This window comes from Gossypium arboreum, chromosome 6, assembly GCF_025698485.1.
Source record: "Gossypium arboreum isolate Shixiya-1 chromosome 6, ASM2569848v2, whole genome shotgun sequence".
NCBI lineage: Eukaryota > Viridiplantae > Streptophyta > Magnoliopsida > Malvales > Malvaceae > Gossypium > Gossypium arboreum.
The window spans coordinates 123,848,606-123,920,694 of NC_069075.1; the positions used below are offsets into that span (position 1 = coordinate 123,848,606).

Consider the following 72,089-nt stretch of genomic DNA (forward strand, 5'->3'; position numbering starts at 1 on the left):
CGTTTTTCATGTGTCTATGTTAAGACGATATCGATCGGATCCCTCACATGTTGTGCCAGTGGAGGAGATTAAAGTAAGGACTGATTTGACCTTTGAGGAAGAACCCATACAAATTTTAGATCGAGAGGTTAAAGTTCTAAGAAGGAAGTCGGTTCCATTGGTAAAAGTACTATGGCGTAATCATGGGAGGAAGAAGCTACTTGGGAATCGAAGAGACTATCGTCAACAATACCCTCAACTATTTGGATCGTAAATTTCGAGGCGAAATTTCTTTAAGGGGGTAGAGTTGTAACGCCTCAATTTTCGGAATTCGTGAATGTTGGCATAGGTTTAATTATGTTAGTGGGCCTCTAGAAGGCCCAAGATTAAGATAGAACCCGTAATTTTAGTTAATTTTGTTCCATAAGAAAAAGGAGTGAAATTATGAAATAGGACCTATGTGAAAATGTTTGAAAATGCTATAGGCTAATTTGTAGTGGCCAAATAAATAGTAGTGCAAAATAGGAGGATTTGCATGTCAAATTCCCCACTTTTAATGTAGTGGCCAGCCAAGGTGATGGATAGTTGATAATGTATGCATTTTAGCATTTTAATAGTTAATGGATGATGGGTATGATAAGCATTATGGGCATATTTTTATTGGAATTATGGCATGAGTATGGCACAAATATTAGTATATCATTTATGTGTCATAAAATGTTGAGTGATAAGAATAACAAAAGGAAGTAAAGGAAGGTTGTTGTTCATTCTTTGTTCTCCATAGCTGAATTTGAGAGAGAGCAAATAGGGGAGGAAACCCTTGAATATTCGGTCACTAGGAGGAGGAAAAATTGAAGGTAAGTTCTTGGTACTTTGCTTCTATCTTGATGTTCATGAGTTCTTCTTGATTCTACCCTAACTCATGAAGTATATTTTAGTTTTTGGTTGTTGTTTCATGTTCTTTTGATGAAAAATGGAAGATAGGTGAAGTTGAGCCAAACAAATGAGCATGCATGTGCCTTAGATGCTAAAGGGAAAAATCGGCTAAAATGTTGTGCTTTAAAATGATGAAATGGAGATTATCCTTAAGTAAAATCATAGATATGTGATGATTGATTGGTGATATACATGTTTAAATAACAAGCATGCAAGTTAGGTGTGAAAGAGTGATTTGGTAATAAATCTGCTTGGGACAGCAACAGTAACGTGACTTTGGAAAATCACCATAAATTGTGGGAGATGAATTAGAAGCTGAATAAATTATGTAATTAAAGCTTAATGAGTCTAGTTTCAAATGAAATAAACTAGAACATATTTTGAATTCTCTACAATGAGAAATTTGATTCGTAATGAAGAGTGGTCAGATTAGTCAAACAGTGAAACATGGAAAACTTTGAGAAAAATCTGGTATTTATTGGCTAAACCAAAAATTCTAAAAATTTTATGGATAGAAGATATATGAGTCTATTTTCAGGGAAAATTAATGGCACTTGATTTGGAGTTTCGTAGCTCCAGTTATAAATGATTTAGTGACTGTTGCTCAGGAAGACAGCTTGCAGTGAAATTATGATTATGTGGTAAACATTGACAAAAATTTGTTAATGAGTTGCTTATTAATTTCTTATAAGCTCACTATGATCTGTAGGTGTGGTTGGCCGAATATTGTAAGGGGGTTAATATGTAATTTGTATTTGAATAGTTAGATTAACGTGTTAGTAATCCAATTGTAGGCGGTTCGTGTGTGGATCTCGTCAACATATCGTCACAAACCGGTGTGTAACTAACACCCTCTTTCTTAGTCTAGATCGGAAAAGCGAAAAGCGAAATGCCGAAAATCGGTATTTTGTAGATTTTGAGTGTGCAAATGCCTGTGAGGTAAATCGATTAATGTTTTTGGTAAGCTGCAATGTTTGGACCGCAAAGTGCATGATTTACGTGCCTCGATATTTTTGGGCTTAATGGGCCAAAATTGAATGATGGGCCAGCGGCCCTATTTGTAAGAACCCTCAGTAGTGATTACATTAGTACGTGAAAGGTAGGAATATGCATGAAAAACCCTAAATTAGATAAATTATTGAAATACCTTTAAAAGTGGAAAATTTACGCTTTACCCCGAGAGATAAATTACCGAAATACCCCTAGGTTAAATTGACCTAAATGCATGTTTGATGTTGTTATTTACTACATGCCATGTTGTTATTATCGATGCATGGACTGGGATATTGACGGAGGAAGTACTGAAAGTGGCTTGTCCACGATCTTGGAGGCTTTGCCTCAATTTATGATAACTTCAATGACAAGGCCGCAATCTGTGGAGTGTTGGGGTGGGTGGGTTGAGCTATTCCCACATGGAGTGTATGGCTGGTACGGGTGGAGTGTAGTGGTTGGTGGGTTGAGTAGTCTCCCAAATGGGCATGCATATGTTTCTTGATGTTGCATGTATTTTGAAATGGGCCTATGGGCCATCTTGTTATCTAAATAAGGGCTAAGGCCCGGTTTATTGTAATCAAAAGGCTCGCCCAATACCACTGTTACTTGAATGGGCTTAGGCCCAATGGGCTTGAGTGACTTGGGCTTTGAATGGGTTTTCCTTACACACTGAGTTTCCCTAAACTCACCCTTCTTTAACCTTGCAGGTGAGTCTTGATGTGGGTGACTTGGAGCCGGAGGGGATTCAGAATGGCCATTGTGAACACTTTTGGGTTTGAAAAAGAGACTGGTTTTCTTAAGTTATTTTTAATTACTATTTAAGTTTTGGGTTGTAATAAGGCCATTTTAACTTTATTTTCTTCTTTGATTTTATGGGATTATATTATTTTAAACAACTTTAAATTGATGGATAATAATCCAAATGGGCTAGACTTAAGGCATGATTTCAAAACGATATTTTTTTAAATAACACGATGACACGAATATTCAATTTACCAAATATAACCACTCAAAGAAATTTCAACTTGTTATAACCAAGTGTGGCAATGAATGTGGACATGTCTAGGATTGGATCCAATCGAGAGCTTGGTACTTAGCGACCTTCATGGCTCACCTCCTCTGTTATGGATACCTACCTGGTGCCCAGCTTCCATTCACTTGGTTAGTTTGACAAAATTTGGCTTTTTAAACACTAAAAAGGGAACACGGGTTTTTGACTTCAAAGTGGCACGTCGGATTCGGCCTTAACGTCTGGGCCGGGTTTGGGGTGCTACAATGTGGGGCTCTCCATTTCATTTACATATGGTGCTTTTCTTTCAAAGTTCACTGGATACTTAGTTCCTGTTACTTGTCCTATACGTGTTCTCTTACACTTACCATACCTTTATAGTCCTATCTTTACTTTTCCTTTAGAGGAACATTCATGCCATTCTTTCCTAATTCCTTACAGGACATTCATTCAAAAATTTTCGTGAAGGCATTCCTTTATTTAAATAGTCGTAAAAGCTTTATTTGTATCCGCCACAAGGGCTTCCTATTACAAAGTTTCCATCAAGGCATCTTGTCCTTAGGTTGCGCCACATAGGCGTTCTTTTTAATATATAGCCACGACGGCTTACTTTACGGAGATTACCACAAAGGCTGTCTTGTCCAAAGTTTGCCACAGAGGCTTTCCTTTGACAGAGATTTATAGAAAGGCTTTTCCTTTTAGAGATTTGCCACAAGGAAATTCTTTGAGAGGTTTGCCACAAAGACTTACCTTTCTAAAGTTTTGCCACAAAGGTTGTCCTTTCACTGGTGTTTTAAACAATAGGGATTTGCCTAAACTCACACTTAGTAAGGTTTGCCCCTCATCGTCTTAGGACACACAAAAATCCATATTAGGTAATAACCTTCTTTAAAATTTTCCATTTTATGTCGTAACCCACCAGTTACGGTTTTACATGATATGGTCTTCTTCCCATATGATGCCATAACCCACCGATTCATGATCTTCCATGATATGGTCTTCTTACCATATGATGCCATAACCCACCAATTACGGTCTTACACGATATAGTCTTCTTCAGTGTCATGGCCATGGACTTTTTCTTTCAAAGATTCGTGTTTTTAGTCCCGACGGGCCCCTTTGACGACTCTGTAGACAAATATAAACTCTTCATACTTAGACCCATGAACTCATCATATCTTGACTTACTCTTAATAAACATATCCAGACCTTTTAGACACATTAACACATTTTCATTATCCAAACATAAGCATCTTTTAACCTCAACATTCATGTTTCATACTTTGACCATGAAACTTCATGTTATTCATTATAACGTTCGAGTTTGTGCAAATGTACACAGTCGTTATCAAGTAATAAGTAAGCAAAAGAGTTATCATCTTCACAGAGACTAGATATGTTAATCAATATTATGCAAAATTAATGTTTTACAAATTGGTGAAAAAACACAATAATTTTGAGTGTTTGATGTGAAAATAAATAACTAGATGCAAAATTATCCTAAATGCAAATTAACCTAAGTGTGACGAATAATTAAAATGGATGAGATGGATTTAGTAGCAAATTCGCAAGCTTTGACAACAATAACATGAGTAGGCTAGAATAATTACAATAACTGACTTGGTTCATTATGATCATGCTCACAATGTTCCAGAAAATATTCCATGGCAACTCGATCTTTCATGAACTTTGAAACCAGTAATAAGTCCTTTCGGAATCTTTTACTTAGAAAAACATGCATACTATATTATCATATTTAACTAAGGGTTTTTTAGTGTTTATGTGAAGTAATAGGGACATATTATATTTGAAACAATTTAATCACACAAATCAAAAAGTTATGCAAGGTAATATAGCTCTCTCGAGTTATTACGAACCTTTAATTTAATCAAGCTAGGATCTAAATTAAGCATGCACCTTTCAATTATTGTGTCTATTAATCATCATCTGGCTAGGATTGATCAACTAATTCTAATGCATTCAATCACATTTTCATGAATGAAATAAATTGAAAGCATAATCGATTGAGGCACAGAACATCATGAAAATTGAAAGCATAATCGATTGAGGCACAGAACATCATGAACATAAATAAAATAAACTTTATCAAATTAATGTAATCATTCTAGCTAAATACAATTAAGCTATCATCATTAATGAAAAAACATCAAAGCAAATTGCAGACATGTTGAACAATAATAAAGATCAAGGAAGAAGAAACTTTAAAATAATTCCTCTAGAAATTTATCACAGTGGCTTTTTTCGATCCTCACAATTGCTCCTTCCCAAGATGATTCTCAATGTGGCCAGCCAAGAGAGAATTTTCTCAATGAATTGCTAGCCAAATGGAAGGGAAAAAAGATGGTTTATGCGTGAGAGGGAAATGAAAAATGTGAGTCAGGGATTAAGAGATTATTCAATGATGAGGGATGAAGGATGAATGAATGAGAAGTAAAGGGTGGTATTTATAGTAGAGGGATGGCTAAGGAGTTTATTAAAAATAGATTAAATATCCCTTAGGTTTCTCTTTGCTTGGTAGGCCATGAATTGTGGAGTTGGGAGGTTGTTGGTGGCTAGATTCATGCTTGGTTTCATGCATGAATCAAGCAATTAGGTGGATGGTTTCTTGGGTAAAATTTAGTTGGCATAAGACCACATTGGTTACTGGATGTACTGTACAAATGGTGTGACCTCACATCCTAAAGGTAAGTTTGCATAACCATCAGTCTCATTTCACCACTCATAGTAATAGGACATGAAATCCTTACTTACTTTATTTTTATATTGGAGTTCGCCCATTCTAAACACCAAGAAGTGCATTTGGGCGAATACTGTTTCGCTGATAGTACCCTTCTATGACTATGTGTCATATCCATATATTCATACATTCATACCATTATTTCTTTTTCAGTCATACCTTATCCCTTTCATGATTTCCCTTAACTATTCCTATTACAAAGGGCCTCATAGACATAATACTTTTGGTTTGCCATAACACTTCTTACAGAGCTTTTCTTTCAGAATTTGTCGAGCTATGACATACAGGTTTTTTCGAGGAATTTCTTATGCTTAGCCAAATCCTTATATCTTACTCGCTCAAATCTTACTCTCTGTGCCTTGCTTCCAATAACACCGTTCTATCATTGGGACTTCATCGGCCAAGATGTTACAGGGATAGTGTGAGGCCTTTGACGATCTGATATACACGTTCTGCAAGTTGGCAATCTACAAGGAAAAAAAGGAATACCAAAGTAAGCATATTGAACGCTTAGTAACTCTATATGAAATTTACTTAACTTACCTTAGCATTACACTAATTTAAACATTCAAATACATTGATATTCTATTTGGCATCCTTTGGCTTCCTTATGTTATCATATACAAATCAACAATACAATAAATAGATTAGTCCTCTAGCATATCAATAACTTAAATACCAACAACATATACATGTACAACAAGCCAAAATAATATCATATATAATCTAATTCATATCCAAATTGAAAATATATCTAATTCGATTCATATTCCAAACAATTCAACAAATTTCATTTCCATTATATTGCCATTTTCTCGCCAAAAGAACCTTAGTAAACTAAAGTCGAATACATAGGACTATAATTCTCACAGAAGCTGACAGTGATCAAGGTTGCTCACACAAGCTAACATTTATGAATTTTGAATCCACAAAAAATTTTGGATCTTGTATAACCATGTAAATCTTTGATCGATTTCATATCAGACCCTAATGTCATGCCATACGTATCCTAATCCTTTACTAAGTTCACATAGGCTTTAATACTGTAATCGTATCAATTAAATCCTTTTAACAACATGTAAATATGATGCCGATCTTATAAACATTTCATATCCATTTTGGTACCTTGTACATATTCACAATTGCCATATATTTCATATGCAATTTAGTCCAATTGATGCCAAAATTATTAATATAACATTTATATAACCTAATAAGAAAAACAAATAATTCAAACATAACATGAAACAACATAGTAAGTTCCATATGAACTTACCTGGCAAAACATCAAATGAACAATTCTTTAAGGACTAATTAACAATTTTACCTTTTCTCCGATTATCTTCGATTTGGTTCAATTCCCTATCTAAACAATAATTTGGTTATATTTATCAATTCCAAACATCTTATAATGTTATATTTTATGCATGAATCAGTCCAATTTTATTTTTCAGATGCCTTTAAGGTTTTTCATTTTATTCAATTTAGTCTCTAAAAACGAAATTATAATATCTTAAAAATTTCAGCTTCGATTTCGAAACCGATCTCAATTCCATATTTTTAAGACCTTCTAATATCAATAATTATAGAAATTTTACACCAAATTCGAAATATATACATTTTAGTCCCTATGTTTAAAAACTAGAATTTAAACTTTATAATCTAGTTCTTTTTCACTTCTAAGCTTAAAATCTAACAATTTAATATAAATTTCCTCAAGAAGCCCTCAATGAAAACTTTTATAAACTTTAATAGTTTTGCAAATTGCCACATGAGCTAGCTAAATCAAATTTCCATGTCCTCAAAAACATAAAATTTACAACAAAATGGACTAAATTGAACATACCTAAAAAGGAAAAAAATTTGAAAGCTTCCAAACCCTATTTATTCTTTCTTCTATGGTGAGAAGAAGAAGATGAACAAATGCTTTATTTTTCTTTTAATTTTGTCTTATATAATTTGGTTAATAATTAATTAATCTTAATTAATCTAATTAAACATAATTAAGTTAAACATAATTACAAATGTTGGTGCATTCCAATTGTCATAAACTATCGTTTTCATATTAAAAGGGCTAATTGCTCATTTTTTTCCTTTGGTTAATTAAGAATCTATAGTGATTAAATTTTATAAAATTTACAATTTAGTCCTTTTACCTTAACAAACTATCAATTTGGCAAAATTAAGTAACCAAACTTTAGTAAAATTTAATACTAACCTTTTAAATATTAATATTTAATATTTATGAACTTGAACATCATAAATGGGGTTTCAAAACTACTATTTTTACACCATTGAAAAACAGATTGTTACATTATATATGTGACTCGTATAGTTTGATGTAAGTAAAAGCCTGAGTTTAAACAAATATGGAACCGAAAGTTGGTCCCTTGGTATATGACTTATACAATATGTAACATCATTCCATAACAGTGGAATTCATAACCCAAGCAAAAGGTAAAAGATACCCTCTCATTGACATTACATAATAGATGAAAAGTAAACGTGACCACTATTAATTTTTATTTGTGATAAATAACTTTGATTACTATTTGATAGTAATTGAATTTTCATGATCAAAGAAGTAATGGTTTGTAACACCTCGAAAATTTATACAGTAAGATATTACTCTTAATATAGTAAAATAAGGAAATAAAGTGACAAGAAAAGGAAAATTCAGTTGTCACTAGGAAGTATATTATGACATATTGATTCAAGAAAGGACTAAATTGGAGAAGTAAGAAAAGTTTTGTGGCCTAAGAGTAAATACTTAAAATTTGAGGGATTAAAATGTAAATATGAAAAATTTGAAGGGCTAATAGTGAAAATATTTTAAGGGGGAAGGATCTAGAAACCAAGGAAAAATTGATGAATTAGGACCAAATTGAATAGGTGAAGAATTATGAGGGACTAAATTGTAATTTTACCAAAATTAAGTGATGACTCAATAATGGAATTTTACAAGATCACAAAGGGAAAAATGGTCAATTGGAAGAGAGAGAAATCTAGAAAGTAATGATGATATTGGAGATATTTTAGATTAATTAATTAATTAATTATTAGTTATTAATATTTTAATTTGATTCTTTTATATGATATTTTATTCTTTTATTATTATTTTATTAGTAAATATAAAGAAAGAAAGATGAGGAAATTCTCATCCATTTTCCATGCATTCACGTTAGGAAGAAGAGAAGAGAAGAAAGAAACTTTTCATTGAAAGAAACTTTTCATTCTTTACAATTTAGTCTTTCTACCAAAAATTCACCATTTTCACCTGAAAATCAAGAGAATTTCCATAGCTACCAACGGAGAAAAATGTTAAGGAGACTATAGGGAGTTAGAATATCAAATTGGTTTCAAGGAATAGAAGCTGGAGGAGAGAGAAAATCAAATTAAAGATTGGAATCAATAGAACAAGGTAAGTACATCAATATTTCAATATATTTTTAAGTTTGTTATTATTGAGAAAACATGGAAATAATGTTATAGTAGAATCTTCTTATATAAGGTTCTATGATCTTGATGAGTTAGTGAAGGGAAATAGGAGAAGTGATGGAAAATATTGTAGAGGAAGGGAATAAGTGTGTTATAAACATGGTAAATAATATCTTGCACTAAAACAGTTTTGGACAGTAGCAGTAATCTAACTTTGAAAAATCACCAAAAAATTGTGGAAGTTGAATTATAGGTTGAATAAAACATGAAATTAAAGCCTATTGAGTCTAGTTTCTTATAGAAGAAACGGTGTAAGCAATGGAATTGTAAATCATGAAATATGATAAATTTTGTGAGACAAGGTCAGAATGATTTCGGGTTCCCCTGTTCTGATTTTGGAAAATCATCAAAAATTGGAGAAAAAATAATTAGGGGCTTAAATTTATATGTTTAGAATTATAAATGAGTCTATTTTCAAGAGAAACAAACGAGAACATCATTTGAATCTTGTAGGAGGAGATAATTAATTTTTAGTAAAGAAGGGTTAGAACTGTCAAACAGCAGAATAGAAGTGACTTTAAAGAATAAACTGTACTTATTGGCTAGGCCAAAAATTATGAAAATTTCATGGTAAGAAGATATGTAAGTCTAGTTTTAGGGAAAGTTAGCCGATCTTAATTTTGAGGTCTGCAGCTCAAGATATAAATAATCTAGTGACTATGACGCAAATGGACAATTTTGAATATACATATAAGTGAATAGTGAAAGTATTGATAATGTTACTTGTAGCATGTTATATAAATTAAGGATGAGGAATGGAGAGGAGGAGGAGGACAATATGTATTAATATTTAGCTAGCATGGCTAATTTATATGTTTTAGGCTCAGAGACTAAATTTAATAAAAGTAAAATTTTAGGGGCAATTTTGTAAGGATATCAAAAATGACCAATTTGCAGGAAATGAATTGACTTATTGTTTAAATTAATAAATTGAATGGAATTATCAATTTAGATCAAGATCGGATGAAAATAGGGGAAAATGAAAAATACCAAAATGCCCCTAAATCTGGGTATTTTTGCAATTTTGTCAGGTAAATTTGTGTATCATAATTGAGCATGAAAATATGTTAAATTGTATGTCATATTGGGTTGAATGTGAAATATTAGTACATTCGTATAATATGAAACAATATGAATACGAAATGAATTATTACCATATATGCTTGAAGTATATATATAATGATTTGTACATGTTATATGGACACATGGTGTGGAAAGTATGTGCATATAGATTTGATTTATGTTAAGTTTGATATGAATTATTATCGAATAAATATACGTGAAATATATGGAAATTATGGTACATGAAATTTTAATATAATGAAATAAATTATTTTAAATGGTAAGAGAATGATATATTTCATGACATGCACATATATGATTATCTTTGATTTATTGATACAAGGAAATTATGTAGGTGGAGACAATTATTAAACCCAAGTGTGACGTGTTGAGCAAATAAGTATATCAATGTTGAATTTATATAAAATATGCGTAAGTATACTAACAATGTTGATTGATGCTAAGACAAAAGCCAAGCTATTGATTGAATGATACTATATTTATCTATATGATGCATTGAATCGGTAAGTATTTAACGGAATTTTTTGCTAAATGATATGTAAATCCGAGTAATGCTCCGAAACTTTGTTCCAGCGACGGATACGGGTTAGGGGTGTTACATGGTTACCATGAGATCATATTGGGAGAACAAATTTATCCCAAAGAGATTAAAGATATCCTATGAGAGTAACTAACTTATGACAAGTTCATTGGACGAGCACTAATTAAGTAGCTTTCATAATGGTATATAATTAGGGAGAGCTCAGTCACGATACCTTAGTGGAATGAATTTGTGACTAAATATATTTATAATTAATAGGTGAAAGTTGGAACTTAATTATAAATAGTTCCAAGAAGTATGTTTTGACATGTAGGACTTATATCATTAAATTAAAAATATGAATAATTGTCTTTTGGGCCATGAATAAGACTTATTAGTTAATTCATGCTTTTAGTCGATAAGTTTGATACGATGTTAAACCATGAGATTTGTTATGTAAATGATAAAGAGCAATTGAAAATATGAGTTTCTTGGAACTATTCTATGAAAAATGTAAGTTTATAAGGCCTAAATTAATATGGAATTGATCATGAATATGTGGAATCACTTCATTTCTTGACTACTTCTTTCATGATCGGATTCAATCTTCGTTGTTGTTCAATAAAATTGCTAGGGCAATCCTCCAACAAAATTTTATGCATGCAGAATACAGGGCTAATTCCCTTTATACCAAGTAGGGTCCATCCCAGTGCCTTCTTAAACCACTGAATAACTTCTAACAACCTTGCCTCTTGCTCGGGTGTTAGCTCCACAGAAATTACTACCGGTGAGGTACTGTTGTTTCCCAAATATGCATATTTCAAATGCTGTGGCAAAGGTTTTAACTTCAGCGTATGAGGTTCCTCTATAGAAGGTTTAGGAGGATTGAAAGATTTATTTGACAAATCCAAGGATCCAAACTTCTTCCCTGGTCTATCCACTATCTGCTTGGCTTCCAATAATTCACCGAATTCCTCAAAACTTATTGTATCACTCTACTAAAGTGATTCTTCGTCACTATTGGAATTGTTGTGACAAAAATTGGTGAACTCCTCCACTGTTGTTTCTATCAACCCATGGCGTGGGATTCATCATTAACATCAAAACATTTCAAAGCATTAAATACATAAAAGGTGACCTACTGATCATTTACTTTCATGGTTAACTCGCCTTTCTGCACATCAATTAACATCCTGCTTGTAGTAAGAAAAGGTCTTCTAAGAATAATTGGCACATCTTGGTCAGCTTCATATTCTAAAATAAGGAAATCCGTAGGGAAGATAAATTTATCTACTCTTACTAGTACATCTTCAATTTTACCTTCTGGATGTGCGTAGAATTGATCAGTCAGTTGCAACATAACCATAGTAGGTCTTGCTTTTCCAATTCCCAGTTTCCTGAAAATAGACATAGGCATTAGATATATACTAGCTCCTAGATCACATAACACATTACCAACATAATAATTTCCAATTGAACATAGGATAGTGAAACTCCCTGGGTCTTTCAGCTTCAAAGGTAATTTATTCTTCAACATTGCTGTGCACCCTTTAGTGAGAATGAAAGTCTCAAATTCTCCCAATCTATGATTTTTTGCAATATATCTTTCGTAAAATTCACATAATTGGCCATTTGCTCCAAAGCTTCAACCAGTGGTATGTTGATGTAGAGTTGCTTCAATACATCCAAAAATATTTTGAACTGAATATTATGCTTAGAATTGTGAAATGGCAGAGGAAAAGGTAAAGGTGGTCGTCCTTCAAGTTGCTGATATTGTTTTTCCATGGCATTCTTGTTGACAACATGATCTTATTCTACCACAACATTTTGTTGCTTACCCTTTTTAGGTTCAGTGTGTTTTTCAGATGACTCTGGGATCTTTACATGGTTGTTATTCGAGATATCCTCTTCTGTCGTGGCATCTTGAGCAATGTCATTTAGCTAAGTTCTACTTTAAGAGTGATGGCCTTGCAGTGTTCCTTCCATTGTGATCTCAAATTCTCAGTATCACTTGGCAATACTCCACTTGACTCTCAAGAGCTCAGAGAGATGCAACCTAACTCTGAATTATGACATAATTCTTGGCTATATATTCATTCAACAGGGCTTCAATAGATGATGATGACGAAGCTGATGTCTAACCCTATTGGACATTTTTCCTTGGCATAGGATTATTATAACCAGGTGTTTCACTATTGGCATTCTGTCTTGTAACATTGTTAAAATTCCCTACACCTTGATTATTCCAACTAAAGTCCAGATGTTGCTTCCACCCTAGACTATACGTGTTGGAATAGGGGTTATTGTTCTGGTTTAAATTACCCATGTAACACACGGATGCTAAGTTTGATGGGCATTCATCAAACATTCGAAAGCTGGCTTATTTCAACTCCTGAACTGTAGTGGGCTTCTTCATTGTTTTGATCATATTTGTAATACCTTAATTTTGCCTGGCCCATTGGAAGCCAAGGCATAGTCCAAAATATCAAAAAATAATAATAATAAAAGTTTTTAACAGCCCTTTTACAAATGTTAAAACAATATCTAACTAGACTAACCCAATCCTAAGCCTACCCAAACCCAATAAGCAGCAACCCAACAGGGCCCAAATTCGAAACACCAGGGCAAAAACCCTAGTGATCCTTAGCGCCACAAACAGCAGACAAGAGCCCCGCCCAGCACGACCTTCAATCGCGCTACAATCATCGCAATCGGCGCACCAATCCACCGGATATCTCGCCATAGACCTGCAAAAAAGGAAAGAAAGACCAAGCAGAATAAGAAAGAAATCAAATATTGTACTTTCTATATATGTATTTAGGCTATAAAATCAAGAATCAAAAACATTGTCAAGGGGGAGGAGGGGGGAATTTTCATCAATAGAACACACGCATAGATACAAAACCGAAAATAAAAACCGGAGGTGATTTCCGATTTCATTTTTCCTCATCTAATCTCTACTTTTGTTTCTTATTATTACTTCTCTTATTTTTATATGAACAAAATACAAAACACAATCAAAAATTTTTTTAAACAAAAACAAGAAATAGTTCGTATTTGTCTTCTTTTCTCTTTTAAAGTTTTTTTTTATGCGAAACGGTATTTAAAAGTAAAAAGGAGGAAAGATTACCCTTAAAACCGCAGGAAAATTTAAGATTTTTTGAGCTCCGGCCACCATGCATGGTGGCTGGCAGTGTGGCCGGTACGGTGGTCCGTCACCTGAGCAATGGCCGGATTCAGATGGGGACAGAGAGAATTAAAGGGAGTGTTTGAAGTTTTTTTAAAGAAAGAGCTCAAATGATTTTTTTGTTAAAATTTTGACTTATATAGCAGCATTAAAACGACGCCGTTTTGCCTTAACCCAAAATCCGACCCGATCCGACCCGGAGGGTCCGCGTGTTTTAAGAAAATGGGATATTAATCCCTTTAGTCCTTCCGTCTTTTCATCTTTTAAATTAAATTTATTGCAAATTTTTAATTTTTGCCCACTATTTTTATTTTGGTTTCAATTTGATCCCCGACCCTTCTAAACACAGAATTAAAGCGCTGCTGTTTTGGGAATAGGGCGTTTTGCTCCATGAGTCCCTTTAGTTTTACGCGTGTTTTAATTAGGACCTTAATTCAACTTTATTTTTTTAAATTCGCTCTGTAACTTTATTGAACTTCAAATCTAACCCTATATATTTATTTTTATTATTATATATATATTTTATATTATTATTTGTTTTATTTTTAACTTTATTTTTATATTATATATTATATTATTATATTATTATATATTATTTATATTATTATTATTTATTATATATTATTTTTCACAAATTATTATTATTTTACATTATTATTTATATATTATTATTATATTTTTACTTGTATTATATATTTATTAATTATTTATATATATTATATATTATTTTTTACATATATACTTTTATATTATATATTATATTTATTTTATTATATATTATTATGTCATTTTTATATTATTATACATTTTATCTATATATTATTATCATTAAAGGTTTTTAACTTGTATTATATACTTATTTTTATTTATATGTTAATAATTACTTTATTTATATTCTATTATTACACATTTTAAAGATATTATAATATTATAATTTGTATAATACGTATATTTCATCATTAATTACTTATTTTATATTATTCTAAACTTATATTATATAATTATTTCATTATAAATATAAATTCTTTTTACATATTTGATATTTTATACATTATTTTTCTAAACCAATATATTTTATATATTTTTATAATTATTATTCCTATAAATATATTTTTATTATATATTATATTTTAAATTTATTATTAAATATCACATTTTTTATGCTCATTCTATTTATCAATTGTTTATATTATACATACATTTTTAAAACTTATATTTTTTATACAATATTTGTTTTTACTTTAGAATTAATGTATTATTGTTATGTTATGTATTTTATATGTTATGTAATATCTTAGAATTTTATAATTTATTTTCAAATGCATATTTTTATATATATGTACATTGATATATTGTATTATATGCATCATTTCATTTATTAATCTATTCATGTGTACATTAAATTCTTGGATTGTATATTTTATATTTTATGTAGATTTTATTTATCCATTTTCTATGCATGTCATCTATTTTTACTCATACATATTTTACACATTAATATTTACCATGTTTTTTATATTTATTATCTAATGTTTTATTTATGATATATTGTATATAATTAGTGCATTTATTATGTTTTCTTTTGGGTATATTCCTATTTGCTTAGCATGATTATTTTTATTATTCTATTTTACCCTCTATAGTGATTGCATTTGTATAAAGTGCTATAATATTTTGTAATATACGTTATTTGAATATCTATGTTTTGTAATACAGAATTGTCGCTCTAAAAGGTCATTTAAAACAATATTTAAAAGTTTTATAAAAATAAAAGCAATGCTTGATGTTTGGAAACTTCGAGAAAGGTAGTGCCCTAACTTACTGGGTTCCCACTTTTCTCGTTGAGTTCAAATAATCAAGCACCTTTCTAAAATTTTTTAAAGGATTTCAAAATACGAGCAACTGTCTTGAAATTTCAAAGCGTTGTGTCCAAACTTACTGGATATGACGTTTTGACGTCTCAAGATAGGGATTTCCAAAAATGTTTAACTTAGTCTCGAATGTCTTAACATAGTGCGTCCTAACTTATTGAATGTAATATTTTGATTCATTTGATACAAGTGAACCCTAATTTTCAAAATCAAAATATTGTAAAGAGGATTACATCTTAAATTTTTGTTAAATTTCTGACATTAAGGACATTTTGAAAATCAATTAGGTACCAATTTTTGGGCGTTACGAGGGTGCTAACCCTTCCTCGTACGTAACCGGCTCCCGAACCCATTTTCTGATTTCGTAGACCAAAACCGGATTTTAAAACAAAATGTTTTAAAGGTGATCCAATCACACCTAAAAAATTAGTGGCGACTCCCATTTTCGTTTTTCTTAAAGTCGATTCCCATTTTCCAAAACTCGATTTAAAAATGGTCTCAACAGCTTGGCGACTCGCTGGGGATTAATAAGAGAGTCAAGCCGTGTAATTGATTATCTCTTGTCTTAATGTCAGAAATTAAAAATTTTAAAATTTAATCCTCTTTGCATTACATGTGTTTGTATTATTGCATGTGTTGCTATATTCTGATACGCATTGCATTTGCATGACCGTTGTGGTCACACCCTTAAGTGGGAGTGAGAAGCTACACCTTCGTGAGGTTTTCACCTCCGTGCAGGATAGTGAATCACTTTCGGGATACATCCGTACCTATGGTTTCGTGAGATTTTCATCTTCGTGTAGCGATAGGGAAATGTATTCCCCTGAATGAACTCGATTCAAATGAGCCTATAATGGGTGAGAATCGAGGAATCTGCTGGTTCGAGTACCTCAAACTTTAGAAACAAACCACATATAGAAGGACCGTAAGAGCTCAACCTAGATAGAATTATACCGTAATTATTACTCTTGCAGGTTATCTTCGAGTTTATTGTTATCATGTGATACTAACTATTTCCTTTCTTTTGTTGCATATCATTTCGCATTTAAAAGGTATCGATTTTCTGTCAGTTTCTAAGTTAGGGAGTTTTATTATGGAGAACGGACTTCTTGATAGAGTGGAAGACAACGCTAACGTCCATATATGGTCAGAGCAGACTCAATTAGTAAAGGAAAATAGTCTAGCCATGGGATATATGTCAGAGCTGTCAGACTACATTCGTATCAGCGTCACACAGGATAATCAGCATGAGTTAAAGGAAATATGGGATCAATGGGGTAGCGAAGCCAAGCAGTTGTTCTACAACAACCATGGGGACTTGCATGTACTTGCTTGACTTGGGAATAGACGAGAATTTGTTTAGGGCCATCACTCAGTATTGGAATCTTGTATACAGTTGCTTTACGTTTAAAAAAGCCGATATGATACCCGTGGTGGAGGAATATTCAGTTTTGTGGCGTTGTCCTATGATTCAAGTTGGTAAAGTTTACTCAAGGGCTGACTATATTCCAACTTTTGTGAGGAAGTTGATGAACGTCATGGGGAGAGGGAGTGAGCTAAAATGGAAAGAGTAGGACAAAAGGGGCAGTCTTGGAATTCCTGTCTCTTCCGCCACTGTTGCGTCTTAATGTTGTTTCCAATCAAAGCAGAATTAGATACGAGGAAGATTGTTCGACATCCTATGGCAAGGTGTGCTGCAGGAACTAAAGGGCAGAAGGTAATGTACTCACCAATCATTTCAAGGTGAACAAGAAGAGTACTGATGGACATTTCCACCATTACAACATTTCTCTTTCATATGAAGATGGTCGATGGTAAAGTGTTGGAAGAAAAGTGATTGACAGAATGCATAGACCGACAAATGTGAGTTGGAAGGAAAGTGATTGTGCCCATGATGGTAAAAGGCTTATCTATTATACGACCAAACAACAAGCATGAGTTTACTATGTTGCACTTATCAGAGACAATGGAAATGCAAGCCTTGATGGTCTGTCAAAATGGACGAAAAGAATGAGATTAAAGAAGTCCATATCATTTAAAAGACCTTTAAAGTAGAGATTAACTATCTGAGAAGATACCCATATAAGCATTTCAAAATGCTTTGCGTGGACAAGAATCTAAAAGCTCTCAAGAAACACTAAAGGTGCTGGATATCATTTTAAGGCAGCATGTTAAGCAGGAATACCTACTTGTTTGCCAATTTTTCTTTCAAGATAATCAGAATAACTTCACAGATGTTGGAAGAGGTGTCCATAGATGAAGGGATTATGAAGCCATAGCTCAAATTCGGGATGGTAGTAAATCATTTATGGACCATGAAGGTACAAGCTGATACACTGAGCACGAAATACAAGCTGTAGTCAGATCATTGTCAAGAGTTAGCTTTGTTGAGTTAAAACTTTGGGCCATAGGACGAAGGCGTATTTGTAATCCATTCATATGTAAAGATATTCTTTTTCTAAATAAAGTTTTCTAAATGAAATTGAGTTGAGATCGATACCTTTTCGCATTCATGCATTTGCATTACATCACATCACATCATATGCATTTAAGTCCATAAAAAGACCCTAATTAGGCAAAAATTATTTCAGAGAGTTAATCGGGGATATGAAACAAAGGTTGGAGAGATTGGAGCAAAGGCAAATACAGATGCAAGAGCAATTGACCAAAATTCAACAAGATATACGTGATCAAATGTTGGAGCTCCAAAGAAATATAATTGGCCAGCTGAGACAATTACTAGTCGAAGAGCTTGAAAAGTGGAAAAGCCCAGTGGTCAACACTGAAGATGATAATGAGGTTATTTTTTATTCCCCAAATTCTACTCCAATAGAGGTCCAGACTCAACTAGACGCACATTCGCGAGGGATACCAGTTGTTATCAAACCCCAACAGCATCAGGCCGGTATGTTGGCACCAGTAAATAATTCGATAGGCTCAGGTCCTAATTCGGGGAGCAATTCAGCCAGGCTTGTCATCATTAGAGAAGCAAGGAAGGCTAGTGTGGAGTGTCCAAAACAGTGTGAAGCTCTTAAAAAGTAAGAATGGAGCTTCCGATACAATACCTCGAGGGCAATGATAAGAAAAGAAAATGAAGAGAAGCTGTTGACTATAAGACAACCGAGAATGTCAACTACCGGCCATCAGGTTCCTCAAAAGCAAGAATCCAATTCGAAACTGAATCCTGAAAAGCTTCCCTTTACGTCAATTCCAGTGTCATATAAGGAGCTATATCATAGATTATTTGATGCACATATAGTGTCCCCGTTTTACATAGAACCGTTGCAGCCCCCATACCCCAAATGGTATGATCTGAATGCTTAATGTGAGTATCATGCGAGACGCACAAGACACTCAATTGAGAATTGCACTACCTTTAAAAAGATGATTAAAAAACTCATCAAAGTAGGTGTTATAAGCTTTGATCATCCCTCTAGGGCAGAGAATTTATTACCTAATCATTTAGATAGAGAGGTGAATTCCATGATGGAAAGGGGTAGAGGATCCAAGAATGCGCCAAGTTTCAGGGCTTTTGAGCAGGACTTGATGTTGGGGAATCTGAATAACGTATCCGAAGAGGAAACCAAGGAATAAAACTTGTGAGCCCTTGCATATTTGGGAATGTTGTGAACAATGAAATTGTGGAAGTGATCCTTGTATTTTAAAGTTAATTTAGAGTAATGTTTAGAACACACTTGTTGTTTTAAAGCCTAGAAACAACAAGATATCATTAGTGAAAAAGGCTCATGTTTGGACATTTTTGTTTCAATAAAACATATCTTTCATGATTAATGTGAGCAATTGTTCCCTCATTTTTTTTCTTTCTTCATTCATAACGTAAATAGTTATTCTTGAATTCATTTATTCCTTGTGTATTCTTTTATGCCTATCGAAGGTCCCTAGATATCAATGATAGGGGCAACAATACTACAGATTCAAAGTTCCTTTTGAGCGCTACATGTGTTTAGAGGAATCTCAGTACTCTAAAGATGACAGAGATTGCGATTTGTTTCTAAATTTGTTGAAAATGGTAAAGCAAGAAGAGAAATGAATTCTACCCCATGAAGAGGGAGACAAAGATATAGCCTCAAAAGAAAGGAAAGGCTGTAAGTTGGAATAAAGCTAGTTTTCCTGTACCTCACATTGATGCCCTAGTGGACAATAGTGCTGGATACTCGGAGCTCCGTAGTTCCTTCTTTGTTTGCTTCTCGATAAGAAAAACTCCGATCTTTATGGGCCATGGAAGTAGAAGAATTTGTTTGAGTATAACATCGTGACTCAATGTATGGCGCTAATGAGGGTGAAGGATCAGTGCTTTACAAATCTGCTTCTAAAAAATCAATGCAAAGCTTGGAGGACTGAATTCCATGTTAGTAATTAAACAAACACCTTCAATTCCAGTTGTTTCAAAGGTTCCAACTATTATCCATGGAATGAATGTACTATTTGGGTCTCTTGAGCAGTCTGATATACCACCGATAGCTGCGGTGGTTAGTTTTATGAAGTGGCCATTGATTTCCAGTTATAGGGCATCAGATCGTACACAGTCTCTGAAGCTTGAAATGATAGATTCTCTCTTCAAACCAGTTTCTGACAAAGAGGATGAGGGTATCGTAAGGAAAGCTTTCTTAGACTTCTATACAGGTTTAAAATAAGGAAGCCTGATCAAGCTATCATATTCAGGGATGAAGTTAGCAAGTCACAGTTCAATCAAGTATTGAACATTGAGCTAGATCAAGTAATTGAAGCTTCAAAATTTCTTGATAAGAGTTGAAACCCCAAGTTTATGGTCATTGGGGCACAAAAAAATCATCATACTAAGTTTTTCAGCGGGGATCTCCTGACAATGTCTCACCTAGAACTATTATAGGCAACAAAATCTGTCATCCTAGGAACAACAACTTCTATCTTTGTGCCCATACGGGAATGATTAGAATCACGAGACCTACTCATTATCATGTTATCTTAGGTCAGATTGGGTTTTCGGCTGATGATCTACAGGAGCTAGTCCATGCTATATCAAAGAAATACCACAGACATATCTGTTGTGGCCCCTACTCGCTAAGCTCATTTGGTAACTACACAGTTAGAGCAATTTATAAAGTTTAAATATACTTGAGAAACATCATCAAGCCATGGTGGAATGACAACTTCGGGAGCGATTTCTGTACTTCAGCTTCCCAGAATGAAAGATAATGTTAGCAGCTTCATTGAACAATTTTTCTGGATTTTAGCTACTATTCACTTTCTTTGTTTAACAAACGTCAGCTCGGATTTTTGCTGAGGCAAAAGAATTTCATGAGGGGGAACTTGTGCTACAAGAGATTCTTCCCATGCAAAGGATTTTAAATGGAAATGGATACCAAATGGGAAAGACCATAGATTCTGAAAAAGCCTCCTCTAGTGGTGCGAAAGATTTACCCAATACGGTGAATTCAGACTCAATTAAGGAGTATTTCGTTAGAAAATGAATGGAAGCCAAAGTGAAAACCCACAAAGGGCGCTTTGAGACTTCTATTTCAAAAAAAAAATAGAAAGGAAAAGAAAAATGAAAAAGAGAAAAAGAAAAAAAATGGAGAGGCCAAGGTGAAAACCTGCAAAGGGCGCATTGAGACCAAAGGGGTTTTGAGCTGAAAACCCGAAAGGGCGGCTCAAATTTTGGTGAGCAGCAATGACCTTGCTATACCGAAGTTAACAAGTAGTGAAGTATGTTACATACCGGGGCATCAACAAAGTACTTTGGGCTTCTAAACACATGTTAAACTCAAAACAGTCTTCATGGAATTTGTATATAGAAGCCCAAGCTGCGATATCTAAGGCATTTGATTTTTGTCTTGTTTACTATTTTGGATCCTCTTTCTTCTCAAAGATAGATTCCTAGATTAATCTCATTTGTTCTTCTTTTGATAAATCATTCAAACTCTAATTTTCCTCGAGATCAATTTATTATCCATTATTCATAAAGTATGTTGCATTGAAATAATGATGGATGAATTAAAATATCTTCACAAACGAAGTTTTGCATATTACTCTGGAAATTTCTAGATAATACAAAGAAACTGAAACATAATAATTGTTTAAGGAATTCCCATTGAGTGAGGATTGAGGTACTCAAGAAATTTTCTTCTTCGGTCCAAATGGTGATTAGACGATGTTGATCCTAGGAAATGATCATTTCATAAACATCTCCAGTGGGTCGTAACATGTGAGAATGGTACAGTGGACCAAATAGATGGAGAAGGTTCTAAGCATACGAGCAAAATAGGGTTGGTACTTTGAGTGAAACAAAATGAAACTTGAATGAATCAAGATGTCCGAAATAAAAGTCATTTTGCATCATAGGAGCATTTGATTCATTTCAATCATGGCATCCTAATCATTAGGCATAGGCACATACACATTCTAGAGGTTATGTCCTCTAGGGGACAATAAAGATCGAAGATTTCAATATGGCATCCCTGTGCATATAGGGAACAAGTTGAAGATAGTGGATCTTATCTTTCTGTATTCGACGGGGAGCAGATCAAAGACATAGCAGATCTGACCTTCATTGGGGCAGATCCAAGATAGTGGATCTTATCTCTCTGTAATAGGTGGGAAGCAGATCCAAAATGACAGATCTTATCTCTCTGTATTAAGCGGGGAGCAGATCCAAGATGATAGATCTTATCTCTCTGTATTCGATGGGGAGTAGATCAAAGACATAGCAGATCCGACCTTCATCAGGGCAGATCTAAGATGACAGATCTTATCTCTCTGTATTCGACGGGGAGCAGATAAAAAACATAGCAGATCTGACCTTCATCGGGGCAGATCCAAGATGACGGATCTTATCTCTCTGTAATAGACGGGGAGCAGATCCAAGATGATAAATCTTATCTCTCTGTATTTGACGAGGAGCAGATCAAAGACATAGCAGATCTGACCTTCATCGGAGCAGATCCAAGATGACGGATCTTATCTCTCTATAATGGACGGGGAGCAGATCCAAAGATGACAGATCTTATCTCTCTGTATTTGACGGAGAGTAGATCGAAGAAATAGCTGATTTGGCTTTCGCATGCTTTTGCTGAAGCAAATCTAAGATAATTTGGCATCTCTGTATTGTCAGAGGACAAATCGAAGTTTGGCATCTCCATATTCGACGGAGGGCAGATACATAGCAGATCTAACCTTCAGATGTTTATATTGAAATAGATCCAAGATGATTTGGCGTCCTTGTGCTCACAAGAAGAAAGTCGAAGACATAGCTGATTTGGCTTTCGCATGCTTACGCTGAAGCAAATCTAAGAGGATTTGGCATCTCTGTATGGTCAGGGAACAAATCGAAGAAGATGTATTCGACGGGGAGCAGATCGAAGAATTCAAGACTCGGTGAGCCCGGGCAAAATTGGTTCTTTTATATCTTTGCTCTATTCCTGTTACACAACAATGAACAAAGAGGGGCAGTTGTAATACCTTAATTTTTCCCGGCCCATTAGAAGCCAAGGCATAGTCCAAAATATCAAAAAATAATAATAATAAAAGTTTTTAATAGTCCTTTTACAAATGTTAAAACAATACTTAACTAGACTAACCCAATCCTAAGCCTACCCAAACCCAATAAGCAGCAACCCAACAGGGCCCAAATTCGAAACACCAGGGCAGAAACCCTAGTGATCTTTAAGCGCCATAAAGCAATGAGACAAGAGCCCACCAAGACGACCTTCAATCGCGCTACAATCATCGCAATCGGCGCACCAATCCACCGGATATCTCGCCATAGACCTGCAAAAAAGGAAAGAAAGACCAAGCAGAATAAGAAAGAAATCAAATATTGTACTTTCTATATATGTATTTAGGCTATAAAATCAAGAATCAAAAACATTGTAAAGGGGGAGGAGGGGGGAATTTTCATCAATAGAACACACGCATAGATACAAAACCAAAAATAAAAACCGGAGGTGATTTTCGATTTCATTTTTCCTCATCTAATCTCTACATTTGTTTCTTATTATTACTTCTCTTATTTTTATATGAACAAAATACAAAACACAATCAAAAAAATTTTTAAACAAAAACAAGAAATAGTTCGTATTTGTCTTCTTTTCTCTTTTAAAGTTTTTTTTTTATGCGAAACGGTATTTAAAAGTAAAAAGGAGGAAAGATTACCCTTAAAACCGCAGGAAAATTTAAGTTTTTTTGAGCTCCGGCCACCGTGCATGGTGGTGGCGGTGGCTTGTGACGGTGGTCCATCACCGAGCAATGGCCGGATTCGGATGGGGACAGAGAGAATTAAAGGGAGTGTTTGAAGATTTTTAAAGAAAGAGCTCAAATGATTTTTTGTTAAAATTTTGACTTATATAGCAGCATTAAAACGACACCGTTTTGCCTTAACCCAAAATCCGACCCGATCCGATCTTGAGGGTCCGCGTGTTTTAAGAAAATGGGATATTAATCCCTTTAGTCCTTCCGTCTTTTCATCTTTTAAATTAAATTTATTGCAATTTTTTAATTTTTGCCCACTATTTTTATTTTGGTTTCAATTTGATCCCCGACCCTTCTAAACACAGAATTAAAGCGCTGCTGTTTTGGGAATAGGGCGTTTTGCTCCATGAGTCCCTTTCGTTTTACGCATGTTTTAATTAGGACCTTAATTCAGCTTTATTTTTTTAAATTCGCTCTGTAACTTTATTGAACTTCAAATCTAACCCTATATATTTATTTTTATTATTATATATATATTTTATATTATTATTTGTTTTATTTTTAACTTTATTTTTATATTATATATTATATTATTATATTATTATATATTATTTATATTATTATTATTTATTATATATTATTTTTCACAAATTATTATTATTTTACATTATTATTTATATATTATTATTATATTTTTACTTGTATTATATATTTATTAATTATTTATATATATTATATATTATTTTTACATATATACTTTTATATTATATATTATATTTATTTTATTATAAATTATTATGTCATTTTTATATTATTATACATTTTATCTATATATTATTATCATTAAAGGTTTTTAACTTGTATTATATACTTATTTTTATTTATATGTTAATAATTACTTTATTTATATTCTATTATTACACATTTTAAAGATATTATAATATTATAATTTGTATAATACGTATATTTCATCATTAATTACTTATTTTATATTATTCTAAACTTATATTATATAATTATTTCATTATAAATATAAATTCTTTTTACATATTTGATATTTTATACATTATTTTTCTAAACCAATATATTTTATATATTTTTATAATTATTATTCCTATAAATATATTTTTTATTATATATTATATTTTAAATTTATTATTAAATATCACATTTTTTATGCTCATTCTATTTATCAATTGTTTATATTATACATACATTTTAAAACTTATATTTTTTATACAATATTTGTTTTACTTTAGAATTAATGTATTATTGTTATGTTATGTATTTTATATGTTATGTAATATCTTAGAATTTTATAATTTATTTTCAAATGCATATTTTTATATATATGTACATTGATATATTGTATTATATGCATCATTTCATTTATTAATCTATTCATGTGTACATTAAATTCTTGGATTGTATATTTTATATTTTATGTAGATTTTATTTATCCATTTTCTATGCATGTCATCTATTTTTACTCATACATATTTTACACATTAATATTTACCATGTTTTTTATATTTATTATCTAATGTTTTATTTATGATATATTGTATATAATTAGTGCATTTATTATGTTTTCTTTTTGGGTATATTCCTATTTGCTTAGCATGATTATTTTATTATTCTATTTTACCTCTATAGTGATTGCATTTGTATAAAGTGCTATAATATTTTGTAATATCGTTATTTGAATATCTATGTTTTGTAATACGTAATTGTCGCTCTAAAAGGTCATTTAAAACAATATTTAAAAGTTTTATAAAAATAAAAGCAATGCTTGATGTTTGGAAACTTCGAGAAAGGTAGTGCCCTAACTTACTGGGTTCCCACTTTTCTCGTTGAGTTCAAATAATCAAGCACCTTTCTAAAATTTTTTAAAGGATTTCAAAATACGAGCAACTGTCTTGAAATTTCAAAGCGTTGTGTCCAAACTTACTGGATATGACGTTTTGACGTCTCAAGATAGGGATTTCCAAAAATGTTTAACTTAGTCTCGAATGTCTTAACACAGTGCGTCCTAACTTATTGAATGTAATATTTTGATTCATTTGATACAAGTGAACCCTAATTTTCAAAATCAAAATATTGTAAAGAGGATTACATCTTAAATTTTTGTTAAATTTCCGACATTAAGGACATTTTGAAAATCAATTAGGTACCAATTTTTGGGCGTTACGAGGTGCTAACCCTTCCTCGACGTAATGTAGGCTCCCGAACCCATTTTTCGATTTCAGAGACCAAAACCGGATTTTAAAACAAAATGTTTTAAAGGTGATCCAATCACACCTAAAAAGATTAGTGGCGACTCCCATTTTCGTTTTTCTTAAAGTCGATTCCCATTTTCCAAAACTCGATTTAAAAATGGTCTCAACAGCTTGGCGACTTCGTTGGGGATTAATAAGAGAGTCAAGCCGTGTAATTGATTATCTCTTGTCTTAATGTCGAAATTAAAATTTTAAAATTTAATCCTCTTTGCATTACATGTGTTTGTATTATTGCATGTGTTGCTATATTCGACACGCATTGCATTTGCATGACCGTTGTGGTCACACCCTTAAGTGGGAGTGAGAAGCTACGCCTTCGTGAGGTTTTCACCTCCGTGCAGGATAGTGAATCACTTTCGGGATACATCCTTACCTATGGTTTCGTGAGATTTTCATCTTCGTGTAGCGATAGGGAAATGTATTCCCCTGAATGAACTCGATTCAAATGAGCCTATAATGGGTGAGAATCGAGGAATCTGCTGGTTCGAGTACCTCAAACTTTAGAAACAAACCACATATAGAAGGACCGTAAGAGCTCAACCTAGATAGAATTATACCGTAATTATTACTCTTGCAGGTTATCTTCGAGTTTATTGTTATCATGTGATACTAACTATTTCCTTTCTTTTGTTGCATATCATTTCGCATTTAAAAGGTATCGATTTTCTGTCAGTTTCTAAGTTAGGGAGTTTTATTATGGAGAACAGACTTCTTGATAGAGTGGAAGACAACGCTAACGTCCATATATGGTCAGAGCAGACTCAATTAGTAAAGGAAAATAGTCTAGCCATGGGATATATGTCAGAGCTGTCAGACTACATTCGTATCAGCGTCACACAGGATAATCAGCATGAGTTAAAGGAAATATGGGATCAATGGGGTAGCGAAGCCAAGCAGTTGTTCTACAACAACCATGGGGACTTGCATGTACTTGCTTGACTTGGGAATAGACGAGAATTTGTTTAAGGCCATCACTCAGTATTGGAATCTTGTATACAGTTGCTTTACGTTTAAAAAAGCCGATATGATACCCGTGGTGGAGGAATATTCAGTTTTGTGGCGTTGTCCTATGATTCAAGTTGGTAAAGTTTACTCAAGGGCTGACTATATTCCAACTTTTGTGAGGAAGTTGATGAACGTCATGGGGAGAGGGAGTGAGCTAAAATGGAAAGAGTAGGACAAAATGGGCAGTCTTGGAATTCCTGTCTCTTCCGCCACTGGTGCGTCTTAATGTTGTTTCCAATCAAAGCAGAATTAGATACAAGGAAGATTGTTCGACATCCTATGGCAAGGTGTGCTGCAGGAACTAAAGGGCAGAAGGTAATGTACTCACCAGTCATTTCAAGGTGAACAAGAAGAGTACTGATGGACATTTCCACCATTACAACATTTCTCTTTCATATGAAGATGGTCGATGGTAAAGTGTTGGAAGAAAAGTGATTGACAGAATGCATAGACCGACAAATGTGAGTTGGAAGGAAAGTGATTGTGCCCATGATGGTAAAAGGCTTATCTATTATACGACCAAACAACAAGCATGAGTTTACTATGTTGCACTTATCAGAGACAATGGAAATGCAAGCCTTGATGGTCTGTCAAAATGGACGCAAAAGAATGAGATTAAAGAAGTCCATATCATTTAAAAGACCTTTAAAGTAGAGATTAACTATGCTGAGAAGATACCCATATAAGCATTTCAAAATGCTTTGCGTGGACAAGAATCTAAAAGCTCTCAAGAAACACTAAAGGTGCTGGATATCATTTTAAGGCAGCATGTTAAGCAGGAATACCTACTTGTTTGCCAATTTTTCTTTCAAGATAATCAGAATAACTTCACAGATGTTGGAAGAGGTGTCCATAGATGAAGGGATTATGAAGCCATAGCTCAAATTCGGGATGGTAGTAAATCATTTATGGACCATGAAGGTACAAGCTGATACACTGAGCACGAAATACAAGCTGTAGTCAGATCATTGTCAAGAGTTAGCTTTGTTGAGTTAAAACTTTGGGCCATAGGACGAAGGCGTATTTGTAATCCATTCATATGTAAAGACATTCTTTTTCTAAATAAAGTTTTCTAAATGAAATTGAGTTGAGATCGATACCTTTTCGCATTCATGCATTTGCATTACATCACATCACATCATATGCATTTAAGTCCATAAAAAGACCCTAATTTTTATATTATAATTTATTTTCAAATGCATATTTTATATATATGTACATTGATATATTGTATTATATGCATCATTTCATTTATTAATCCATTCATGTGTACATTAAATTCTTGGATTGTATATTTTATATTTTATGTAGATTTTATTTATCCATTTTCTATGCATGTCATCTATTTTTACTCATACATATTTTACACATTAATATTTACCATGTTTTTTATATTTATTATATAATGTTTTATTTATGATATATTGTATATAATTAGTGCATTTATTATGTTTTCTTTTGGGTATATTCCTATTTGCTTAGCATGATTATTTTTATTATTCTATTTTACCTCTATAGTGATTGCATTTGTATAAAGTGCTATAATATTTTGTAATATACGTTATTTGAATATCTATGTTTTTGTCTGTAATTGTCGCTCTAAAAGGTCATTTAAAACAATATTTAAAAGTTTTATAAAAATAAAAGCAATGCTTGATGTTTGGAAACTTGAGAAAGGTAGTGCCCTAACTTACTGGGTTCCCACTTTTCTCGTTGAGTTCAAATAATCAAACACCTTTCTAAAATTTTTAAAGGATTTCAAAATACGAGCAACTGTCTTGAAATTTCAAAGCGTTGTGTCCAAACCATGGATATGACGTTTTGACGCCTCAAGATAGGGATTTCCAAAATGTTTAACTTAGTGCGGAATGTCTTAACATAGTGCGTCCTAACTTATTGAATGTAATATTTTGATTCATTTGATACAAGTGAACCCTAATTTTCAAAATCAAAATATTGTAAAGAGGATTACATCTTAAATTTTGTTAAATTTCGACATTAAGGACATTTTGATAATCAATTAGGTACCAATTTTTGGGCGTTTGAGGTGCTAACCCTTCCTCGTATGTAATCGGCTCCCGAACCCATTTTTTGATTTCGTAGACCAAAACCGAATTTTAAAACAAAATGTTTTAAAGGTGATCCAATCACACATAAAAAGATTGGTGGCGACTCCCATTTTCGTTTTTCTTAAAGTCGATTCCCATTTTCCAAAACTCGATTTAAAAATGGTCTCGACAATATTAGCCAAAGAAAATACCTGAGCTATTAACGAAGTGATTGCATCTAGCTCCATGGTACCAGTAGCTCTCTTGCTTATCCCAACTCTTATAGTAGGATATTGATAATCATTGTTGGCAATCTTCTCTAGAATTTCATATACTTCGTTATAAGATTTATCCAACAAAGTACCATTGGCAGAAGCATCAACTACCATCCTCAAATGCGCATTCAGCCCATTATAAAATATCTTCATCTGAGTCTAGTGTTGAAATCCATGCATCAGACATTTTTGAATTAAGTCTTTAAATTGTTCCCAAGCTTCATATAGTGTTTCATCCTCCGATTGCCGAAAAGATGTGATGTCATTTCTAAGCTTGGCATTCATATTTAGGGGATTATATCGTAGAAAAAATCATTCCATGATGCCACTATTTCTGACAAAAAAGTATTCAACCACACTCGTGCATGATTTCTTAAATAATATAGAAACAGTTCAAGCTGCAAAGCGTCTTCAGGAACACATCTAGAAAAAGTCTTAACTACAGCCTTAGATCTTCGGTGGGTAATCCACTAAACTGTCCTACTGTTTGTAACATCTGAAACATTACCAATTTTAGCTCAAATTGCTGAGCCTATATTTGTGGTCTGACTATCCCTGGCTTAAGTTCACCTAAAATTGGCACAACAGCTCTCGGATTGGTCTGTCTTAGTCATCTATCACTCTACGAACATGAGGATTAGCGTCTAACCATTCAAATTATCATTCAAACTAGGTATCACCCTACAAATAGAAGGATTAATATCTTGACCATTTGGATTATCATTGAGACCATAATCATTCCCGTTCCTAGCTATTTTTTGCAGTTCTTTTGCCTTCTTAGTAAAGTTCTTTCAATCTCTGGGTCAAAAGGATACTCTTTGTTAGCAGGAATGCCTCTTCTCATGCACTGATGGCAAACCTATAGAAATGAAATTAAAATAAGTTTAATAAAACTAGTGGAATTAAGTAAAATAACAAAACCAAATTTCACCAAATTGTCGATCCCCAGCAATGGTGCCAAAAACTTGTCACGTGTGAAACGGTATGCGAATTGTGCAAGTATAAACGTCGAATCAAGTAATAAAGTGATAAGTGAGATCGTCTCCATAGGGATCAAATTAGGTATAAAACTGGTCAAGTTATTATAACGAATTATGATTAATGTTATGACAAAACCAAGTTAAGTACGCAGTGGTAAATTAAAGTAGTAAGGATGTGTGCAAAATGTATATTGACTAATATTGAAAAATGCTAAGGCAAAGTAAGGGTAAAAATGCAACGACAATTACAAGAATAATTACATAAATAATTTGTAAATGAATAAATAATGACTAAGAATGTTTTGGCAAAGATACTATGATAAAGGATTAAGGGTCTACGATGTTGATTTTGAAGGTCGAGATTACTAAGAATATGCCCTTACTTTCAGTAACACCTCTGCAAAATCGTATTCAATCTACTGCTTAGAAGATACCTAAAGTGACCTACTTCTTTCAAGAGTTAGATCTCAAGTCACTTGGCCTGTGTTTATAGGCCTTAGCATGGTACCCTGCATCATTTTTTCTTCATTCTATACACACGTTGCTCTATGTCTAGAGTTCGTTGCAAGTATTCGATCAAATACCTGCTTGTATCATTCCATTTCAGTCCAATTAATCTAACCTTTTTAGAATTAGATTTAGTTTATGGACATATTGCACACTTATCTATGTCTAGAGAATGAATGTACACAATTGGGAAATAAAAATACTTGAATGAAACAGTAGATTAAACCAAATATATGCTTCAACCATTAACAAAAAGAAAAGTTTTATCATGTAATCCCAACCCTATGAGATTTAGCTCATAGGTTAACAATTGAAATTCACATCCAAACTATCATCCAACATCGTTTTGATCAAATCAATTCATGAGATAACAAAGTAAGAAATAACGAAAAAATTTAGAAAGATGGTTGTCACCAAGTCAATCTACAATCCAACAGCACAGTGTCATGTGGTGGCTAAGAGGAATTGCCTTCGGTTTCTTCCTTTCGTCTCTACTCCAAGCTCCTAATGCAATGATAAAAATATTAATGGAATGTCCTAAAATGCAATTAAATGTACCAAGTACAAGCAATTATCTAGGTCTAAAGGCATGAAATATAACTCCTTTCAAGATTTATCAAAATTTCACTATTTTGAATGATGCTACATAATGTAGAAGTCGTATACTCAATGCACCAACTTTCGATTCATTATCTATTCGAACTCAGGCTTTACTTACATCAAAATATACTAGTTATGCATACAGAGTCTATCATTCACTCAGGATTTAGGTATGCCACACTATGAACATCATAAGTGAATAAATTCATAAATGGATTCAAGATCTATTCTTCTTGGGTCCAGTTGATGTATTGGCAGTTCGTTCAGTCACATTTATGTCTCCATCTTTTGGGAGGCATCCCTCTAATGCCCAGGACAAAGCATCTCCCCAATTAGACTTGATAGACCGATATTTTTCTTTCAATTGGTTTTCTTATTTCCAATTAAACTAATGGCATGTTTAGGTTCGTCTACTAATATAAGTTGTTTTTCCGTATTACGATCCAACCACGTAATACCGCTTAATATTAGATTAAAAATTAGATAACCACTTAACAATGTTTGCTTTTAGTTTTCTTTGCATGAAAAAAATCACATGAGAAAAATTATACAAAGTATATTAATGTAACCAATGAATTTGTTTTATTAATCAATCTGTTCAAAAAAAAATTACAAGTTTACAAACGAATATACTACACGTAAGGCACTAGATCCAATAATTTCTTCATTTCTCTTATACGTATTCATTGAGAGCTTATTATAATATCTTTTCTCATTCTTATATATTTTATTTAGAGCTTTAATTTGCAAACAAACACCTATTAGAGGTCCATTGTTAGGTTGCTCTTCCTCTTTTTATTGTAAATAGTATCCTTAAGTTTTTTGAACTATAAAACCTTACGGGGATTAGAAAGGTTGCTAGTTAAGCCTGTAAAAGCTAGAGAGTTCTAGTTTAACCATACAAACTAGGGAGAGGTTCTATATTAGCCTTGTAAAAAAGATAGGGATTGTAATGGTTACACCTTTTTCCTTAAAAGGTACCAATTCAAGTTTAGTGAATTGTGAAATCCTTGGTTGAGGTAAATCAAGAAAGTGGAGGTAGGCAATTAGGGTCAAACCACTATAAAATTGATTATGCAAGCATATCCCCCTCTCCTTATAATTTATAAAAGTTTGTAGAGATTTTCAAAATATCAATTTACCCACTCTTAGTATTTTCTAACCTAAAATATTAGATACAACAATTTAAAAGTGTTTTTAAAGTGTAAAATTGTTAAGTCTTAGCAGGAGAGTTGAATATTTATAATTGTACGAGAGTGAGGATACAACAAATGTGAGTGAGTTGAGTTTAAACCATCTCTTGTGTTGTTGAGATTATAGTGAATTACTCTCTAAACAAGACCTGTAAATGTAAGATTAGATTTTAATTGCGTAGCCAATTGATTATGTTCTTTGTTTTACATTTTTAATTTTCTGTTGTCTGTTTTAGTTGTAACTCAAATAACAATTGAATAAGAAAATCAACACGTTCAATTGGCCTCAGAGTTAAACACTAGATAAATTTGGTGAAGATAATGTTGTTTATTTGCTAAGACATGGAAGAAAGCCCGATATCCAGGCCATCTATGCTTGATGGGCCAAATTATGCCTACTAAAAGACACGTATGAGGGCATGTAGCAAGACAATAGACAAAAAAGTATAGAAAGCTATTTTTAGAGTATGGGAACCAACAATTGTACTTATTAATGGTGTTAGTGCTCCCAAACCTAAGAAAATGTAGACTACTAAATAGGACAAAATAACCAATTGCAACTCCAAGGCCTTTGATGCAATCTTCAACAGTGTAGATCCTTAAGAGTTCAGTAGAATCTCAAAGTGCATCATTATTCGAAAAGTATGAACCATTTTGGAAATTGCTCATAAAGGGACTTCTACAATGAAACAGTTAAAACTCCATACATTAGCTTCCATGTTTAAGAAGCTGAGAATGTTAAAAGATGAGATTTTATGTGATTTTTATGCTAAGTTATGTGATATCTATAACCATGTTTTTGCTCATGGTGATGATTACTCAAATGTCAGGTTTGTGCACAAAGTGCTACAATCTTTTCTAGGATGTTTCTCCATCTACGTGATAGCTATAAATAAGGCTAACAACATCAACATGATGAGGAATGGTGAGTTGATTAGATCCTTTAAATGTTTGAGATGAACTTTAAGGAAGCCAAGAGAGACAAAGTAAAGATATAAAAGAACATTTCTTTGCATGTTGGTTCTTTAGTTGCAATCGATGAAAAATACCATTGAAAATCTCCAAGAGTAGTTGGTCTTACTCAAAAAAATTTAACAAGGCATTCAAGAAGCTATCTAGGACTTGAAAGAGGTTGAAGCTTTAATAAAGGAAAAAAAGGGAAAGAAATAGCTAATGAGGAGATCCATAGTGATAAAAGGACAGGTATACAATGTCATGAACGTGAGGAGTATGGCCAGATACAAATTGAGTGTGCCAAGACGCTGAAGAAGAAGAAGAAGAAATCCTTGTGTGTGACATGGAGTGATGATGGAAAGGATAAAGATGATAAGCACCTAAGCAATTATATTGTGTTTACATCTCAAGTGGTAAGTAAAGTTGCAATTGACCCTGACAACTGTAGTGAAAGTGATGTTGAATCTATAGAAGACTTTATGGATGCTTAAAAGGCCAACTTGGATTAAGTATATAAGATCAATGGGATGAGTTGCTAGATCCTCCTTATTATTTACAAATATAATTATTTCTTAATTTGAAATAAATTAGGTTTTCTACCAACATATTGGAAGCCTAATGAGTCACACACAATAATAAAATTTGGAAATCAAAATGAGAAAATACTTAATTGAATAGTTCAATAAAGTTTAACGAGAATTTGGTTTAAACCCTAGTCTATCTAATTTCATTATTGTCACACATCTACACACGAGAAAGTCTCATTCTTTTTATCTCACTTTTTGCCACACATGAGAAAGAAAAATGAGCACAAATATTTCTTGATTTTTTATTTTTTTTGGTATTAAAATTGAGATCAAAAGGTGTGGACCTAAATGATCAAATAGCTAGTACTATCTCGGCAAAGTGGATATTGAACTTACAAGGTTTTTCAACTTCTTAGTGTGAATATAGAGGTTAGACATTTGAACAATAGTAGGGTTTCTACAATTGAATCTTGTGTTGGGACGAAAGTGAAGAAAATTATAATTGAGGTATGTGAACCCTTAATCAAAGGTATTGATTTTTTTCTACTATTTTTTGTATTCTTAGACAAGATTAAATAAACAAACTAATCATTGATGGAATCTAATGATATATGTTACTTATTTTTCTATTGAATTCACGTTGTTAGATTTAATTTCAATTTATTTCGGTAATTAATCAGATTCCAGTACAGATATCAGCCTTATTCGATTCATTTTTTATTCATCCAGAATTAGATTTATTAGTAATTGAATCACAGGAAAAATCAACACTCGATTTGGATCTATGTAAGGGTCGGAATTTCCTTTTTAAGGAAGACTATAGATTCTGGAAAATTATAGTTTTTTGTGGGATTATCGGGGACTGTTATAGGCTGTTTTTTTATTCTGATAAATTCCTAATTTATTCACGTATTACATTTGAAACCTGGTAAGTTGAGATGCGCATGAAAAACGGAAGCAAAGTGTTGCTTATTTTCGATTGCTTGGAGTCCAGCTTGTGATCACGGATGCTCTAAATTTTGTTTTTCAAGTGATTTTCAGAGTTTCCATCCTATCCCTAAACGAGTTTGGTTCACATCGGGCTTCTCAGGAACAAGTTACTAAAAATTAAACGCAAGGTAAGAGGTTTTTTTTTTTTTTTTTTATCAACTTGTTAGAATTAAAATTAAAATTATATTTAATTAAATCCTAAATTTTAGGATTTAAATTTTATTTAGTGTTTAAATTTTAATTAATTTATAAAATTTCTAGAATTTAATTTTAAAATTTGAAATCCATGAAAAAATCGTAGATACTAGTAGTAATTAAATGCTCGGAGTTAGATTGATGCACTTCAAAATTGAATTTGTTTTAATCTAAATAATTTAATTTATGGTTAAACCTAAATAAATTAGTATTTGCCTTAAATTTATTTAAGTTAAATGTAAACTGAACAAAGAATTTGTTCAAATGTTTGGATGATTTATTTAAGTTAAATCTAAATAATTTAATTTATGATTAAACCTAAAATTAAATTTGAAAAATAAGAAATTCATAAGTTAATTAAAATAAATCAAATGTTTGGATGATTAATTTATGTTTTATGCTATTTAATTTTTAAATTGGGTTAGTGTTCTTTGTCTTATTTTTATTTTTCCTTTGAGTTGTACATTTCTTTCATCATCTAAATTCTCTTGAACATAACTTGAAGTTCATAGTAGGTAGATTTACTTCACGCAATAATATAAATTCTACCCATGCAAAATTAATGAGACCTTAGTTATTAAACAAACATAAATCCCTCAGTCCATGTTAAGCTTGATGAGGTACCTTCCATTTGTTAGTATTATCATTGGGAGGTTGTTGAGTCACTCAAGGCTACTTACATTAAAATGGGCATTGCTCGAGCAAAGTTGTGTTGTCTTTAGAAGTAAAGAGAAAGCGAACTACATATAATTTATTTAAAGTAAGGAGTTATCACTTAATTAGAGTTGCATTGGTTGCAGATAGTAAACTCAGTTACCTACCCCATTAGACTTGTTGCAATGAGAGAGGAATCGACGACACTATAATAAGAAAAGAATAAATTATTTAATATTTAATACTATTAATTATTAATTGATTTAGAAAACCCTAAAAACCTAAAAAATTAAACTAAATGATGCTCGTCTATGCAGCGTACCGCTTGACCTTAATCCAAAAAGCCATAAACTTGGGCTCCAAGGTTCGGCCTGTGTAAAATGGACCCCCAAGCAGAAATGAATGAACTTGTAGACGACTGGGCTTAGTGTTGGCTGGGAAATGGATTCTAGTTTTCACCCGGTTTGGACTTTATGAATTTTTGCTTCTAATTTTAATTAAATTCAGTAAAAAGGGATTTTTATGATTTTGAAATGGAAAATATAATTTTGGGATAATAAACTTGGTAATTAGATCTATTTTGGATTTTTTTTATTTTCTTTTCTACATGAACTTGACAATTAAATTTATTTTGGTTTTGAATTGAGAAATATAAAAATCTGGCAACGTGGCACTTTGAGATTATACCACACCATCACTTAAAAATTAAAAAATATATATAAATTTTCAGGTGATGATTTCGTATAATCTTATAAGGTTACATATAGTGTTTTAATAACCGGATCAATAGTTTAACTAATTAGACCATTGGTTTTCGATTCAACCGGTTTGATCGGTTCAACTGCTAGACCAATAATAATTAATTAATCAATTTTAAAATTTTTAAAATTTTATTAAAAAAGTTAAACCTATTCAGCTACAGATTTATGTTTTAATTTTTTATTTATTATTAGTTTCGATCAGCTTTTGATTCAATCAGTTTAATTCTTTTGTTTATCTGACTGACCAATCCATTCATGTTTCAAAAACACTGATCAAATCATTAAATCTTGACGAAATCCAAGTTTAGGGTCAAAATAAATTTAATTGTCAAATTTAAGTACTAAAATATAAAAAATAAAAATAAAAATACCAAAACAAATCTAATTACCAAATTTAAGAATCAAAATTATATTATCCAATTTAAAATTCAAACTTCTCAATGCGTGGTTATTTAATTGAATTAGAGCTATAATAATTTTTTAGGAAAAAAACACAATCAAGATTATTTTGGATTCCAAATAAAAATATCAATCCAAATCAATAGTAGTAAAATTTTAAGGCCTTACTCATCCAACTTTTGATTACGGTAAATTATTAAATTTTAATCACTCAATTATTAAATTTTTAACGAAAATTAATAATATACGTCACATCATCTTCACATTTTTATTTTGGTCAACTAAAATTATCTTCTTATTTTAAATATTGCTTAGGGTAAAAAAATTAAGGATTAAAGTAAAAAAATAGAAACTAAAATAATACTTTAAAAGTTGTCAAATTGTACTTGTTTACCTTTTGCCAAAAGTTCTAAACCTCTTTCTTTTTTTAAATATTAAAATTTTAAATTTCAAAACATTAAAATCAATTAAATAAGTTATTGAAAAAATTATCATTTGTTAGTGTCAATAGATTTGTTAATATAACATTGGTATTAATTAAATTAATTAATTTAGTCTCCTTTTAAATTTTAAAATTTTATTTTATGTTTTCATATTAAAATCAACTCATATAAATCATATTTAATTATCGCACATGAAACTCAAATTTCTTTTGATTATATGATCCCAGTATTTCATACTAATTTAAAAGAAAAAAGAATCCTTACAATTAATTAATTAACTAATTAATTTTATTAATTAAATTTAATTAACTAATTTTATTAATTAAATTTAATTAATTAATTTTTCTTTCATGCCAAACAAAACTCTGAATTTTTCATCACTTCTTACCCAAATGAAGAACAAGCAATTAATTTAATTAATTGCAAAGATTTTCTTTACTTTTAACTTAATATGAAAGATTCAATATTATATAATCAAAAGAAATTTAAGTTTTGCAGAAAATTATTAAATATGAGTTATCGAGTTAATTTCATTAAGAATAATATGAAAACATAAAATAATATTTTAAAAATTAGAAGGAGATTAATTTAATTAATTTCAATATTATAGTAACAAATGGGTTAGCATTATCAAAGGATAATTTTTTTCAACAATCTATTTAATTGATTTTTGTATTTTGAAATTTAAATTTTCAATATTGGAAAAAGAAAGAAAGTTAGAATCTTTGTGTAACACCTTATACCCGACCCGATCACTGAGTCAGAGCTACAAGGTGTCACATTTGTTGCAACTATGATCAAAATAGTCACAATTCTAGCCATTTAACATGCAAATATGAACAGTATAAACAAATAATGATAAATAAACATTCTAGAGTCTTATATGAGCTTACAGAAGCTCTAAAGCTAACCTAAGATCGAATCAATACTAAATTGTAAAAGATTCAAAATACAGGGCTGATGTCATGACATCGTTAAATAGTTTGTCACATTACGACGTCAATCCACTCAACATCGCTCGCAATGTCACTCACTGTTTTGGCCTCATCGAGAAGACGATGTTCCTCGTCTCAATGTGACATTACAGGTCATTTCTCATCGCGACGTCACATACTATTTTTGCAAAATCTTTTTGGTGAAAACCTTCAACTTTCCTCACCAATTCACAACATCATCAATTCATAATAAGTTCACAATTTCAACATTATATCATCAATTTACATACCAAATCCTCAACCAACATCAGTTAACATCATATCAACTATAAGCTAACTACCTATTGCATGTCATACCAATTTATATTCTTGCTATTTCATCAAGAACTATTAACATTGTAAACTATTATACTAATTCAACTAGATTTTGATACCATTACAATCCATATTCAACCTACCACATGCAAATAAAAACATTAAAAACCAAAATACTTAAACCAAACTATATTAAATCTAAATTGTATATATACATATAAGCAAACATATATCATTTTTAAAATACCAAAACCAACATGACTTAACCTATTAGGTACATGCCAACTAATAACAAAAGTAAAAAAACCTAATCTGTGCATGGAAAACAAATTGTATGCTGAGCAAATCACTCAGTGGTAATCTTTAATTCAAGATAAATAAATATATGTACGCATCAAGCACAAATTCAACCCCAAATCAAATATCAACCATTCTATATATAACACATTCATTTACATAATGGCACAAATATAACCAATGATTATGCATATAAGTTCACCAAATTATCAACCTTTTCATAAGCTATTAGGTTCATTTCATGCAAAATATATAGCTACAATCAATATAATTTACTTTTTGTTGAGTATGACTCCTATTTCAATCAAATTTAAGAAATAATCTTCCAGTTAAAATCTATTTGTTTGTTTCAATCAAACTCTGATTAGTCTAGATTATTTTATTATTATTTAACTTATGAATTTAGCCTATAAATAGGCTCTTTTACAACTTTAGAAAATACACCTATTAGATATTAGAACTCATAACACTTTTAGAGAAATTTGTGTTTACGTTTTGAGGGTTCTTTGTTTTCGGGTTTTTTGGGGTTTAGTTTTTATCTCCATCTTTTGTACTCTTCGTTCTTTTACCATTATAGTATAATTATCTTTGCTTGTGGTTTTTATCCTCTTTGGAAGGGATTTTTCACGTTAAATTTATGTGTTCAATTTCTCAATTTCTTCCACTATTTTTCCTTGTTCGTTGTTTAATCAGGCCGGTCCCCAACAAGTTGTATCAGAGCTAGTTCAATTTTCGTAGATCAGCCCATTCAGAGATGGCAGCAACGAGATTTGAAATTGAGAAGTTCGATGGTGTCACAAATTTCAATCTGTGGCAAGTTCGGATGAAGGCAATTCTACTTGAAACCGGCCTAAAAAAGGTTGTTACCTGGAAAAAGCCTGAGAATCTAAATCAAACAGAATGGGAAAAGCTTGATGAAAAGGCCTTGTGTACAATCCAATTGTGCCTCGTGAATACGATATTGCAGGAGGTATTGATGGAGAAGACCTCATCTGCCTTGTGGAAAAGGTGAGAAACTCTTTATGCGACTCTCGTTTAGTGTTGAAATGTCTATTTATGTTTCGCATGAACGAAGGTGAGCTTCTTAGAGATCATATAAGTCAATTCATTACTCTTTTAAATGATTTAAAGAACATTGAAGTTTAGATTGACAATGAAGTTTAGGCTATGTTATTATTGTGCTATTTACCCCCTTCATACAAGTCTTTCAGGGAGACCTGATTTATAGCAGAGAAAAACTCTCGTTCTAATATGTGAAGGGTAATTTGTTGAGTAGAGGAAAACTCAACAATGAGTTTGGTTCGGATAGCAAGGCAGATAGGCAAGCTTCCGTTTTGGTAGCATCAAAGAAGCAAGACAAAAGGTGTCGCTATTGTAAAAAGTTAGGTCACATTAAAGTAGATTATTATAAACTAAGAAATAAAAGAGCTGTTGACAGTAATGAGGAAGATGTAGTTGGTGCTAATTTGGCCGATGAAAGCAGTGATGATTTCTTGTTAGTGTCAACGAGTGATAACTACAAACTTATATCCGAGTAGATTCTAGATTCGGGATGTTCTTTCTACATGTGTCCCATTAGAGAATGGTTCTCCACATACAGTTCAATTGAAGGTGGAGTTGTGCGCATGGGAAATGATTCATCCAGTAAGGTAATTGGTATTGGTATTGTTAAAATTAGGATGCACGATAGGACGGTTAGGACACTCTCAGATGTCAGGTATGTATTTGATTTATGAAAGAATCTCATTTCCTTGAGTATTTTAGACTCGAAAAGATGCATAATCAACATCGAGTTGAGCGGCATTAAGGTATCTCATGGAGCTCTCATTTTGTTAAAAGGTAAAAGGACCGACAGTCTTTATATTCTAGAAGGTTCTACAGTGACCGATGAAATCAAACGTCCCTCGTCCCTTACGGAGTCAAAGTCAACTCATTTGGAGCGGAGACAACTTGGTCATAAGAGGGAAAAATGTATGAACGTTTTGTTAAAGAGAGGCTCTTTTTTGGATACAGGTTTTAAAAAGTTAGGACATTGTGTTTATGAAAATCATACCCGGGTTAGTTTTAATTTGGCAGTGTACAAGTTGAAGGCTAGAAGTCTTCTAGTTTCTAAGCACAAATTCAACTTAGATAATTCCCTATATAATTCAAGATTGGCCCGTGGCGGCCTTTGGCAAAGATGGTGTTGTGGAAATATAAGTCAAGGTGGAGATTTGTTGAGTATGACTCCAATTTCAATCAAAATTGAGAAATAATCTTCCAATTAAATTATGTTTATTTGTTTCAATCAAACTCTAATTAGTCTAGATTATTTTATTATTATTTGACCTATGAAATTAACTTATAAATAGGCTCTTTTACAACCTTAGAAAATACACCCATTAGATATTAGAACTCATAACACTTTTAGAGAATTTTGTGTTTACATTTTGAAGGTTCTTGGTTTTTGGGTTTAGTTTTTATCCCTATCTTTTGTACTCTTCGTTCTTTTGCCATTATAGAATAATTATCTTTACCCGTAGTTTTTTATCCTTTTTGGACGGGTTTTTCCACATTAAATTTGTGTGTTCAATTTCTCAATTTCTTCCGCTATTTTTATTTGTTCGTTGTTTAATCAGGTCGATCATCTTTAGCAAACATGTATATGCATATAAGTCTCACTTTATAATATATTGCATATCATTATCGAGTCTATTGACTCATTAAACCACAATCGACCCCCAAGGTTTGTTTTTAATTCATTTAGCATACTGAAATTTCATGGAATATAACATTTCATGTATCAATTAAGCATTTCTTTCGTTTATAACCCTATTTAGGGGTGAGCATTTGATCGAATAGAGTCGAGTTGAATCAAGTGAAAAAATGTGAATTAATCGAGTTGGCGAGTCTTTTTATATCACCCTAACTTGATTTGATTTTTTTTTTAATTGAGTCAACTAAAATGAAATTCGAGTCAGGTAGGGTCGAATCAAGTGAATTGTTCATGTTAGGTTGAAAATTAGGGTCGAATTGAGTGAAATTGTTCGTGTTAGATTAAAAAATTAAACATGTCAAATTAAAATATTGTTACTTTATAAATAATTATACATAAATTTGAAACCAAATATATTTGAAAACTTTTTCAAAACAAAATATTAATAAAAGCTGAGATAATTTAGTGTGACAAACTTGAATCATTAATTAACTTATTTAGGTCCTAAAATTATTATTTTAGAAAAAAATTAAAATTTTAACTTTCTTTACATTTTTTTGAAAATTTTGAAAATTTTATAATTTTAAAAATAAAATTTGGAATTTTATAAATATTTTGAATTTTTGAAAATTATTTTAATTTCTTTTTGTAATTTTTGTTAAAAAGAAACCAATTTACTTATTTTCAAAATTGATAGGGACCAAAAGGGTATTTACACCAATATGTTATTTGAATTACTTGAATTATTTGAGTTAATCGAATTGTAAAATTCAACTCGACTAGAACTCGAAATTTGATTCTTTTTCGATTTTTTCAATTCGAATTGAGTTTTGTTCACCCCTAACCCTATTAACCAACATGAACTCAAAACGAATACATAGATTGTAACACCCCCTTACCCGAGACCGTCGCCGGAGTCGAGCACGAGGCGTTAACAGACTTAATTTATCACTTAAACAATTTCAAACAATTTATTTCACCTTTCGTAATAAACTACCCATCTGCGTCATAGTCGCTAAAAAAATTTATATCTCGAGTTACAAAACTCAAAATTCAAATCTGTAAATTTTTCCTGAAACTAGACTCATATACCTATTTACTAATTTTTTTTCCAGAATTTTTGGTCAGGCCAATTAGTACAGTTTATTAGTTAAAGTTTCCCCTGTTTCCATGTTTGACTGCTCTGACCTTAGAATAGGGGATTCAGAAATCGCTCCGACCCTGTTCCACCAAAACTCAAATTTCTCACAAAATACAACTCATTTACCTATTTTGTTTCTTCCATATAAAAATAGACTCAATAAGATTCAATTTAATATTTTATTCACCATCTAGTTCCATCTCTACTATTTTTAGTGATTTTTCAAACTCACATCACTGCTGCTATATGATACTATTTTATAGCAAATTTCACCTTTTTATGAATTTCCATGGATTAGATAGCACATTAAGCATACATAACACCAAATATGATCTTGATTAGCCATTCCAATGGCTAATCATTACCAAACATTTTCTTACCACTCAATAGCCATATCATAAGATCATATACACAAAATGATTATAACGCTATACATGCCATACTCAAAATATACAAGCCACTATACGAAAATGGTCCACGGATAGTGTGAGCGAGCCTCCGACCGTTCCCAATTTCCGAGCTGGCTTGTCAAAACTACGAAGAATGGAAAGGAGGGAGTAGGCATAAATGCTTAGTAAGTTCACATGTAAATAGCAAGTAACATAATCATGCAATCCAACATAAAACATCATTTGCATAAATATCACCAAGACATTCATGTTACATTTGCACTTACTATCTTACCATGATTTCATCATACCAAGTTCTCAACTCAAGGGTTTAAGCACATATCTGTCAAATTTTCTCATTCACCACACTTACCAACATGCCACATTTGTTTTAGGTATTCTCCTTATTCACTTAAGATTCACCTGTTGAACACATCAGAATATAATTCGAATACAAGGATTGCATGCACATAAGTGCCATACCCGCAGCTAGACAAACTCAATAGCCTGCGAAAATTATGTAGCCAAGCTACCATGTAAGCCGCCCATAAGCGAACTCGGACACAACTCAACGAGCTCAGGCGTTCACATCCATAAGTGAACTCGGACTCAACTCAACGAGTTCGGAATTCAAATATCCTAGTGACATGTCACTTGTATCCTAATCTATTCCCAAGGTTCAAATGGGATTTTCCTCAATCACACATCTTTGTCGTCTTCCACGGAATGTCGGAACCGATACTTGGTAGCATTTCATATTTATTAAGTAGCTCACATAATTTGCATATTACTCAATAATAACCACAAAGCATAATATTTCATGATAATAATCATCATATCATATAAATATCATTAAATTACTTAAAATGACAATTATGTTACCACATTTACACTTGAACTTGCCTCGGTACAAAATATTAGAAATCGAGCCTATTCCTAGTAAACTTTATTTTTCCCTTGATCACGACTCGAATCTCATTTATCTTGATCTAAAATACCAAATTAATTTATTCAATATACACATTCATCAAAACAGCCCCTAATATGGGCTTGGATAAAATTACCATTTTACCCCTAGCTTTTCAATTATTTACAATTGAGTCCTTAAGTTTGTACAATGAGTTACATGCATTACCCATGACATCTAGGCATAGCTGAATTTCCTAGTGTCCATAACAGCCCATATTTTACACCAAAAATTAGATTTTTACCATCAATTTTACCCTTTTTTTACAATAAAATCCCTTTTTAGGTGTTTTCACATAAAACTACTAAGTAAAAGTTGTTAAACACACATTAAACCATCATATTCCTTCATTATTCATCAAAATACAATTATTTCACACATGGGTAAATTTTCATACATGCATCCTAGCTCAAAATATTGCTAGGAAATGATAGAACATGCTTTCTAGATTTTAAAATCGAAAAGAGCATTAAAAACGGGCTAGAAAATCACTTACAATCAAGGCTTAAAAATGTTGAAAACCCTAGCTATGGTGACAAGCAAAATTCAGCAGCCCTTATAGAGAAGATGAGTCCATTTTTGTGTTATTTTTCCCTTTTTAATGACTATATTTACCAAATGACAAAAATGTCATTAATGCCTTTCTTTGTAATTTTTCATATACAAGCCCATTTTTGTCCAAAATTTTAGAAATTGGATAAATTGCTATTTAAGACCTCCTAATTAATATTCCAAAGTAATTTCATATTAAAAGCTTCTAGAATGCAAGTTTTACAACTTATTCAATTTAGTCCCTAATTTCAAATTAAGCACTTTATGCATAGAATTTCTTAACGAAATTTTCACACAATCATGCAATCATATCATAGACCTCAAAATAATTATAAAATAATTATTTATATCTTATATTTGTGTTCCTGAAACCACTATTCTGATTAGGCCCTAATTCGAGATATTACACAGATCTATCACCCCGGGTTGCCCAAAAAAATGACGCTATACAATTATATATTACCACCCTGGATTACCTAGCAATAATGGTTTTCCCACTAAATGATATGATAAAACCGTCACCTTGGATTGCTCGGCAATGATGACTTGAGTATACAAATTACCACCCTGAATTGCCCGACAATGATGGTTTCCAATTAATGACCTAATCTTGTAATGCCCTCAACCCGACCCGACTCACCAGGTCTGAATCTCAAGTGTTACTTCACATAATACTTAATGAAATTCGAAATAGTAAACAAACACTCTTTATTTAAAACAGTATTCTTATCATTTTTTAAAGACTTAATTTCAAAGAAACAATAGAAAGTATTTAGAATTTAAATTATTACATCATACTTAGTACAACACATAATTTAATAAAGACAAACACTTGGAATGTAACCTTACAATATGGCACTTTTCCACTGCATGCATAATAACCCACTCGCAGCTATGTAACAACCTGATTTTGGGGCTAGTCGAAACTGTGGTTTCGAGACCACAAATCCAAAGTTTAAAAAATTATTTTATTGTTATTTTAGAGTCATAGCATGTTTATATTAGTGCATGAAAAATTTGATGAGTTAATTTTGACGTTTGTGAGCCCAATTGTGAAAAAGGACTAAATCGCATAAAGTTCAAAAGTCTTAAATTGATAGCTAAGGGTGTTAAATTGTTAATAATATTAATTTTGGGGTCTTTAAAGGGTAAAAATACCCTTAGATCTTAGCTTGTCCTGCCATGGGAGATAAAAATGTTGAAAAGTCAACATTAGGTAATTAGATGACATAATGTGTAATAAAATAATGCCTAAGCCTAGCTATCATCTTTTCTTTCATTCTTTCTTCATTACCATCGATTTTTCAGCCATTCTTGGTGTGACAGCCTTAAAACGACCCTAGTCGGAATGTGGTTTCGGGACCATAAAACCGAGGCATAAAAATAATTTGATATTTATTTTGATGCCTATAATATGTGTTAACTCATGTGTGACATTTTGATGCTTTAATTTAGAGTTATAAATGTGAATTTCACTAGAAAGGACCTAGAAGAAAACTTTAAAAGTATGATGGGGAAATGTATGATGACTAATTAAAGCATGCATGCAAAACAATGGCCTTGCATGTTAAATACCCCCTTTTTACAAGTGATGGCCGGCCATGACAAGGAGTATGGGCTAAACATGTTATGAAACATGTTTTGTTGGTGCATTAGGGGAAACAATAAACAAATAAGCATGGGTAGTAAAGAAAGAAAAAAAAGCGTGTGAGTGAAACCCCCATTGCCGTACATGGAAGAAAAGAAAAGAAAAAATTTTGCTCATCCATTTCATTCTCTCTTGACCGAAAATACTAGAGGGAAGGAGGAATTTTGCTTCATGCTTGGGTTGGAAGAGGATTAGGAAGAGGTTTGGGTATATTTGCATCAAGATTAAGGTATGTTTGATGTTGTGCCATGAGATTCATGCATGTTTTGGTTGCTAACTTGATGTTCTTATTAGCCCATGGTTCAAATCTTTATTATATCATGGGGATGGTATTTGGCCAAGGTGGATTTTGAGTTAATGCCATTGCATGTTAAATATGAAGCTTGATGATGATACATGTGATGGTGGATTGAGGACTCTTAGATTTTCTTTGAGCATTTTTGAATGATATACTAAGTTCTTTGTGTAATCGTGACCAAAATTATGGTGTTCGATGTATTCGGCCATGGTACATCCCCAAGTGTGATTTACTCTTTGCATGGAGAGTAAGATTTGTGTTTCGAAATCATGTTCATGTTTAGTTACAATCAACTTGAGATTCGGCTCTAGCATACATATATGTATATATGTTTGAGCATGATGTATTGGTATGACGTATATACTATCTTAAGGTATATACTTATTTATGATGATGTTTTGGTTATGAAGGAAATGATAGATGTGTATTGAGTTACAATATGGAAAGGTATTAGTTAGTAATGTATGCTGTTTTGTGTGGTAATAAGTGCATAAATGGTCTCAACATGGACATGTATATTCGGCCACATGAAGGGAAATTGGTGAGCATGTATTCGGTTAGAGGCAACCATATTGAAGCCTTATCTTGGCTTAGATTGTTGACTAAATGGGTAATAAGTGAGGATGGTTGCGAATATACAAACATACATATGCATGTGTAATTGAATTATGAATGTTTAGCAAGATGGTTAAACTAGTTGATTTATTGATTAAGCTCAAGGAGTTAAAGAAGGAGAATCAAGCAAGGGAAAGGCGAAGGTCATCGAGTAGCCGACTTGGACTATTTTACCCAACACAAGGTAAGTCATTAAGCATATATTTGATATTGCTTAAATGATTGTAATATCTATGCAATTGTGTTTAATGAGATGAAATATATACAAATGTATGTGTATGAAAAGATGATAATGTTGAGCGTAAAAGAGATAGTGAAATGTGTAGGAAGTTTGCTTGGCACTAAGTGTGCGAGAAATAGATGTGTACGGTGGCGAGATTGGCACCGAGTGTGCGAGCTTGTAATGTACGGCACTAAGTGTGCGAGTTTGGACTATATGGCACTATGTGTGCGGGCTTGAATCATATGGCACTAAGTGTGCGTGATTGAGTATTAAGCACTATGTGTGCGAACTCTACACATATCTCCGATTGAACATTTATATGGAGGCGTGACTTTATCGAGATGAGCATGGACAGCGGAAAGAGTAAGTACCTTGAGTTCATGGCTAATAGATGCTATGTTTATGCTCGGGTGGAGTTGGTAAGATTTAAATCTATGTGATGATTTCAATTGCATTCCGTAAATAAGGTATCGTGGAATAGATGAAAGTTCATTTGATTGCATGATTGTTGCGGAAATGAAATGATGTATGGAAATTGCTTCAAATATCCTATTGAACAGTATATGAAATGTAAATGTATGACTTGGTATGAGATTGATCCGAAGATCTAAGGAACTATGGTATAGTTCGGTATGGCTGGAACATTTGGCCTTGTTTCATTATTTCATTTTATGATAATTGTATTAATGGATGGTTGTGGAATGCTTATGACTTACCGAGTTATAAACTCACTCGGTGTTTTCTTGTCACCCATTTTAGGTTCCTTGGGCTCGTCTCCTTTTGGGTGTTCAGAATCAATCAACGAAGTCATCACACCGGCGAGCAATCTTTGGTATTATCTTCTTAGTCGACTTAGGAGTGTATGAGCTATTTTGTTTTGTTAAATTTTGGGTTGTAAACTTTAAGCCATGTGAAAATGGCCTATGTGGTCGTTTGAGTGGGATGCTAGAATCTATAGCCACGAGTCTTAGAAACCTTAATTTTGATAAGGTGGCCATAATTTGTGTCACGTATGATGGATGAGTAGTAAGACTAAGGAAGGATTCATGAAATTGGCATAGTCTACTGCAGTAACTGTTGCGGACAGCAGCAGTGATATGAGATCGAAAAATCACTAAAAATAGTAGAAGTGGAATTAATAGCTAAAAAAATTACGTAATCGAAGCTTGATGGGTCTATTTTCATATGGATGAAACAAAACGACCATATGAGCTGTATTTTAAGAGATATTAAAGTTCTCGTGAAACAGGGCCAGAACGGTTTCTGGATCCCCTGTTCCGACTTTGGAAAATCATTGTAAATTAACCAGAGATAATTAGGAGTCATGCCATATATGTGTAGATTCCTCTCTGAGTCTAGTTTCTATAGAAACAAACGGCATCAGTATTGAATCCCTGTACAGGGAGATATCCAATTCGTAACGCACAAAGGTCAGTGTAGTCGATCCCTGCAACAGGGGAGACTTTAACTAATAAACTGTACTAATTGGCTTGATAAAAAATTCTAGAAAAAAATCTGTAGATGGACATATGAGTCTAGTTTCAGGGAAAAATTATGAAACTGATTTTCGAGTTGTAAAACTCAAGATATGATTTTTGAAGCGACTAGTACACAGATTGGCAGCTTGTCTAGGAAATTCTCAATAAGTGGTTTGAAGTCTGTTAACACCTCGTGTTCGACTCCGGCGACGATCTCGGGTTCGGGGTGTTACAATTTTATTGGTATCAGAGCTATGGTTGTCGGTTCTAGGATTACCGTAGCGCGTGTGAGTCTAGCTATACATGCCAATGTGTTAGTGCTTAAAAATGTGATGACTTCTGACTGTTGAAATTTTTGTTTTGATTAGCAAATGGAACCTGGGGTAGAGAGACCCTTGGCGGATGACGTTGAAAGTGTAGCTGCTGCTCCTGCTCAAGGGACACCGCCTGATGAGCCTCAGTCATCCGCGAATAATCAAGATGAAGGGGCGAAATAAGCCTTTTTCACCATGAACGAGTGGGTCGCGCATTATGCCCGAACCAATCCGGCTGTCCAACCATTCCCAAATATAAATAATCCACCCCAAGAGCCCGTAATGCCATCAGTTGCTGATCCTGTGAGGCTGAGTAAACTACCTGTGGACTTGATTAGGAAGCGTGGGGTCGAGGAGTTTAAGGCCATAGTTACTGATGATGCCGAAAGGGCTGAGTTCTGGCTTGATAACACCATTAGAGTGTTTGATGAACTGTCATGCACACTCGATGAATGTCTTAAATGTGCTATATCCTTGTTGCGAGACTCAACCTACTATTGGTGGAGGACCTTAATTTTCATAGTCCCAAAGGAGCAAGTTACTTGGGATTTCTTCCAAACGGAATTTCGAAAGAAATATATTAGTTAACGGTTCATCAATCAAAAGCGTAAGGAATTCTTAGAGCTTAAGCAAGGTCGTATGACGGTATCTGAATACGAACATGAGTTCGTAAGACTTAGTCGGTATGCTCGGGAGTGTGTGGCTGATGAGATTGCTATGTGCAAAAGATTTGAAGAGAGATTGAATGAAGAGTTAAAGCTACTGATGGGTATTTTGGAGATAAAAGAATTTGTAACACTAGTTGAACGAGCCTGCAAGGCGGAAGAGCTCGGAAGGGAGAAGAGGAAGGCTGAATTTGAAGCTAGAGATTATCATAAAAGATCGACGGGCAAGGCTCCATTTTCGGCTGTAAAGAAGTTCAGAGAGGACACAAATAAGTCGAGGGCGATTGCGGGGATTTCCATTAGAGCACGACCATCGATGGACTCACGAGCTACCTCGGTAGCTAGTGTGGGCAATAATCGTCAAGAAAAGCCCGAATGCCCCCAATGTGGAAGACGACACATAGGTGAATGTTGGGGTAAGTCTGTTAATAGGGCCTGTTATGGATGCGGTTCGAGGGACCACTTCATTAGAAATTGCACAGAGCTAGATGAGAAGAATAAGATGCAAGGTGTAAGATCTAGTGGGACGACGGCTAGAGGTAGACCCCCGAGGATTTCAGGAGGTAGGGGTGGTAATCAGAGAGGGGTCTCTGATAGAGTTGTTCGATCCGAGACTCGTGCTCCTGCTAGAGCATATGCTATCCGCGTACGAGAGGAGGCATCCTCCCCTGACGTTATCACTGGTACTTTCACTCTCTTTGATACTAGTGTGATTGCATTGATTGACCCTGCATCTACTCATTCATATGTATGTGAAACCTTAGCATCTAGTAAGACTCTACCTGTTGAGTCTACTGAGTTCGTAATTCGGGTGTCAAATCCTTTTGGTCGTTATGTGCTGGTCGATAAAGTGTGTAAGAAATGCCCCCTAGTCATTCGAGGTTCTTGTTTTCCGGCGGACTTGATGCTTTTGCCGTTCGATAAATTTGATGTTATTCTTGGGTTGGATTGGTTGACCGTGCATGATGCGGTTGTGAATTGCAAAAGTAAGACTATTGATTTGAGATGCGCAAATAACGAGATGATCCGAGTTGAGTCTATGGACTTGAAGGGGTTGCCAGCTGTAATATCATCAATGTTGGCTCAGAAATATGTAAGAAAAGGGTGCGAAACATACCTTGCGTATGTACTTGATGATAAGGAGTTAAAAATAAAACCCGAATCTGTGCCGGTGGTTTGTGAATACTCGGATGTTTTTTCCGAAGAATTACCGGGTTTGCCACTTGTTCGGGAGATAGAGTTTGGTATTGAGCTTGTACCTGAGACCACACCGATTTTGATAGCTCCGTATCGTATGGCACCAACGGAATTAAAGGAGTTGAAAGCTCAGTTGCAAGAGTTGGTGGATAGAGGTTTTGCTCGCCCGAGTTTTTCACTTTGGGGTGCACCAGTGTTGTTTGTGAAAAAGAAGGACGGAACCATAAGGTTGTGCATCGACTATCGTCAACTTAATAAAGTGACAATAAAGAACAAATATCCGTTATCAGCAGATCGATGATTTGTTCGATCAATGAAGGAGCCTCGGTGTTTTCAAAAATAGATTTGAGATCGGGCTATTATCGATTCATGAATTCGAGATTCGGATATACCCAAAGCGCCTTGAGCGAGATATGGTTACTACGAATTCTTAGTGATGCCGTTTGGGCTCACTAATGCCCCGCGGTATTTATGGATTTGATGAATCGGATCTTGAGATCATATTTGGATCGGTTCGTAGTGGTGTTCATTGACATCTTGGTCTATTCAAGAGATGAGACCGAACATGCGAGCACCGAGATTAGTGTTGCAAATTTTACGGATAAGCGGTTATATGCTAAGTTCAGCAAGTGTGAGTTCGGTTAGAGAGGTTAGCTTCTTGGGTCATGTGGTATCTGCATCGGTATTCGAGTCGACCGAGTAAAATTTCAACTATACTTAACTGGAAGCCTCAGAAATATTATCGAGGTTCGGAGCTTTTGGGACTTGCGGTTACTACCGACGGTTTGTAAAAGGATTCTCGATGATAGCCACACTCATGACTTAAACCGCTTTGAAGGATGTCAAGTTTGAATGGACGGAAAAGTGTCGAAAAGTTTCGATCAATTGAAAACTCATTTAACTAAGCTCCAACTTTAGTGCGGCCGAATCGGCAAAGAATTTGTCATTTATAGTGACGCCTCCCTACTTGGGTTAGGTTGCGTATTAAAGTAAGAAGGTCGAGTTGTGGCCTACGCGTCGAGACAATTGAAGTTACATGAGAAAATTATCCGACCCATGATCTCGAATTGGTCGCCATCGATTCGCCTTAAAGATATGGCGACATTACTTATTTGGTGAGAAGTGCCATGTGTATTCGGATCACAAAAGTCTCAAATATTTGATGACTCAAAGAGACTTAAATCTGCGACAAAGACGTTGGCTCGAGTTGTTAAAAGATTACGAGCTTGTCATTGATTATCACCCAGAAAGGCTAATGTGGTTGCGGACGCTTTAAGCGGAAATCACCGCTTGCTTTACGAGCAATGAATGTACACTTGTCTATTCTACCCGACAATGTGTTAGTAGCCAATTAAAGGCCAAACCATTGTTGACTCATCAAATTCGTGAAGCTCGTAAAGTTGATGATGAGTTGGTTGCAAAACGAAATGAGTGTGTTCGAACAAGGAATCGAGTTTCATATTGGTGATGATGATTGTTTGAGGTTAAGAAGTCGTCTGTGTTCCAAAGAATTGAACTTATTTCAATGATTCGAACGAAGCCCATTGTAGCCGAATGGCAATCCACCCGGAGTACGAAGATGTACAACGATTTGAAACGACGGTTTTGGTGGTATGGTATGAAACGAGACATCTCCGACTTTGTTTCGAGATGTTTAATATGTCAACAAGTGAAAGCGAAACATCAAGTGCCTTTAGGATTACTTTAGCCGATTACGATACCCGAGTGGAAATGGGATCGAGTCACAATGGACTGTGTCTGGACTGCCATTGTCAGCGAGCAAGAAGGATGCGATTTGGGTTGTTGATAGACTGACTAAGTCGGCTCATTTTATCCCCGTGCATACGGATTTTTCATTGAATAAACTAGCTGAATTGTATGTTTCTCAGATTGTGAGATTACACGGGGTACCGATTTCTGTGGTGTCGGATAGAAATCCGAGGTTCACCTCGCGATTTTGGAAGAGATTGCAAGAAGCTTTAGGTACCAAGTTACATTTCAGCACCGCCTTTCACCCCCAAACTGATGGTCAATCCGAGCGGATAATTCAGATACTTGAGGATATGTTGAGATGTTGCATCCTCGAGTTCAAGTGGTTCATGGAAGCAGTACTTACCTTTGATTGAATTCGCTACAACAATAGTTTTCAATCAAGTATTAAGATGGCGCCTTACGAGGCCTTATACGGGCGTAAATGCCGTACACCATTGTTTTGGACCGAGCTCGGTGAGAACAAAACTTTTGGAGTGGATTTGATTAAAGATCTTTGAGCAGAAAGTAAAAGTAATCCGTGAAAATCAAGATAGCCTCCGATCGTCGTAAGTCGTACGCGGATTTGAAACGAAAAGACATTGAGTATCAAGTGAGAGATAAAGTGTTTCTTAAAGTTTCGCATTGGAAAAAGATACTCAGATTTGGCCGTAAAGGCAAATTGAGCCCGAGGTTCATCGGGCCATATGAGATATCCGAACGAGTCGGTCCAGTTGCGTATCGTTTGATTTTGCCCCCTGAACTTGAAAAGATTCACGATGTCTTTCATGTTTCAATGCTTCGACGCTATAGGTCTGATCCGTCGCACGTAATTAGTCCATCAGAGGTTAAAATTCAAGCCGATATGAGTTATGAAGAAGAACCGATTCGTATCCTAGCTCGTGAAGTGAAGGAGTTGCGAAACAAAAGGGTTCCGTTAGTAAAAGTGTTATGGCTCAAACACGGATGGAAGAAGCTACTTGGGAACCCGAGAACTCTATGAAGGAGCGATACCCAAACCTATTTACGGTAAGATTTTCGGGACGAAAATTTCTTAAGTGGGGAGAGTTGTGACACCTTAAAACGACCCTAGTCGGAATGTGGTTTCGGGACCATAAAACCGAGGCATAAAAATAATTTGATATTTATTTTGATGCCTATAATATGTGTTAACTCATGTGTGACATTTTGATGCTTTAATTTAGAGTTATAAATGTGAATTTCACTAGAAAGGACCTAGTAGAAAACTTTAAAAGTATGATGGGGAAATGTATGATGACTAATTAAAGCATGCATGCAAAACAATGGCCTTGCATGTTAAATACCCCCTTTTTACAAGTGATGGCCGGCCATGACAAGGGAGTATGGGCTAAACATGTTATGAAACATGTTTTGTTGGTGCATTAGGGGGAAACAATAAACAAATAAGCATGGGTAGTAAAGAAAGAAAAAACGTGTGAGTGAAACCCCCATTGCCGTCCATGGAAGAAAAGAAAAGAAAAAATTTTGCTCATCCATTTCATTCTCTCTTGACCGAAAATACTAGAGGGAAGGAGGAATTTTGCTTCATGCTTGGGTTGGAAGAGGATTAGGAAGAGGTTTGGGTATATTTGCATCAAGATTAAGGTATGTTTGATGTTGTGCCATGAGATTCATGCATGTTTTGGTTGCTAACTTGATGTTCTTATTAGCCCATGGTTCAAATCTTTATTATATCATGGGGATGGTATTTGGCCAAGGTGGATTTTGAGTTAATGCCATTGCATGTTAAATATGAAGCTTGATGATGATACATGTGATGGTGGATTGAGGACTCTTAGATTTTCTTTGAGCATTTTGAATGATATACTAAGTTCTTTGTGTAATCGTGACCAAAATTATGGTGTTCGATGTATTCGGCCATGGTACATCCCCAAGTGTGATTTACTCTTTGCATGGAGAGTAAGATTTGTGTTTCGAAATCATGTTCATGTTTAGTTACAATCAACTTGAGATTCGGCTCTAGCATACATATATGTATATATGTTTGAGCATGATGTATTGGTATGACGTATATACTATCTTAAGGTATATACTTATTTATGATGATGTTTTGGTTATGAAGGAAATGATAGATGTGTATTGAGTTACAATATGGAAAGGTATTAGTTAGTAATGTATGCTGTTTTTGTGTGGTAATAAGTGCATAAATGGTCTCAACATGGACATGTATATTCGGCCACATGAAGGGAAATTGGTGAGCATGTATTCGGTTAGAGGCAACCATATTGAAGCCTTATCTTGGCTTAGATTGTTGACTAAATGGGTAATAAGTGAGGATGGTTGCCGAATATACAAACATACATATGCATGTGTAATTGAATTATGAATGTTTAGCAAGATGGTTAAACTAGTTGATTTATTGATTAAGCTCAAGGAGTTAAAGAAGGAGAATCAAGCAAGGGAAAGGCGAAGGTCATCGAGTAGCCGACTTGGACTATTTTTACCCAACACAAGGTAAGTCATTAAGCATATATTTGATATTGCTTAAATGATTGTAATATCTATGCAATTGTGTTTAATGAGATGAAATATATACAAATGTATGTGTATGAAAAGATGATAATGTTGAACGTAAAAGAGATAGTGAAATGTGTAGGAAGTTTGCTTGGCACTAAGTGTGCGAGAAATAGATGTGTACGGTGATTTAGATTGGCACCGAGTGTGCGAGCTTGTAATGTACGGCACTAAGTGTGCGAGTTTGGACTATATGGCACTATGTGTGCGGGCTTGAATCATATGGCACTAAGTGTGCGTGATTGAGTATTAAGCACTATGTGTGCGAACTCTACACATATCTCCGATTGAACATTTATATGGAGGCGTGACTTTATCGAGATGAGCATGGACAGCGGAAAGAGTAAGTACCTTGAGTTCATGGCTAATAGATGCTATGTTTATGCTCGGGTGGAGTTGGTAAGATTTAAATCTATGTGATGATTTCAATTGCATTCCGTAAATAAGGTATCGTGGAATAGATGAAAGTTCATTTGATTGCATGATTGTTGCGGAAATGAAATGATGTATGGAAATTGCTTCAAATATCCTATTGAACAGTATATGAAATGTAAATGTATGACTTGGTATGAGATTGATCCGAAGATCTAAGGAACTATGGTATAGTTCGGTATGGTGGAACATTTGGCCTTGTTTCATTATTTCATTTTATGATAATTGTATTAATGGATGGTTGTGGAATGCTTATGACTTACCGAGTTATAAACTCACTCGGTGTTTTCTTGTCACCCATTTTAGGTTCCTTGGGCTCGTCTCCTTTTGGGTGTTCAGAATCACAACGAAGTCATCACACCGTGAGCAATCTTTGGTATTATCTTCTTAGTCGACTTAGGAGTGTATGAGCTATTTTGTTTTGTTAAATTTTGGGTTGTAAACTTTAAGCCATGTGAAAATGGCCTATGTGGTCGTTTGAGTGGGATGCTAGAATCTATAGCCACGAGTCTTAGAAACCTTAATTTTGATAAGGTGGCCATAATTTGTGTCACGTATGATGGATGAGTAGTAAGACTAAGGAAGGATTCATGAAATTGGCATAGTCTCTGCAGTAACTGTTGCGGACAGCAGCAGTGATATGAGATCGAAAAATCACTAAAAATAGTAGAAGTGGAATTAATAGCTAAAAAAATTACGTACTCAAGCTTGATGGGTCTATTTTCATATGGATGAAACAAAACGACCATATGAGCTGTATTTTAAGAGATATTAAAGTTCTCGTGAAACAGGGCCAGAACGGTTTCTGGATCCCCTGTTCCGACTTTGGAAAATCATTGTAAATTAACCAGAGATAATTAGGAGTCATGCCATATATGTGTAGATTCCTCTCTGAGTCTAGTTTCTATAGAAACAAACGGCATCAGTATTGAAGCCCTGTACAGGGAGATATCCAATTCGTAACGCACAAAGGTCAGTGTAGTCGATCCCTGCAACAGGGGAGACTTTAACTAATAAAATGTACTAATTGGCTCGACAAAAAATTCTAGAAAAAAATCTGTAGATGGACATATGAGTCTAGTTTCAGGGAAAAATTATGAAACTGATTTTCGAGTTGTAAAACTCAAGATATGATTTTTGAAGCGACTAGTACACAGATTGGCAGCTTGTCTAGGAAATTCTCAATAAGTGGTTTGAAGTCTGTTAACACCTCGTGTTCGACTCCGGCGACGATCTCGGGTTCGGGGTGTTACACTTGGGGATTTTGAGCTTCAAAAATTTCAAGAGCTTATTCCTCTTGCAAGTGAGTGATTCATATGCTTTTGTTGATGATTTTTACATTTTTGGACCCCTTGAAGCATGAGTTTTCAAATGGGGGGGCTATTTTGCAAAATGGTTGAAAGTATAGGGTTTTTCCATGAGAGTAAATAGGTTTTTTTCTGAAATTTTATGGAAGAATATGAGTCTTGGTTGTGAAATAGACAACTTTTGTTAAGGTATTTCTCATGAAAACCCTAATTGAACTATTTTGTAAAAGTTGGTAAAATAGATAGTAATGTTGTGAAATATTGGAAATTTAGGGTTTTCATAAGAGAGATAAAGGGTAGGTTAGGATTGGATGATAAGGAAATTTGATAAAAATTGATTTTCAGACCGAGGGGTAAAATGGTCATTTTGCTCAAATATAGATTTATTGAATGCCTAGATCGATAAAATGATTAAAAGTGTGAATTTTGTTATTATAGATCAAGAAATTCAAACTCCAAACTTAGATCGGGGGAAAGCCAAGTAAATTGATTAAATCGACTAGTCACCATATTTTGTAACCCGAGGTAAGTTGTATGCAAATAACACAACTACATTGTCATTATATGTGTTGAATTGATTTAGCATGAATTGCTTGATTGTGGAAATGAGAATGCATGAAGAAAATTGAGATAGTAACATTCCCGGTTGAACCATAGGAAATAAATCGGATATTCATGCCATGACATATGGGTTATTGTGAGCTAGTGTAAGACCATGCCTAGGACATGGCATCGGCATTGAGGTGAGAGCTAGCGTAAGACATGTCTGGGACATGCATCGAACTCGAGATGTAAGCCAGTGTAAGACATGTCTGGGACATGCATCGGCTACGAGATGAGCCAGTGTAAGACCATGTCTGGGACATGGCATTAGCATCCCACCCCGTGTTTGAGGCTTAATGAATATCCAGTAGTGTTAGGAATGGTTCAACGGTGAGATTTATGGTTTAAGATCATGAGAAAAGTATAACCGCTTTGTGAGTAATACATGTACCTATTCGTTATATATATATAAGATGAGAGTTCGATATATGCTATATGATGGGAATTGGATAGTGATGAGTAAGTTATGTTTATGCCTACTTTTGTATTAAGAGCATGTTGTTAAATGGCAAAGTTGTTGTTATATATTTGTATGCTTCTTACTAAGCTTTATGCTTACCCTCTCTCTTCTCCATTTCCTTATAGTGTAGCCTAAATAGCTCGGGGATTCAACGGACGTCGGAGGCTACGATCACACTATCATCTGGAGCACTTGGTATAGTTATAATCCTTGTTTTGTGTATGGCATTTATAGGACTAGACTTTATTGTTATGTGTCATTGAGAAATAGCCAAATATGTTGACATGGGGTAAATCCCTTTATTTTGTATAAGGCCATGAATACTGGTCAATACTCATTTTGATTTATAAATAGAAGTTGATATTTTCATTGATGAGTAAATTGTACAAATGAAATGTTGTCCATTGTGACTATTTTGGCTATGTGATATGCCCATGTCTTGGTATAGAGTGATTTTGCGCAAGTTATGTAAGTAAGGGTGGCAAAGAGACTTGATAAATAGCCTTATTTTGTCCATATAGGTAGGCACACGGGTGTGTGTCTAGGCCATGTGTGACACACGGCCAGCCCCATGAGCGTGTTGTCCGATCGTGTGTCCCCTGCACGTAAAACTTGCAAGTCAGGGTGCATGATAGTAAACACACAGGCAGAGACACGGCCTTATGTCTCAGCCGTGTGAGGGGCATGACCTAGCACACGAGTGTGTGCCTTAGCCGTGTGAGCCTTAAGAATTGCTGACATCATAAATAGAATGTCCAGATTTTTACACACAGGCTAGAACACGAGCGAGTCATGGCTGTGTAAAGGACACGGGCCAAGGACACAGACGTGTGTCAGGCCGTGTGAAAACCCTTGTAGGTGTGAATTTAGAATTAATTCCACATAGGTAGAGGACACGGGCGTGTCCCTGTATTGCTTAGGCTGTGTGAGCCACACGGGCCAACAGTACTACCATGTCGAATCGGTCACACAGGCGTGTTGCCCCACCCACACGTGCGTGTGCCCCTGTGTCTAGTAATTTTTTTTTTTGAGATGTGGGAAGATCCAAATCATTCCCAAATGGTTTTAAATGAACGCTTGAAGCCTCGTAGGCCTCTGTTATTAAGTTCTTGATAAAGATCAAAAAGTTTTAAATTTGACCTAATTTTGGTTACTCGAAAATGTGAGAATGTATGTGTTCAAGTTAGGTAAAGCCTCGTATTCTGTCCCGGTGTGGGGTACGGATGTGGGGTGTTACAAGCAACCTTGGTGAACTCCTAGAATAGTCCCTCCTAGCATATTCTCTTACCACATCACCTGAAACAATAGCAAACATTGTAAGTTCAAGAGAACTTAGTTGAACTTAATACATAATACTTTGGTGGGTTCTTTTATAGTATTTGATGAACATTTGTACGTCAACTACCCTTCTTAACCACTTACTTCTATTTAAGTTGATACTATTACAGATTCGGGCTTACACTTACACGCCAACTAATATAGTCTTAATCGTACCATTTCTCTCTTAACTACCTAACTAATTTAAGATACTACCAGACATTACCTTAATCTTTTCTTATTTTTAGAACCTTAAAGGTACTTTTCAAAGAATATCTTCAAAGACCACTTTATGAAACCATCTTTTCACCCTCACACTTAATCCAAAACAGTTATTCACAGATTATTCATTGGCGGATACTCACACAGATTTGAATATTCTCAGTTTACTAATCTAATCATATTCTTGTTCAATACCCTACAAGATCACACCGATAATGAACTATACAAATCCTTCAGATGATTTTCATGAAACTTTATTACAGATCCCTAGATGCTCGGAAGTACGATGATTTAGATTTCATAAGATTCCAAAATAAGACATGATACTATTCAGATATGGCGGATACCAGATAACTCAAATTTAACCCTACATGGTACAAACAAACTTAGACTAATGGATACTTTTCTCATTCATAACTGCGAACGCACCAAAATTCCAAACTAATAGGTTATCATGGCGAATACCCCTTTGTAAACATACAGATACAAACTTCTTCTCAAGAAATCCCCTTAAGATTGTCACATGTAAATACGATATACAAAGTGTGCAAGTATACACGTCGAATCAAGTAATAAAATGATAAGTGCGATCACCTCCACAGGGATCAAATAGGTATAAAATGGTTATGTTATTATAGTAAAACGAGATTAATGCTAAGGCAAAAATAGTAATAATAATACAGTGGCAATTAGGAGAATAATGTTGTATAAAATGTGCAAAACAACCTAGTAAACAATTAAGGATGTGAAAACAAAGATGTTACAGCAAAGGATAAAGAATTTACGATGTTGATTTGTAAGGTTGGGATTACTAAGTACCTACTCTCATTAACCAATAATGCCTCGGCAAGTTCAATCTTATTCTCCTGCTTGGAATAGTTGTACTGTGGTCTGCTTTGTTCGAGAGCTAGACCTTAAGTTACCTTACTTAGAGCACTATATATTTATAAGCCTTGAGTATGGTTCCTACAATTGTTTCTAGTTCCTTCCGTATGAGACACTGCTCTATGTCTAGAGTTCACTATGAGTATTTGTTTAAACACTCACTCATATCATTCAATTATGATCTACCTAAACTAATCTTTTTAGAATTAGATTAATTTCGTAAATATGCTACACATTCATCTATGTCTAGAGACTACATGCATGCAATTCAATAATACCATTGAATGAAATAGTAAATTAAAACTAATCTAGGATTTAGCCATTAGTGGAAATAAAGGTTTCATAAAGTAATCCCAACCCAATGAGATTAACTCATGGGCTAGTAAATAACATCCCGATTCAAAATAACATTTAGCATCATTTTCATCAATTCAATTTAAGAAACCACAAATAAGGAAGTAAAGAAAGAACTTCAGGAAGATAGCTTTCCCCTATCCAACCCACAGCTCCGGTATCACAGTGTCTACTACTAGCTAAGAGGGACTGCCTTCTTCTTCTTCATTTCATCTCTACCTTGTTCTCAACTGTTATCCTCTACTCCCGTCCATGGTTCTTTTTTTTTTCCAATTGTCCCTCAATTGTTTCCCAATTCTCCCAATTTTCAGTTTTTTTTAGGTTTTATATTTCTTCTATAGAGTAGGCCCATCATCCCATGATCCCATGATCTTTTTCCTCCTTTTTCAAGTTGATTTTTTTGGTACACGTATAGTAGGGCTGATAACGATTAAGTGCTGACTAGGTATCTTACTGGCATTGCCACAGCATCTATGTTGGCGACCTCTTCAACCTTTTGCCACGACAAACCTTCACTCTTTTACTCATTTTTCCTCATTCTGGACCTACCACTCAATCAACAAACAAATCCTTCCTGTAAACAATTAAAAGTAACATATAATAACATTTAAGCATAGTCCAAGCTCCTTAATGTAATGCCCTAAAAAATACTGATATAATTTCCTAAAATGCAACTAAATTCACCTAAATATAGACAATTAACCAAGTCTAAAGGCATGAAATATAACTATTTTCAAGAGTTATCACACTCCTTAACCTAAGTTATTACTTGTCCTTAAGCAAGATACGCATGAATGCATAAATGTATGAATTGCCACGCAACATAATCACCTTTGTACCGTTAGACCATCAAAAGAGCATCTTGTACTTCAGTTCTCAGCCATCTTCTATTTCTAAAATTCTGGTCAAGTTTCATAAGCTTATTCAGCAAAGGCAGTGTAAAAAATATTACCCTAAGTACTCATGCAACTTTCACTATAGAAAATATCTTCTAATTTACTTAGTTCATCTTTTAACTAAACTCAAGGTGCTTTGTAATGGAATTTTATTTTATTTTTATTTTCTTTTTTTTTTTGAAATTTTTCAAAATAGGGGTTTTAGAATGTCATACAATTCTTTGACTCGATAGTCAAAATGGAGCATACACTAAATTACCGAGTATTCAACCATGTCACAATTTGCATAAAAATCATTTATGAAGCTAAAGCTTTCAACCTAGAAGATGGATGGAGCAAAAAACTACCTTCTTAGTTACCCAGTCTATTGCTAAGTGGAGTGCCCCTAATTTTCTTTACTTTATTACACACTCTTGCTTAAACTTGCTTTTCTAGCCAACAGCACGATGGAGAAAACAAAGTGCTGTTGACTTTCGTGGCAATTCTAAGTATTGGAATATCTACTATTATCTCTTTAAATAATTACTTGGCAATTTTAATGAGTTTAGCTACAGGAATCTCTAAGTTTATTAAAAGAAATTTGCTACAGTCCAAATATAACTAAATTCAGGACATCTCATTTTTAAGAGGTAATTTCCAAGAAACCTCACCTAAGCTAAATTTACCTAATCCACTATCACATGTTCTAGATTTATTGAAGAATTTAAACTCATCATCGAACATCACAAGTAAAATTTGTACTCATCATAGTTGAAACAATCCTTGTCAGTTACGTGGCAAAACAAAAACTCATTAAAATGAACATGCTTACTAAATATAAACAAAGTGTTTATTAAATAGAAAATACATCCTAAATGCTCAATACACCCCAAAACCTAAAGGGTGCACTGTCCTTAACGCATGTATAGGTGTAACATCTCGATTTTGGGCTTAGTCGAAACAGTGGTTTCAGGACCACAAATTCGATGAGGCAAATTTTATTTTTATTATATTTTATGGTCTACGATTTCACGAAATAAAATTTCGTTTGAAAATTTCGACGTTTGGGCACTCAATTTAGTAAAAAGGACTAAATTGTAAAAAATACAAAAGTTGAGTTTTACATGTTAGAGTGTCTAATTGTCATGAAATTTTAAATGATAGGTACGTAAATGATAATTAAACCATTGTATAACTTTTTGGACAAAAATGGCCTTGGCTGGGTAAAATTTGAAAGAATAGTAAAAAGGGCATTTTGGTCATTTAGGGGTAAAATGAATTAAAAGAAAAATTTTAAACCCCAAATGTGTCCCTTTCTTCTTGATACAGAAGAATGTACCATGATCAGCCATGGTTAGGGTTTTTACAGGCTTCCAAGCTTAATGCTAAGTGATTTCGAGCTCCGTTTTTAATGTTCTATGTATTTTTGAAATCCTGGTAACATGATCTGCTCATTTCTACCATTATTTTGAGCTAGGATTTATGTTTAAAAATTTACCCATGAATGATATGCATGTATTAAAGATGTTTAATGGTAGAATATGAAGCTTGAAATTGTGTTAAACAACTTTTGCTAAGCGATTTTACGTGAAAACGAGTAAAATGACATAATTGATAAAAATACCTAATGTTCATAAGTACATGTTAGAGTGAGAATTTGATGTTTCTATAGAAGAGAAAAATGATCATAATGTCATAAAACATAAGAAAATAGGAAGAAGTTTAATTTCTGAACCTTAGGGCAAAAGTGCAAATATGCAAAAGTTTAGGGGTCAAAATGTAAATTTGTAAAAATATGATTTTTAGACCTATATGAATAGTGTGACTAATTAATAGGCTAAATGTGATATTATAGATCAAGGAAATTGAGATTTGGGCTTAAATCGGGAAAATACAAAGTTATGGGCTAGAATGGTAAATTGCCATTTCTAGATCCGAGGTAAGTTCGCGTGATTTAATAAGCCTATTATTCATGTTATTATTGATATAAATGAAATATAATTTGTTATAATTGTATTGAATTTGATGTTAATAGAAATTTGATGGAATATGATATTTAAAAGAAATGGGTGATTACCGAGAATATGAGATCTTGCATATGATTGTCCTATTTGCATGAGTGGTTGTTCTAAGAGATAGCACAGGTACGTACTCGAAACTCATGAGTACATGTTTGACATGTGAAATGAAATAGACTTGTGAAGAGAGTGCAAATGAAATAAGTTTTAGTATTGTTCAATTAATGGACACAAACTGTGATTTGTGGTTGATGAATTAAGATTAAATGAGGAAATCTCGGTTGAACCTTCGGAATGAAAAACATGGTGCTAAGTGGATATACCACGGTTATACGTGTAACGTGGTGCTAAGTGGATATACCTCGATTACACATATTGATATATGTAACGTGGTGCTAAGTGGATATGCCACGGTTACATATATTGATTCATTAACGTGGTGCTAAGTGGATATACCACGTTTAAACATGTAACGTGGTGCTAAGTGGATATGCCACGGTTACATATATTGATTCATTAATATGGTGCTAAGCGGATATACCACGGTTAAACATGTAACGTGGTGCTAAGTGGATATACCACGGTTAAACATGTAATGTGGTGCTAAGTGGATATGTCACGGTTACATATATTGATTCATTTACGTGGTGCTAAGTGGATATACCACGGTTAAACATGTAACGTGGTGCTAAGTGGATATGCCACGGTTATACATGTTAATTTGAAAAGTGGCGCTAAGTGCATGTGCCACAATTACATGTTAGCCCAATAGTGTGGAGCTATGTGCCAAAAACCACCGGATATTGTTACTTTCTGAAGTGTTCACAGGGAGAAACAAGTTTGCTAAATGAAATTTAACGTGAAAAAAATGTGGGATAATACCGGAATATGAATATATGAGTTTTGAGTTATGAGTTAGATATGTGATTGAAGTTTTGATAAGATGAATATGGATAAGTATTATCTTGAAAGTTGATAAAAAGAAATTTTAGTGAATGAATGAAATTTGGGATAAACAGTCTAAAACAGCAGCAGGGGAGTGACTTTGAAAAATCACAAAAAATAGTATAAGTTGAACTAGAAGTGGAATGAGATATTGAATTAAATCTTATTTAATCTATTTTCATAAAAAAGAAACATAGAAAACAAAGGAATTCTTTATTTTGAGATATTTATATTTTTGTAAGACTGGTTCAGACTGATTTCGTGATCCCCTGTTCTGAATTGTAAAAATCATTAAACATTGTACACAAATATTTAAGGAACATAATTTATATGGTTGGATTCCTTATTGAATATATTTTCATAAGAAAGAAACAAAAACCTCATTTGAATTTTTTAGAAAAAGATAATTTAATTTTAGTGAAGAGTAGTTGAAGCTGTCAAATAGCAAAATAGGGGAGACTTTAAATAATAAAATGTACTTATTGTCTAGTAAAAAATTTTTTAAAATTTTATGGTGGAAATATATATGAGTCTAGTTTCTGTGAAAATTTACGGATCTTAATTTGGAGTTCTGTAGCTCCAAATATAAATGATTTAGTGACTGTGACTCAAGAAAACAGCTTAACCAGAACACGTGTAAATGTACAATTGGGATAGTTTTACTATGGAAAGCATGTTAGTAAATTTCTTATTATTTTCATGCGAGCTTACTAAGCATAAAGCTTACCCCCTCCTTTCCATTTCTTTTAGTATTGTCAGGTTAACTCGAGGTTGGAGATCGTCGGAGGCAGCATCACACTATCAAGCCAACACCTTGACAGTAGAAACACATATGCTAGAATTATCAAGTGAGTGGCATGTATAGGGACCTAGTTTTATAACATGTGTTATTATAATTTGGCCAAATATAATGGTCTTTAGTGATCTAATGATTCTAACTTATGAATCTAGCTATTCATGTTATGTCTGATATTGGTGATGTGCATATGCTTATTTGCCATGCATGGTTGGTAATATGTTATGTGTTGTTGTAAGAATGTCATGCTTGTGTCTTGATTGTGAATATAAAATTACTCAAATATGCCATGTCAATTTCTATGAAAATGTATAAGTGTAAGTAGGTAATTAAAAGGTGACAATTGCCTTGGAAAATAGGCTTGAAATTGACCACACGGCCCAATCCACACGGGCGTGTGACTCTCCGAAGCAAGAAAATTAGTTAAGTTGGCCAAAGATTTCCAAAGTTCTTGGTTTAGTCCCCAACCACCCCAATGTATGTTATAAGTTTCGAAGACCTATATAAGGGATGATATGCATGTGTTCGAGATGTTTTAATTTTTGGTCAAATTTTGTGGCCCGATTTTGCATGTTGTGAATGTTTAAGTATGGTAAGCCTCGAACCCTGTCCCGATGTTGGATACGAGTGAGGGGTGTTACAACAGGAATGAAACATGAATGCAATAAGATATATATGTACAAAAAATGACACGGCAAAACAAATGAAATGCGTAAAGCAAGGAAAGGAAGGAAACTTTCCTAGCTTGGAACTTAGTATGGTTACTTCATTCTTTTTTTGCGGGTGGATTTGCATACACTATGCTTATAACGTGTTTTCCTTTCTAATGAGTGGAGTGGCATATCCTCTTGTTCATTATTAGACTTGGTGATTTCATCAATGAGACGATTGATTTCTCAGTCTTGGTCAGTCATTAACTTAGTAGAGGGAGGAGGAACAGCTGCAGTGTTGTCACGACCAGCCGCAATGATGATTGATTTCATTTTCTCTATTTCTTCATCTAATTCTTTGGTTTCTTTCTCGGCAATGGTAGATTCTATCTCAGATGGCTTTACTTCACCAACCCCTTCTGCTACAACTGCTTACAATTCCTTAGGAAAATCAAGAAATGCAGGCAACAGCTTGATGAAATTCTTTTGAAGGGACCTTTTCATAGAAACTTCCCTCCTCTTCGCATAGGCCAAGTAAAGAGATAGTTTGTCCTTCACCTTTGCTAAATATACAGTATGCCAAAACTGTTGAGTCTTGATAAGATTATTCTACTTCTACAATTTCTCCAATGAGCTGAGCACTTACTGCTCAAATAAACTGTTAGAAGTGGAGGTGGTTGTAGTGGCAAATGTAGGTGTAGAGGATGTAGAGGCTAAGCCAGGAGGTTATTTTCCGTGGCAAATCCTCCCCAGAAATCCTCGCAACAATCAATCTTATAATGCCCCCTTTATTTGGGGTGACATCTTTACTGGACTGTACTTGAACATTTACGCACTGGAAAAGCACGGTGACTAATTAAGACTCCTGACATTCTTTTACGTGCACCGATAGACTTTGTTGAACATGATCTTACCCATATTAATCTTTCTACCTTGTATTATGGAATGGAGCAACAACATCCGCTCCTTAGAGATAGTGCAGTTGTGAACATCTACATTATAGAATGGAGCAACAACATCCCTGGCAACGGCGCGAAAAACTTGTCACGTGTGAATATGATATGCGAAGTGTGCAAGTATACACGTCAGATCAAGTAATAAAGTGATAAGTGAGATCATCTCCACAAGGATTGATTAGGTATAAAATAGTTAAGTTATTATAATAAAGTAAGATTAATGCTAAGGCAAAAATAATAATAATGCAGTGGCAATTAGGAGAATAATGTTGTATAAAATGTGGAAAACAAACAAGTAAAAAATTAAATATGTGAAAACAAAGATGCTACGGCAAAGGATAAAGGATCTACAATGTTGATTTGTAAGGTTGGGATTACTAAGAACCGACCCTCATTAACCAATAATGCTTCGGCAAGTTTAGTCTTATTCTACTGTTCAGAATAATTTTACTGTGGTTTGCTTCGTTCAAGAGTTAAACCTTAAGTTACCTTACCTAGAGCACTATATGTTTATAGGCCTTGAGTATGGTTCCTACGACTTTTTCTAGTTCCTTCCGTATGAGACACTGCTCTATGTCTAGAGTAAACACTCACTCATATCATTCAATTTTGATCTACCTAACCTAACCTAACCTTTCCAGGATTAGATTAATTATGTAAACATGTTGCACATTCATCTATGTCTAAAGCCTATAGACATGCAATTCAATAATACCATTGAATGAAGTAGTAAATTAAAACTAATCTAGGCTTTAGCCATTAATAGAAATAAAGGTTTCATCAAGTAATCCCAACCCTAAGAGATTAACTCATGGGTTGATAAATAACATCCCGATTCAAAATAGCATTCAACATCATTTTCATCAATTCAGTTTAAGAAACAGCAAATAATGAAGTAAAGAAAGAACTTCAAGAAGATAGCTTTAGCTTATCCAGCCCACAGCTCTGGCGTTGCAGTGTCTACTACTGGCTAAGAGAGACTACCTTCTTCTTTTTTTCTTTCATCTTTGTCTTGTTCTTAATTGTTATCTTCTACTCTTGTTCAAGGATCTTTTATTCCAATTGTTTCCCAATTCTCTCCATTTTCATTTTTCTTTAGGTTTTATATCTCTTCCTTTAGAGTAGGTCCATCATCCCATGATCCCATCATTCCATGATCTTTTTCCCTCTATTTCAAGCTAATTTTGCTGATACACGTATAGCACGGCTGATAACAGTTAAATGCTGACTAGGTATCTTCTTGGCATTGCCACAGTATCCATGTTGGCAACCTCTCCAACCTTTTACCACGACAAACCTTCACTTCTTTACTCATTTTTCCTCATTCTGCACCTACACTCAATCAACAAACAAATCCTTCTCGCAAACAATTATAAGTAACATATAATAAAATTTAAGGATAGTCCAAGATCATTAATGTAATGCCCTAAAATATACTAATATAATATCCAAAAATACAACTAAATTCTCTTGAATATATATAATTAACCAAGTCTAAAGGCATGACATATAACCCTTTTCAAGAGTTATCAAAGACTTCCTAAATTACATCACAAATCCTATTAACTACTTTAACTTTAGCATTATCAAAACTTTATCATAGTAGTACAGAGCAATCAGCATTTATCCAGAACTTACCATAAGATCAAACAATCATTTTCTACCAGACAGACTTAACAGAGTACGCCACAAGGGCCAAACAAAATAGGCCACCAAAGCATCATACAAAATCACGTGTTTACTGTCCTGACAAGCTTTCACAGAAGGTGCCATGGGTTTCTCCCTCATGGACTTACATATAAATTCATGTATCGTGATCTGCCCATTCAATCTACACATTATTGAAGGCTACACCATGAACATTCATACAATCATATATTGTCATAGGTCTTAACCACATAGATGTGCTTGCTTTCATGTATCGTGATATGCCAATCCAGTCTTCATCTTTATGGAGGCTACTCCATGTATGTTTTCATCATAGGATGCCATGGGTCTCAACCCCATGGTTCTACACTTGTTTTCATCTAGTGATATACCAATTTGGTTGGCAATATAATTGCTCTAATAGAGGCATCATAGAGGGACATTGCTCAGCATTTGCTTATTTATATTTATACACAATATTTACTTATCATCGCAATAGGTGACAACCTCATGCAAAGCCCTGTACTTAAAGCTTTACTGTTTATCTCCTATATACAAAGTTACTCTTTAAGAACTTAACATGCAGAACTGTAATACTTACCTGGAGATGGAATGACCACTGATTAAACCAAGAACCTTAGCTTTCAGGTTAAGGATAAAAAGATGCCATTGAATTAAAGAAAAGAATCAAAGAGTAGGATATTCAAGAAAGAAGAACCTCTTTACAAAACCCTTCTCACACATATAAATATGTGTAACACCCTTAGCCCATCTTTATCGCCGAATTAAGTTACGTAGTTTTAAAGTATAATTCATAACATTTAACTTCAAACAGAAACTATTAATCAATTTAAAAAGTAACATTCAAATACACATTTAATTTATAACATAAGTGCACTTACGGGTTTTAAATCGAGCTCATAAAACCCTAAAAATAATTCAGGAATGTTCAATGACTAATTTGAAACAAAACATAAAAATTTAAAAAAATTGGAAAATTTTGGAAACAGGGGTCACACGATCGTGTGGCTAGGCCGTGTGACATATCCCAGCCTGTGTGGCACAAAGACATGGATGTGTGGCTAACCTTGTACAATTCGAAGTATGGGACACATGGTCGTGTCCTTGCTTAAGTGTCCGCTTGTGTGGTAATTTGAAATTAGGTCGCACGATCGTGTCGCAAGCCGTATGCCAGACCGTGTGTACTTTCGAAGTTAAGTCACACGGCCGTGTTACCAAGTCCTGTAACAGCCGTGTGACTCTTCGTGATCGTGTAATTCATCATGCACTTAAAGTCAATAAAACACTCAGCCATGTATGGCATATGACCATATGATAGCCCGTGTTTCAGGCCATATGAGCTAAATGACTTCATTTTCAAGCCAAAACAATCATTCTTACTTACACACCAAGCCATCCCATTTCCAACCAAAATGACTTATTTAAAAACACATTTAACACACCTAAAACATACCAAATTGAAGCAATTTATGTGTCAAACCAATTTTTCCTCATTGACACTACAATTTATAAGCAAAATTAATAAATAATTCTCCTGAAATTTCACATTCTCATACATGTTATACAATTAACAACAATGCCTCCAAAATATCAACAACCAAAATTACATGCCAAAGGCAAAACATACCTATCCATTATCAAAAGTTACCTACCAAATTGGCCATACCATATTTCAAACATCTCAAAAGATACCAAACCAAAACAATGCTTAATAACAAGTGTACCAAACATTACTATACCAAAAAAATATCATCATAAAACATAATTTACCAATTCATAACCATAAAAGCTTAATTACAATTCAACTAACATGTTAACCATAACAACATCAAACCCTATATACATGCCAAAAACCAAAATGACCAAAACAAAAGCTATCAAAAAGAGTCTGGATAGTGTGAGTGTTGAAGTTGATTCCTTTGACCTATTCCATAAAACATTAACTACAGAAAACAAAACAAAATAAGTAAACATATGAAGCTTAGAAAATCTATAGTTAAAATTCAATTTAACTTACCTTAACTTATAATTGATCACTAATTAAACATAAATCATTATAACCCTGAAAACTATTTCCAAAATCACATATCATTAGTACCAAAATATTCAATCATATAATTCATAATTTGCAATGGCTTAGATCAAAACAATTCGTACTTTCATATATATATATATACACAACAGCTCAATAACATAAATCTAGTTCAATGAATGATTTAACTAAAACATTTATTATCATGGCCTACTGAACTATAGCAAATTGACTCGGATACTCAGATTTTTCCCAAAAATACACCAAAGTATAGAAATGCTAACAGAGTCACCGAAGACCAAATAGAGGCACTGAAGTGCAATCCCGTACAAGTACGCATACTAATACTATTGGCATGCCAATCATATCCTGGCCATTTACTACGTTCAACTAGGCATCATATTTAAATTCATAATATTAGTAAATCAATCATTCAGAGGCACTTCTTATTGTTAGAGTATGCCCAAAGACCAATCATGAGATGATTGTAATAACATACTTGTTTTACCTTGTTTATTAATATAAGGCATTGTCATTATTATTTTAGTTTTCTTTTTGTGTATATAAATAAATTGTTTTATAATAATGTCCTAAGAATAATATGATCATTCTTAAAAGGTCTTTAGTCGAGTATTATTGTGGGCTTGGACAACAATAATGCATTAAGACTAACATGTAATTGATTGATGACAAAGTGTTGTCAT

General features: G+C 33.7%; 1 long non-coding RNA gene, 1 other non-coding gene and 1 pseudogene across 2 annotated transcripts; all 3 read left to right on the forward strand.

The window, feature by feature from the left end:
* Positions 1 to 18,909: 18,909 nt before the first annotated feature.
* LOC108484880 (protein argonaute 4A-like) lies at positions 18,910 to 21,118 on the forward strand (annotated as a pseudogene).
* Positions 21,119 to 29,797: 8,679 nt separating this feature from the next.
* On the forward strand, positions 29,798 to 29,904 carry LOC128294863 (small nucleolar RNA R71). The gene has a single exon (XR_008285170.1). It is a non-coding gene; the product is annotated as a small nucleolar RNA R71 (small nucleolar RNA).
* Positions 29,905 to 34,674: 4,770 nt separating this feature from the next.
* LOC128293827 (uncharacterized) lies at positions 34,675 to 35,655 on the forward strand. Its single transcript, XR_008283959.1, has 2 exons — positions 34,675 to 34,896; positions 35,431 to 35,655. It is a non-coding gene; the product is annotated as an uncharacterized LOC128293827 (long non-coding RNA).
* The last annotated feature ends 36,434 nt before the right edge of the window (positions 35,656 to 72,089 follow it).